The 71,852-nt window shown below is 48.4% G+C and overlaps 3 protein-coding genes across 4 annotated transcripts; 1 reads left to right on the forward strand and 2 right to left on the reverse strand.

The window, feature by feature from the left end:
• Window positions 1-18,512: 18,512 nt before the first annotated feature.
• LOC136577722 (putative methyltransferase DDB_G0268948) lies at window positions 18,513-54,441 on the reverse strand. 2 transcript variants are annotated; one of them, XM_066577642.1, is made up of 4 exons: window positions 54,424-54,441; window positions 44,778-44,912; window positions 26,715-26,875; window positions 18,513-18,624 (listed from the first exon to the last, which is right to left on the reverse strand). In XM_066577642.1, exons 2-4 carry the CDS (start codon window positions 44,886-44,888, stop codon window positions 18,513-18,515), a joined length of 384 nt encoding a protein of 127 aa, XP_066433739.1. In that variant the 5' UTR covers window positions 44,889-44,912; window positions 54,424-54,441. The 2 variants fall into 2 exon arrangements, with proteins under 2 accessions (XP_066433739.1, XP_066433738.1); XM_066577641.1 differs by lacking the exon at window positions 54,424-54,441 and adding an exon at window positions 45,303-45,422.
• Window positions 32,912-36,776, forward strand: LOC136577300 (uncharacterized). Its single transcript, XM_066577160.1, has 2 exons — window positions 32,912-35,198; window positions 36,177-36,776. The coding sequence occupies exons 1-2, from the start codon at window positions 33,531-33,533 to the stop codon at window positions 36,192-36,194; spliced, it is 1,686 nt and encodes a 561-aa protein (XP_066433257.1). The 5' UTR covers window positions 32,912-33,530; the 3' UTR covers window positions 36,195-36,776.
• Window positions 54,442-65,834: 11,393 nt separating the features above from the next.
• Window positions 65,835-66,944, reverse strand: LOC136578072 (uncharacterized protein slr1819-like). The gene has a single exon (XM_066577981.1). The coding sequence runs from the start codon at window positions 66,942-66,944 to the stop codon at window positions 65,835-65,837; it is 1,110 nt and encodes a 369-aa protein (XP_066434078.1).
• Window positions 66,945-71,852: the final 4,908 nt, after the last annotated feature.

Genomic DNA, 71,852 nt, shown 5'->3' on the forward strand with positions numbered 1-71,852 from the left:
CGAGCGCCAGCCAATTACAGCCGGCGCTCAATAAACCAATCACAGCCATTCAGTGATGTCATACACTAAATGGCTGTGAATGATCGAACGCCAGCTGTGACTGGCTGAGCAGGAAGATGACAGTGGGGAGCACTCTCAAGCAGCTTGCCGCACCGCCGGGAAGACCATCGCATCGGGACACAGACGCCAGCTGGGAGGGGAGTATTGCAGGTTTTTTGTTACCTCACTTGAGTATAAGTCGAGGGGGGCTTTTTCAGCATAAAAAAAAGTGCTGAAAAACTAGGCTTATACTCGAGTATATATGGTAATACATTTAATTTGTCTGGTGGCATCTCTCTGCACCAGATGAAAAACTTACACTAGCTGTGAGCTGGAGTAGGCTTTTTGCTATAATCTATGCCAGTTTATGGTGTAAATTATACAAGGTGTCCCAGTTGCCGGGGGCCCTGAAAATCAGCTATAACTCCAGAACTAATGAACACATTTTAATATCATTTGGTCAAAACACCTTACTCAATGAGAATCAGGAACCCCTTATCACATCTTCAGGCCTTAATCAGACGGGCGTTTTTTCGCGTGATTTTCGGATCGCATGACGGATGCGCATCCGCAAATCGCGTGACTGGTGCCCGAAAATCACCCGAAAATCTGCTCCTAGCCGCGTTTCATTAGAAACAGGCTGGAGCTGTCCAGCGCATTGCATTCAATGGAGCCGGCAATACAGCCGCCTCCATTGAAAGCAATGCGCTGCAGGCGAGTGTGGGATGAATTGTTGGGAAGGGCTTATATATTTAAGCCCTTCCCGACAATTCATCCAGCGCTGTCCGGCAGCCCATTGCTTTCAATGGAGCCAGCTGTATTGCCGGCTCCATGGAATTTAATGGGCAAACATCGTTCTTCTCTGCCACAGCTGTTACAGCTGTGGCCGAGAAGAATGATTTGTCTTCTATATGTTCTCAATGGGGTCGGCGCTGCTGCCGCCGGCCCTATTGAGCGCATATAGAGAAGAGAACAGGAATCGCAGATCGCAGATAGGTGCGATCTGCGATTTCTGTTCTATAATTTATCGGACGAGCGCATAAAAAGCGCTCATGTGTCCAATACCATTGCAAAGCAATAGTTTAAAAAAATCGCCGGACGCATGCGCAAATCGCGCAAAAAACGCCCATCTCACTAAGGCCTCATTGTGTATTTCTTAATTTGACTGTCACTATTTACATTGCGGAGGTCCCTGGCAAGGGAGACAGAACTAGTCAGAGAGGCTATACTTGCTGTCTCACTCGGCACATCATGCCACCCCTACAGTTATGTAGGCAATAAATAGGAACCTGTGCAGCCTCCCAAAGAGGAATGTTTACAGATATAAGCCACAAACTATCAAGGAATTAAAAAAGAACATGTAAAAAATTGCTGAAGCGACGCCATTCATGCTTAATAGAATGTTCAGCAATATGAAGTGATGGGTTAAGGTTTGCTTGACTACAAACAAAAAGACACTTCCAGCACATGTTATAAGGAGTTCCGAATTCTCATTGATTTGCCCAACTTTCAGTAAATTGTGTTCATTACTCTTGGGTTTTTCCAGGCCTCCAGCACGTGGGATGCCCTGTAGTATAAGTGAAGAGCCAAGAACAGTCACACCTGCAAAAGACAAAATTCTTGGAAACAGGGCGGAGCAGGGCGTAAATGCCAAGAATTCTGGTGTCCAAAGAAAAATATGCTTTATGTTTATAATCAGCAGCTAGGAAGGCATATCTGTAATTGAATTTCAGGCATGGATTACTAGTACCCCAATAAAATAATTCCTTCTTTATAGTTCGCTGCTGTAGAGAAAGATTTCAGCTTACACTGAATTAAGGTTAATAGATAAGTAAAATAAGACAAAACGTAGCGATCCGGTATGATACTAGTAACACAACAAGGGTGTGAGAATGTGGCTCAAGTCTGCAGGACAGGAGTCACTTAAGTAATATGTTCTACAACTCTCAGTTAAAAATCAACACAGCGCCCCAGACATGTTTCACAACAGAGTGTGGTGTCCTCGGGGGAGAAGGGCTGTATGTTCATGAGCCGGTCATTTCCAACAAGCAACTTTGAGCAGCTACCTATAGCATATAAACAGCCAATCCAAAGTGGAGATCAGAACTCCATGAGATGCTCCAAAAGTACTAATGATTAGTGTCCGTGATGGATGCATTTATGTACCCATATGAACACCACTACAGCGAGTGCCAATCAATACAGAACAGTCGTTTCTGATGGTCAGGTCAATGTGCCAATCACGGTATCGTGATGGGGAGTACCAGATATAATTGGGTGTTCGCATCATAGCGCTGTCACCGTGAGCGCCAATAGCAAACAGGCGCTCACAGCCAGGTAGTTGAGACAACTACCCCATTAAGTGCGCATCGCAGTGAAGTTTAGGGCGCCCACCCACTGGCGTTTTTTTACCTGCGTTTTGCGTTTTGCGTTTTTCCTGCACAGGCATAGAGATAACATGTGTTCCTGTCCACTGGCGTTTTTTTTGCGTTGCGTTTGCGTTTTTAACATAGGAACTGTCAGTTGCATATGTGTCCTTATTTTTCTCCTAATGCACCCATGAATGTCAATGGAAATTAACGGAAAAGCCGCGAAAACGCCGCAAAAACGCCGCGAAAAACGCGCGGAAAAATAGCGGAAAACGTTTTTTTCCCGCGGAAAACGCAAACGCCAGTGGGTGGGCACCCTAAAGATGTTAAAAACAGAGTTTTTTGTAAAAAAAAATCCTTTCCGCGCTCCTACTGTGGACTTTGAAACGAATCCACTGTCATGGCAGACAGTATTTAAGCAGATTCAATTTATTCACAAAAGAAATATATGTAACAGAAAATTGCATACAAGTGTAATCACTTTGTAGCAATGGACATACAACGCGTTTCGGCGTTTTGAGAACGCCCTTTTCAAGCATAACCTTCATCTGAACGTTTACCTTATAAATAGTGTGTCTTACCTTGTGCAGGTGGGAGTCCCGTGTGTGGCGCGCGCCGCCATGCCGTGTCGCTCTGACGTAATCTCTAGGTGTCCCGCAGCATGTTCGGAGATCTTTCATTTGCGCATGCGTACGTCGAGCCTCAACCTATTTTGCGTAGTATGGTGGGAGAGTACGCTTTATGCGTAACTCTAGACGTAGTGGCTGCCTCCGGGACTCCGATCTCCACAGGGAAGATTTCAATCGCCGTTCATTCGGCTCATTCATGTGATGTTATATGCATTATCATATTGTTTTGTGTTCAAACATACAGTAATGTATAAATTCATTTTTCTACGTATATATTAAAAATAAACTATATGGCTTTATATCTAAAATATTCTATATACATAACCAAATTCATATTAAATCAATGCTTATAATTTATCAATTCATATATATATGGCAAATAGGACCCAGAATTCTCTTTTCAATTAATTAAAAATCAATATAAAATATGATATAAATATTTCTAAAATCCTACTGTATCAACTTTTTTTCTAAAACCTCATAAAGAACGGATGGAGACAAAGTGTTCATTCTAAAAATCCAAAACATTTTGCGTGCTCTCAGTTTCGCAAAAGAGAATGTATATATTTGTTCAAGTGGGGTTATTTTAATATCTCTCGCATTATTATGTTTCTCTGTAAAGTGACGTGAAACACTATGTTTAGCGTAACCCGTTGTTATATTGAATCTATGCTGATTCAATCTTGAGCTTAATGTTTTGGTCGTACGTCCCAAATATTTTAGTCCACATAGACATTCTATAAGATATATAATGAATTTAGAACAACTATTTAAAAACGGATTTATTTTGATATTCCTTTGTTCTTTTTGGCAATCTATCTCCTTTCTGCCCTGTACAATACTCATGCAGCACTTACATTTCTTTCTCCCACAACGATATACTCCTGTCACTAGTGGTTTTTTGCTCACTTCCTTATTAAATTTATTCTGAGGATTAGATGGGGCTAGAGTGTTTTGTATAGATTTCTGCCATAAATTACTTTCGGTTTCTCTTGTATCTCATTATTTAAAATGGGGTCCTTTAATAAAATATTCCAATTTTTCTTCATAATTTTTTCTATCATTTTAGACTGAGAGTTGTATTTGGTTATGAATAGAGATGAGCGAACGTACTCGTCCGAGCTTGATACTCGTTCGAGTATTAGCGTGTTTGAGACGCTCGTTATTCGTAACGAGCACCACGCGATGTTCGGGTTACTTTCACTTTCATCTCTGAGACGTTAGCGCGCTTTTCTGGCCAATAGAAAGACAGGGAAGGCATTACAACTTCCCCCTGCGACGTTCAAGCCCTATACCACCCCCCTGCAGTGAGTGGCTGGCGAGATCAGGTGTCACCCGAGTATAAAAATCGGCCCCTCCCGCGGCTCGCCTCAGATGCGTTGTGACATAGCTGAGGGACAGTGCTATCGTGTTGGAGCTGCTGTAGGGAGAGTGTTAGGACTTAGTGTAGGCTTCAAGAACCCCAACGGTCCTTCTTAGGGCCACATCTAACCGTGTGCAGTAGCGTGGAGGCTGCTTTTTGCAGTGTTGCCCATTTTTTTTTTTTTTTTTGTATATCGGCCGTGCAGAGCATTGCGCCCTGCAGTAATACTCCAGGGACAGAAGTGTGGAGGCAGGGAGAGCATTAGGAGTTATTGTAGGCTGCAAGAACCCCAACGGTCCTTCTTAGGGCCACATCTAACCGTGTGCAGTAGCGTGGAGGCTGCTTTTTGCAGTGTTGCACATTTTTTTTTTTTTGGTATATCGGCCGTGCAGAGCATTGCGCCCTGCAGTAATTAGATATAGTGCAGGGCCAGTAGTGGTGAGGCAGGGACAGAAGACATATATTATTGATTGAATATACGCAGTGGGCCTTTTCTAAAAAATATTGGGCAAAAAATCTATTTGGCCTGCCTGTCACTGTGCTCAGTGTTCTGGGTCTGTCTGTGCTGGGTGTAGTAGTTCTACAAAATCATACGCAGCCAGCTAAGTGTTACAGCAGGCTTGCGCCAAATTATTTCCTGGCGTTCCGTAAACGAAGTCAGCCTCCAACCACAGGCCAATAAGCGGCACATTTAATTACAGCGTTCTGTTTCTGCACTACTGGTAATACACCATGCTGAGGGGTAGGGGTAGGCCTATAGGACGTGGATGCGGGCGAGGACGCGGAGGCCCAAGTCAGGGTGTGGGCACAGGCCGAGCCAGTGCGGTGGCCAGGGGTAGAGGCAGGGCCAGACCGAATAATCCACCAACTGGTTCCCAAAGCGCCCCCTCGCGCCATGCCACCCTGCAGAGGTCAAGGTGCTCTACGGTGTGGCAGTTTTTCACAGAGACGCCTGACGACCGACGAACAGTGGTGTGCAACCTTTGTCGCGCCAAGATCAGCTGGGGAAGCACCACCACCAGCATGCGCAGGCATATGATGGCCAAGCACCCCACAAGGTGGGACGATGCCCGTTCACCGCCTCCGGTTTGCACCACTGCCTCTCCCCCTTGCCCCAACCTGCCACTCAGATCCAACCCCCCTCTGAGGACACAGGCAGTACCGTCTCCTGGCCTGCACCCACACCCTCACCTCCGCTGTCCTCGGCCCCATCCAGCAATGTCTCTCAGCGTAGCGTCCAGACGTCGCTAGCTCCACTGTTTGAGCGCGAGCGCAAGTACGACGCCACGCACCCGCACGCTCAAGCGTTAAACGTGCGCATTGCAAAATTGATCAGCCTAGAGATGCTGCCGTATAGGCTTGTGGAAACGGAGGCTTTCAAAAGCATGATGGCGGCGGCGGCCCTGCGCTACTCGGTTCCCAGTCGCCACTACTTTTCCCGATGTGCAGTCCCAGGCCTGCACGACCACATCTCCCGCAACATTGTACGCGCCCTCTCCAACGCGGTTACTGCCAAGGTCCACTTAACAACAGACACGTGGACAAGCACAGGCGGGCAGGGCCACTATATCCCCTGACGGCACATTGGGTGAATATAGTGGAGGCTGCGACAGAGTCAGAGCCTGGGACCACTCACGTCCTACCCACCCCCCGAATTGCGTGCCCCAGCTCGGTGGTGGTATCTGCGGGGGTGTATGCTTCCTCCACTAAACCACCCTCCTCCTCCTCCTACGCAACCTCTGTCTCGCAATCAAGATGTGTCAGCAGCAGCAGCACGTCGCCAGCAGTCGGTGTCACGTGGCGTGGCAGCACAGCGGTGGGCAAGCGTCAGCATGCCGTGCTGAAACTACTCAGCTTAGGAGAGAAGAGACACACAGCCCACGAACTGCTGCAGGGTCTGACAGAGCAGACCGACCACTGGCTTTCGCCGCTGAGCCTCCAACCGGGCATGGTCGTGTGTGACAACAGCCGTAACCTGGTGGCGGCTCTGCAGCCTCACGCACGTGCCATGCCTGGCCCACATCTTTAATTTGGTGGTTCAGCGGTTTCTGAAAAGCTACCCACGCTTGTCAGACCTGCTCGGAAAGGTGCGCCGGCTCAGCGCACATTTCCACAAGTCCAACACGGACGCTGCCACCCTGCGCCCATGCAACATCAGTTTAATCTGCCAGTGCACCGACTGCTGTGCGACGTGCCCACACGGTGGAACTCTACGCTCCACATGTTGGCCAGGCTCTATGAGCAGCGTAGAGCTATAGTGGAATACCAACTCCAACATGGGCGGCGTAGTGGGAGTCAGCCTCCTCAATTCTTTACAGAAGAGTGGGCCTGGTTGGCAGACATCTGCCAGGTCCTTGGAAACTTTGAGGAGTCTACCCAGATGGTGAACGGCGATGCTGCAATCATTAGCGTCACCAGTCCTCTGCTATGCCTCCTGAGAAGTTCCCTGCAAAGCATAAAGGCAGACGCTTTGCGCTCGGAAACGGAGGCGGGGGAAGACAGTATGTCGCTGGATAGTCAGAGCACCCTCATGTCTATATCTCAGCGCGTTGAGGAGGAGGAGGAGGAGCATGAGGAGGATGAGGAGGAGGGGGAAGAGACAGCTTGGCCCACTGCTGAGGGTACCCATGCTGCTTGCCTGTCATCCTTTCAGCGTGTATGGCCTGAGGAGGAGGAGGATCCTGAAAGTGATCTTCCTAGTGAGGACAGCCATGTGTTGCGTACAGGTACCCTGGCACACATGGCAGACTTCATGTTAGGATGCTTTTCTCGTGACCCTCACGTTACACGCATTCTGGCCACTACGGATTACTGGGTGTACACACTGCTCGACCCACAGTATAAGGAGAACCTTTCCACTCTCATACCCGAAAAGGAAAGGGGTTCGAGAGTGATGCAATACCACAGGACCGTGGTGGACAAACTGATGGTAAAATTCCCATCCGACAGCGCTAGTGGCAGAAGGCGCAGTTCCGAGGGCCAGGTAGCAGGGGAGGCGTGGAGATCAGGCAGCATGTACAGCGCAGGCAGGGGAACACTCTCCAAGGCCTTTGACAGCTTTATGGCTCCCCAGCAAGACTGTGTCACCGCTCCCTAGTCAAGGCTGAGTCGGCAGGAGCACTGTAAAAGGATGGTGAGGGAGTACGTAGCCGATCGCACGACCGTCCTCCGAGACGCCTCTGCTCCCTACAACTACTGGGTGTCGAAGCTGGACACGTGGCCTGAACTCGCGCTGTATGCCCTGGAGGTGCTTGCTTGCCCTGCGGCTAGCGTCTTGTCAGAGAGGGTGTTTAGTGCGGCTGGTGGAATCATCACGGATAAGCGTACCCGCCTGTCAACTGACAGTGCCGACAGGCTTACACTCATAAAGATGAACAAAGCCTGGATTTTCCTAGACTTCTCTTCTCCACCAGCGGACAGCAGCGGTACCTAAACAATACGTAGGCTGCACCCGCGGATAGAAGCATCGTTCTCTATCACCATAAAAAACGGGGACCTTTTAGCTTCATCAATCTGTGTATTATATTCATCCTCCTCCTCCTGCTCCTCCTCCTGAAACCTCACGTAATCACGCCGAACGGGCAATTTTTCTTAGGCCCACAAGGCTCGGTCATATTACTTTTGTAAACAATGTTTTTACGTTTCAATTCTCATTAAAGTGTTGAAACTTGCACCTGAACCAAGTTTTATTTTAACTGGGCTGCCTCCAGGCCTAGTTACAAATTAAGCCACAGTAACCAAAGCGATTAATGGGTTTCACCTGCCCTCTTGGTTAGGCATGGGCAATTTTTCTGAGGTACATTAGTACTGTTGGTACACCAATTTTTCTGGGCCCTCGCCTACAGTGCAATCCTCGTAATTTTTATGGGCTTCGCCTGCACTCTTGGTACAGCAAGGTGTGTGGGGTTGGCCTACACTTTTGCTACATAAATGTTACTGGGGCCTTGTCTATACTGCAACTACTGAAATGTGAAAGAGACTGTTATCTCCCTAAACTGCTGCAACGGGAATGTTACTGTGGCCTGTCTTGACTGCTACTACTACTGAAATGGAACTAAGACTGTGCTCCCCCTATACTGCTGCTTCGGAATTGTTACTGGGGCCTGTCTTGACTGCTACTACTACTGAAATGGAACTAATACTGTGCCCCCCCCCCTATACTGCTGCTAGTGATATGTTACAGGGGCCTGTCTTGACTGCTACTACTACTGAAATGGAACTAATACTGTGCTCCCCCTATACTGCAGCTTCAGAACTTTTACTGGGGCCTGTCCAGACTGCTACTACTACTGAAGTGGAACTAATACTGTGCTCCCCCTATACTGCTGCTAGTGATATGTTACTGGGGCCTGTCCAGACTGCTACTACTACTGAAATGGAACTAATACTGTGCTCCCCCTATACTGCTGCTACTGATATGTTACTGGGGCCTGTCTTGACTGCTACTACTACTGAAATGGAACTAAGACTGTGCTCCCCCTATACTGCTACTAGTGATATGTTACTGGGGCCTGTCCCTAATGCTACCGCTGAAATGTTACTAATTCTGGGCTCTGCCTATACCGCTGCTAATGCTATGTCACTGGGGTGTGGAAACGGAGGCTTCCCAAAGACATGATGGCGGCGAGGCCATTTCCCACCAACGCGGTTTCTGTTAAGGTGCATATAACCACGGATACGTGGAGAGGACACGTAGTGCCTCAAAAACATCCCCCTCCTCCTCCAGCAATGAAAACATTCTTGGCAAATACCTTTGCATTGGTCCGTCTGGTGGTAGTCCAAGAATTTCACCTTTAACGACACAACAAGAGAGCCCCCCCCCCACCACCATCCCCCCGCCAAGGCCCACTTAATCATGGCCACATTCTGAAAACCAACTAAATAAAACCGCGCTACTAGGTCCGCAGTCGCGACCACATTCCCACCAACGCGGTTACTGTTAAGGTACATATTACCAGTTTGACTGGGGCATGCACTGTGGGCCAAAGCCCACCTGTATTGTATCTGACGTTAGCTCTGCTGAGCAGGGCACTGCAATGGGATACATTTATGTACCGCCGATGGGTTCCAGGGAGCCACCCATGCTGTGGGTCCACAGGGACTTCACATTACGGATTTGTACCTGCCAGTGTCTATGTATTAAAAACCCCGGTCAGACTGGGGCTTGCAGTGTGGGCCGAAGCCCACCTGCATTTATTCCGACGTTACCTCAGCTGTGCTGGGCACTGCAATGGCATTTATTTATGTACCGCTGGTGGGTTCCAGGGAGCCACCCATGCTTTGGGTACACACGGACTTCACATTAGGGAGTTGTACCTGCCTGTGTCTACTTATAAAAAAAACCCCAGTCTGACTGGGGCATGCAGTGTGGGCCGAAGCCCACCTGCGTTTAATCTGACGTTACCTCAGCCGTGCTGGGCAATGCAATGGGATTTATTTATGTAACGCCGGTGGCTTCCTGGGACCCACCCATGCTGTCGGTCCACACGGAGTTGTACCTGCCTGTGTCTACTTATAAAGAACCCCAGTCTTACTGGGGCATGCAGTGTGGGCCGAAGCCCATCTGTATTTAATCTGACGTTAGCTCTACTATCCGGGGCACTGCATTGGGACAAACTACAGGAGCAATACAGCGCTAATGAGACGTGCACAGCTACGCTAGCATTGGAGTCTGCTGTAGGCCCGCGATTGCTGAGGTTTTGTGCAGAGGCCTATGTCCTGGGTGCAGTGAAAGTCCGCTTCCAGCCTAGGATTGCTGAATCTGTGGGCCGAGGCCTATGCCGTGGGCGCGGTGCAAGTCTGCCATGTTTGGCCGCTCAGATGAATTTTTTGTTCATGTCTTGGGTTTCCTAGGACCCACCTATGTTGTTGGTGCAAACTTAGTTCCCATTGTGGTGTTTGACCTGTCTGGCACAAAGGCACTGACTGACTTGGGTAGGGAGCAGAGCGCTGACGGCTTTCCCCTTGCAGTGTGGATTGAGCTATGCGACACCTTGACAGAATGAATAATGTGTGGCACATGGATTCCCCATTGCTATGCCCACGTTTGCAGCTCCTGACGGAGGTGGCACAGGATTGGAGTTCTCATTGCTTCTGTACAGCAATGGGGGCTATCGCCCCCCTCTTTTAAAGAGGGTCGCTGCCTGGCCCTGCCAACCCTCTGCAGTGTGTGCCTCCGGTTCCTCCTCATGGCAGACGCACTTATAAATAGACATGAGGGTGGCGTGGCTATGAGGCCAGCTGAAGGCTGCGCAGGGACACTTTGGTGTGCGCTGTGGACACTGAGTCGTGCGGGGGGGTTGGGCAGCATGTAACCCAGGAGAAGTGGCAGCGGAGTGTCATGCAGGCAGTGATTGTGCTTTGTTGGAGGTAGTGTGGTGCTTAGCTAAGGTATGCCTTGCTAATGAGGGTTTTTCAGAAGTAAAAATTGTTGGGGGGGGGGCACTTTTGCCGCTATTGTGGCTTAATAGTGGGACCTGGGAACTTGAGATGCAGCCCAACATGTAGCCCCTCGCCTGCCCCATCCGTCGTTCCCATCACTTTCTTGAATTTCCCAGATTTTCACAAATGAAAACCTTAGCGAGCATTGGCAATATACAAAAATGCTCGAGTCGCCCATTGACTTCAATGGGGTTCGTTACTCGAAATGAACCCTCGAGCATCGCGGGAAGTTTGACTCGAGTAACGAACACCCGAGCATTTTGGTGCTCGCTCATCTCTAGTTGGTATATAAAATAAGAATGCTTGGTCTGGGGTAAATGTGTGTAAGTGGGTAAGTAACTGGTCAGTGATAGAAAGCAGAGGGTGGCTATAAATGGTACATACTCTGATTGGTCACCGTTACTAGTGGGGTGGCACAGGGAGCAGTATTGGAGGGGTCACCATTACTAGTGGGGAACCACGGGGTGGGGGGCAGTATTGGAAGGGTCACCATTACCAGTCGGGAACCACATAGGGCAGTATTGGAGAGGTCATTGTTACTAGTGGTGTACCACCGGTGGCAGTAGTGGGCCCTTTTTATTCTAATTATCTATTAGTGGTCTTGTAGGAGGATAGCACAACAAAATATCAGTATTTGCAGTTGACATAAAACTGTGTAAAGATAATAACACAAGAAAAGGCACAAGGAGTTTGCAATCGGATATGGAGTTATGGCTTGGACAGAAATGTGGCAAAAGAAGTTTTACACTGATAAATGTAAGGTTCTGCAAATGGGCAGGGAAATACATGTCATCATTACATGCTAAAAAACACTAGGGAACACTGACATGGAAAAGGACTTGGGAATTTTAGTTACCTGTACACTTAACTGGAGCAACCAGTGTCAGGCAGCTGCTGCCAAGGCAAATAGGATCATGGGGTCTATCAGAAGAGGTCGAGGGGCAACATGATGAGAACATTGTTCTTCTTCTTCTTCACAAGTCACTGGTCAAACAACACAAGGAATGTTGTATACAGTTGTGGGCACCATAACTCAAGGACATTATGTTATTACATTACGTTAAATCCTACTTAATGCAGAGGCTACGGGAAGATATAGGTGTAGGAGATGGACACATGGAATCTCTGTGGGTAGAAATACAGGGAGAAAAAAATAACAAAATCCTGAAACGGGTTTACTATAGGCCACCAAAAATAAAAAAAGAAACTGAAAACTTATTAATAAGGCAAATAAAAGAGGCGTCAGATCGTAATTATTATGGGAGACTTTAATTATCCAGATGTAATATGAGAAGACGAAACCTGCAAATCTCACAAGGGTGATACGTTCTTGAGAACAATTAAAGATAACTATCTTACCCAAATTGTGCGGGAGCCAACTAGAGGGAAGGCCATCCTGCACTTATTATTAACTAACAAACTGGACAGAATCACAAGGGTGCAGGTTGAGGGATACTTGGGAAACAGTGACCACCATATAGTTTATTTCCAGCTGTTATTCAATAAGAAGCCTTATCAGGGAGTGGAAAAAAAAACTAATCTTTAGTAAAGCTAAATTTGATCACCTAAGAACTACTATCGGTAACATTAATTGGGATAGTGTACTTAAAAATAGAGGTACAGGCGACAAATGGGAGAAGATAAAAACAATCCTAATTACCTCATGTGAGCAGTTCATATCCTTTAAAAATAAAAAATACTACAAAGAAAACAATGTGGCTCAACAAGACTGTAAGGGGGGCAATAAGTGAAAAAAGAAAGCGTTTAAATTATTAAAACAAGAGGAAAGTGAAGAAGCGCTAAAAACATACATGGAAAAGAACAAATTATGTAAGGAAAAGAAAAAAACTACAAAGGAGGAGGCAAAAAAACTGATCGCCAAAGAGCAAAAATAACCCCAAACTATTTTTCAATTATATAAATGGTACATACAATGATTTGCAATGAGAGCACTGGCTGTTTAACAAATACAAGAGAAATCATAGAAGATGATGCGGGGGGGGGGGGGTATAGTTCTAATACAACAAAAGGGGTCAAGAAGAGAGCCTGGTAACTACAGGCCGGTAAGTCTCACTTCAACAGTTGAAAAAATATTTGAGGGTTTTCTGAGAGATTCTATCCTGAAATACCTCAAGAAAGACAACGGTATAACTGCTCATCAGCATGGGTTCATGAGGGGTCGATCATGTCAGACCAATTTAAAGCTTCTACAATTAAGAAAGTCCTAGGGTAGATCTGGGAGAGTCTATAGATCTCGTTAATCTTGATTTTTCTAAAGTATTTGGCACCGTGCCGCATAATAGACAGATATATAAAATGAGACAGGACGGACTGAGAGTAAATGTGCGTAGTTGGGTAAAAAACTGGCTTGGTGATAGAAAGCAGAGGGTGGTAATAGATGGTTCATACTCTGATTGGGCCACTATTGCTAGTGAGGTGCCAAAGGGTTCAGTACTAGGCCCCATTCTGTCCAGTATATTTATCAACAACCAGATAGAGGGGCTGCACAGTAGAATATTGATATTTGCAAAATTACACAAGGTAAATACAAAGGAGGACAACACATGGCTGCAAATGGATCTAGATAAGCTGGGGGCCTGGGTAGAAAAATGGCAAATGAAGTTCAATACTAATAAATGTAAGGTTATGCACATCGGCAGAAGAAACGGGTGTCTCCAATATACACTAAATGGGGTAAGGCTAGAAAAAAGTGAGATGGAAGAAGACCTGGGGGAACTAGTGGACTGTACACTTAATTGGAGCAATCAATGCCAGTCAGCTGCTGCAAAGGCAAATAAAGTCTTGCGGTGCAATAAAAGAGGTATAGGGCCACAGGCCTAAATTAAAATTTAATATCCTCACCCAGACGAAGGACTCGGGGGGACTTAGTCTTTCCGATTTCTCCCTATACTACAAAGCTAACATTGCAAATTGCGTATGGAACTTGCTCAAACATCGAGCGGACAAGCTTTGGGTTGAAATAGAATATAATAGGGGGGGGGGGGGGGGGGCGCACTGACGAGTCTCTTAATTTGTCCCCTTTACTAAGGTCCGCTTGGATATGCTTTGCCACACAGAGTTCATTGGTCTCTATCCCCGGACCTCTCACCCTGCTTCTAGGTAATCCACAATTTAAGGCCTTTGAATACAGTACGCATCTCCTGTCTATGCACTCGGACCCTATTCCACGTTTGAGGGATGTTCTCGGACCTGGTGGGCTGAGGCCTCTGGTGGAGTTCTTTGAGGGAACTCTGATTCCTCCAGGAGAATGGCTGAGATATTTTCAGCTGTGGGAGGCCTTGGATTCCCTGAACCCGATGCAGGTTTAGTTAAACACCTTTCACCCTTCAAGGTAATTTGCACCTCCATAGATACTCCTAAACACCAAATATCGTACCTATTTAGGATGCTGCTGTCTCGAGAGGTGGGGGACGAACCCCCGGAGTATGTTGGGGCTTGGGAAAGGGAGCTGGGTCGGCACCTTCCCCAGGACCAGTGGCAAAAAGCTATCACTCTAGCACACAAGGGAACAGTGTATTTTAGACTCCAGGAACTTAACTTTAAGATATTGTAACGATGGTACAGGACATCGAAGCGCCTACATAGAATGTTTTCCCAAGCCTCCCCCATATGCTGGAGGTGCTCTGGGAGTAGGCGTAGTATGAGTCACATATGGTGGGATTGTCACCCGGTGGCAGCTTTGTGGTCAGATGTCTTGGCCCTGAACAACAGGATATGTGGAGCTCCCATTGTTCTCACCTGTGAAATGGCTTTGTTGTCTATGTTTCCAGGGTCCATAGCAAAGGTAAAGAGGGGTTTGTTATGATTCTTTGTCCAGGCCATTAGGCAGATCATCCCAAGATTGTGGAGAACTAACATTTCCCCAACCAGAGTTCAGTGGGTGGAGGCAACCAACACACTGGTGCGTTATGAAGGGATGAGAGCTGAGGAGGACCAAGATCTTAATGCATTTTATGCGGTATGGCAGCCATGGATGGAATTAAGGTCATCTCCCAGAATGGAAGAATGGTTGTCTTTAGGTTCAGGTATGGCACAGTAAAAGCTATCTTTGGGCTTGATCCTGGTTCCCTCAGCCTCACATGGGAGAATGTCAAAGATAGCCAACATTTCTACTCAGCAGGGTTGATTTCTCTTTTCCAACCTCCTTTGAGGCCCAGATGTCCCTTCCCACCTTTCCCTTCCCTAGATTTCCCTTTCCTACCTGTGTTTATTTTACTTTGCGTTCCATTATATTTTTTGATTTATCTGAAAATCTGTGACATGGGTGTACTCTTTGGATGCTTTTCGGGATCCACTGGCAGAAGAGATATGCTGTCAAATTTCCTTCTATAGACCTGAACCTGTCAAAGTTATACAGCTATATATTATTGTTAATTATGTTTTGTCACCTATGTCATAATAAAATATTTTAGAACGAAAAGAGGTATAGGGGCGAGGGACGAGAACATTATTCTTCCCCTATATAAGGCACTTGTCAGGCCCCACATGGAATACTGTGCGCAGTTCTGGACTCCGGTGCTCAGGAAAGATGTTGCAGCACTTCAAGGGGTCCAAAGAAGGGCAACAAAATTAATAAACAGAATGAGAGGGCTGGAATACCCAGAGAGGCATCAAAATTGGGATTATTAACAGTCTTCTTTCCAGGGTAAAGAGGCGACCAAATAACTACCGTGTTTCCCCGAAAATAAGACAGTGTCTTATATTAATTTTTGTTCAAAAAGCTTTAACTTTTTTACATGTATAGCTGCCTGGACACTATTTAAATTGACTTTTTTCATTAACTGTTAGCATGGCTTAATTTTGGAGTAGGGCTTATATTTCAAGCATCCTCAAAAAGCCTGAAAAATCATTTTGCATCCTCAAAAATTCTGGAAAATCATGCTATGTCTTATTTTCAGGGAAACAGGGTATGTATAAATACATTAGGGGACAATACAAGGATCTCTACCATGATCTAATTATACCCAGGACTGCAAAGGTAACAAAAGGGCATCCTCTACATCTAGAAGAAAGCAGGTTTCATCACTAACACAGAGAGGTGTTTTTTTACTGTAAGAGCAGCGAGACTGTGAAACTCTCTGCCTGAGGACGTAGGGATTGCAAAATCGGTACATGAGTTGAAGAGGGGACTAGATGTCTTTTTAGAGTGCAATGATATTATAGGATATAGACATTAGGTGACCAGCGGGTTGGTGTTCTGGGTCTTACATTTAAGTAGGAACTATAAAAGGTCGATCCAAGACTGCCATTATGGAGTCGGAAAGGAATTTTTTCCTCCAAATGAGCTAAATTGGCATTTGCCTCATTGGGGTTTTTTTTGGCTTCCTCCTTATCAACAAGGGGGAGGGGTAGACGGCTGAACTGGATGGACATTGTCTGCATTCAGCCTAACATACTATATTACTACGGTATGTATGTTACTACAGAGATCTCCCCCATCATCTATTATTCCCAGGACTGTAACAAGGGTGCGTTCTAATAACTATGTATAGATATATTAGGAGTCAGTACAGAGATCTCTCCCATCATCTATTATACCCAGGACTGTAACAAGGGGATACTCTAATAACTATGTATAGATATATCAAGGGTCAGTACAGAGATCTCTCCCATCATCTATTATACCCAGGACTGTAACAAGGGGGCGCTCTAATAACTATGTATAGATATATCAGGGGTCAGTACAGAGATCTCTCCCATCATCTATTATACCCAGGACTGTAACAAGGGTGAGCTCTAATAACTATGTACAGATATATCAGGGGTCAGTACAGAGATCTCTCCCATCATCTATTATACCCAGGACTGTAACAAGGGGGTGCTCTAATAACTATGTATAGATATATTAGGAGTCAGTACAGAGATCTCTCCCATCATCTATTATACCCAGGACTGTAACAAGGGGGTTCTCTAATAACGATGTATAGATAGATCAGGGGTCAGTACAGAGATCTCTCCCATCATCTATTATACCCCGGACTGTAACAAGGGGACGCTCTAATAACTATGTATAGATATATCAGGGGTCAGTACAGAGATCTCTCCCATCATCTATTATACCCAGGAGTGTAACAAGGGGGCACACTCTACATCTAGAGGAAAGAAGATTTCTACACAACATAGAAGGGGGTTCTTTACTGTAAGAGTGGTGAGACTATGGAACTCTCTCCTGAGGATGCGGTGATACGATATATGAGGGTCCTGGACGTCTTTCTATAGTGTTACAATATTACATGTTATATCACTGATTACTCAGAAGGGTCAGTGATCCAAGGATTATTCCGATTGCCAAATTGGAGTGAAAAGTTTTTTCCCTTCTAGTAGGAAAATTGGCTTCTACCTCATTGTTTTTTTTTTGCCTACCTCTGGATCAACATTGGAAGGATAATAGGCTGAACTGGATGGGCATATGTCTTGTCAACCTTACTACCGTGTTTCCCTGAAAATAAGACACTGCCTTATATAAATTTATGCCTCAAAAGAGGCACAGTGTCTTATTTTCGAAGTGTGTCTTATACTTAACCAGCCGCCGGCGTCTGTGTCGCTCATGCTGGTCCCCATTTTGCTGTAGGCTGCAGTCCTCAGCCCTGACAGGATTCTCTTCTCTTGGTCACAGGGCTTTGTATACCCAGCCTCCGGTAAGCGCTGTGATTGGTTCTTCGAGCACCGGCTCAGATTGGCCGGCATTGATCCAATCAAGGCGCTTACTGGAGGCTGGGTATTCAAAGCCCCGTTACCAGGAGAAGGGAATCCTGTCAGCGCTGAGGACTGCAGCCTGCAGCAGCGCGGGGACCAGCGCGAGGGACACAGATGCCATCGGCTAGGTGAGTATAAGCAATAAGGTAAAAAAAAGCAATACTCACTTAGCCGCCAGCGCCTGTGTCCCTCGTGCTGGTCTCTGGCCCTGTGGCAGGCTGCTGTTCTCAGCACTGAAACGATTCTCTTCTGGCGAGGGGCCTTGGAATACCCCGCCTCCGATAAGTGCTGTGAATGGATTGAGCACCAGCCAATGAGAGCCGGCGCTCGATGAACCAATCATAGCCATTTAGTGATGTCATTCACTGAATGGCTGTGAATGATCGAGCACCGGCTGTGATTGGCTGACACTCGATACAATCCAAGTGCTTTCTTACCGGAGGCGGGTTATTCAAAGCCCCGTCACCAGAAGAGAATCTTGTCAGCGCTGACGACTGTAGCCTGCCACAGCACCAGAGACCAGCACAAGGTACACAGATGAGTGCAGCTAGGCGAGTATTGCTTGCTTAGTTTTTTTTAAACCTAGTGTAGTTAGAGCTCATTTTTGGGAGAGGACTTATATTTTACTTTTTGCACTATTTTCTCCCCAACATTGGCATAGATACTGTACTTGGGTCTCAGTTGTTGAGCCATCCTTCGTCTCACTAAGCGGGGGGGCATGTGTGTAGATGTTCATAAAAAGCAGTTGAACAGAAAGTCAATCTGAAGCAAATGCCTGCAGTATAGTAATCTTCCATAAAGGTTATCGTACTAAAGATTTCCCTACAGCAGGAGAGCAGTGCAGATATTAATCTTGTGTTTCTATGGCAGACTTATCTCAGTACGTATAATATAGAAGCTATGGTTTCCTGAAAGAAATCAAGGACAGTCATTTTTCTTTGCTATACAATATTTTCAGTTTACCTCTTTCAGAAACTTTCCAATTTCGAACCAATGGACAGCAGCACACGCGATTAGTAGATCTACAGAGGCATCCTCTACTGGAACCTGCTCCGCTGGCAGCGCTCTATAAGAAGGACATGTTATAGAGACTCACTAGAGCGGACAATATAATAAGGGTGTTGGTAGGATCCGGGTAATGAAATACTGCAATGTTTGAACATTCTGCATTTCTGGTAGAGCAATAGACTTTGGCTCTCTGCGCGGTTTCATGTGTGCTGGTTGGGTGGATGAACACAGAAGATGGGATGTGTAGACAGATATGAATATGCTGGACGACATGACGCCTGGAGGCCAGAATGCCCTCTTCCTGTACCCTTCCCCAATTCCCCAAGAAGGACAAACACCTTTTATTTGGATAATTTTTGGCCACAGCAGCCTTTATTAACAAAAACTGTACACTAATTTACCAAAAATAACGATGGGGGAGTCCTTAGAGTCACACAATCTGGTGCTACCACAATCAAACTGATACACGCTGCCCCACAGCCGGAGACAGGCTCAGGGGCAACGCAAGCTGCCCTTAGGTGGCTACCACACTTGGGGCTTACAGCCGGCGGAGGGTCTACTGCCCCCCACCACCAGCCAAGTCCCCGCACCAGATACTACACCAATTACAGAGGAGGGAGTCTTAACGGGTGGGACCGTGCCCACCCAACTCCCCCCCTACACAATTTCCACCGACTCCAAGGACCCCCCCACCCGACACTGCCATGACAAATGAACCTATTACCACCCCTACCCACCAATATCATACGGGCGGGCGGGCGGGCCTCTCTGCTATCTCCTCTCAAAGGTGACCACCCACGAAGCCCCCCACTTTATATAACCCCCCTCCCACTAAACTTTCCACCTATCCTGACACTTTCCACCTATCTTCTAGCAATTTCTACCCCCACCTCCTCCCAATATTAACCCCTTCCTGACTACGGCTATCTGGCCCCACGCGTCATGCCGGGCTTCCTCTTAAAGGGGCCACGACCCCTCCGGCTCCAGCCCGTGACTTTATCACACTTGTCATCTCCAATCCGATTAGTCTTGTCCTTTTCCGTCACATTACACATGCAGCCTCAATCAAAATTATTCAAACCCCACCATTGAAAATTAGGATTATTCCCCAAATTTACAAACTTTCTACCATTTGCAAAAAAAAGCATTTAAACAAGAATTTAAATACAGTAATTAGTGTTTAGTGGAATAATCGGTTTATGTCAGTATCAGGCTGATATTTCGAGACATTCGGACTCAAAGCCAGTGGGAATAAAAATCATGTTCATTAGTTTGCCCTCCATAAGGTCCCCAATGTAGCCAAAGGCCACCAAATTGATTGGGGACACACACCACACATCATGAAAACCTGTACTTCTCCCAGAAATTGGTAAAAATAGTGTACAGTGGTGTAGAGGGTCAATCATAGCACGGGGCATCACTGAAAACAAAAGAAGGCCTACATAGGGTCTCCTAGATTAACAATTGTGCCAAAAAGCATGGCAGATATGCGGCTTGTATAAAAAGCAATGTCATCTATCTATATATATAAAATTGAATGTATGTCTATCTGTATGTATGCGTGTCTGTCTGTCTGTTTGTCCTTTATGTGCTACTACACCATTCATCCGATCGCCATGAAACTTTGGGAAGTTGTTGAGTACACTCCTGGGAAGATTACAGGCATAGTACATTTATGCTATGATAAATGGCGAGCGTCGTTGACAGTTACGCCCCCCCCCCCCACATAGATTGTTTGATTTCCATCATTGCCACTAATTCTCTCACTTCCCGATGTCGTAGAAACATGAAATTTGGCACAGGCATTGATTATGTCATAAATAGGAAAAGGTAATCGGTCCCAACTCGATTATTCAATTCTAAGCGCCAAAGAATTAGCGTCCAAATTTTACGTACGGAATCTAATTTTCTCACTTTCCAATGTCGTAGAAACTTGAAATTTGGCACGAGCATTGATTATGTCATAAATAGGAAAAGTTCAAGGGTCCCAACTCGATTATTCAATTCTAAGTGCCAAAGAATTAGCATCCAAATTTTACGTACAGAATCTAATTCTCTTACTTCCTGATGTCATCTATATATATATATATATAAAAATGAATGTATGTCTGTCTGTCTGTCCTTTATGCATTACTACACTAGATATATAAAAACGAATGTATGTATGTATGTCTGTCTTCGCAGCAACACGCGACGGGTAAGCTAGTATATTATAAAGCTAAGGTAACATGTAAGCTGCGCTGCAATTCGTTGTTATCTAGATATATAAAAACGAATGTATGTATGTATGTCTGTCTTCGCAGCAACGCGCGATGGGTAAGCTAGTCTATATATATATAAAATTGAATGTATGCGTGTGTGTCTGTCTGTCTGTGTGTCTGTCTGTCTGTCTGTCTGTTTGTCCTTTATGCGCTACTACACCATTCATCCGATCGCCATGAAACTTTGGGAAGTTGTTGAGTACACTCCGGGGAAGATTATAGGCATAGTACAACTATCCTATGATAAATGGCGTGCGTGCGAGCGTTGTTGACAGTTACGCCGCCCCCCCCCCCCCCACACGTAGATGGTTCGATTTCCATCATTGCCACTAATTCTCTAACTTCCCGATGTCATAGAAACATGACATTTGGCAGGAGCATTGATTATGTCATAAATAGGAAAAACTAATGGGTCCCAACTCGATTATTGAATTCTAGCGCAAAAGAACTGGCGCCCAAATTTTACGTACAGAATCTAATTCTCTCACTTTCCAATGTCATAAAAACATGAAATTTGGCAGGAGCATTGATTCTGCCATAAATAGCAAAAGCTAATGGGTCCCAACTCGATTATTTAATTCTAAGCGCCAAAGAATTAGCGTCCACATTTTACGTACGAAATCTAATTTTCTCACTTCCCAATGTCATAGAAACTTGAAATATGACACGAGCATGGATTATGTCATAAATAGGAAAAGCTAATGGGTCCCAACTCGATTATTCAATTCTATGCGCAAAAGAATTAGCGTCCAAATTTTACGTACAGAATCTAATTCTCTCACTTCCCAATGTAATTTGGCACGCGCATTGATTATGTCATAAATAGGAAAAATTAATTAGTCCCAACTCGATTATTCAATTCTAAGCGCCAAAAAATTAGCGTCCAAATTTTACATACGGAATCTAATTTTCTCACTTCCCGATGTAATAGAAACTTGAAATTTGGCACGAGAAATGATTATGTCATAAATAGGAAAAGCTAATGGGTACCAACTCGATTATTCAATTCTAGGCGCCAAAGAATTAGCATCCAAATTTTACGTAGTACGGAATCTAATTTTCTCACTTCGCGATGTAATTTGGCACGAGCATTGATTATGCCATAAATAGGAAAAGTTAATGGGTCCCAACTCGATTATTCAATTCTAAGCGCAAAAAAATTAGCGTCCAAATTTTACGTACGGAATCTAATTCTCTCACTTCCCAATGTCATAGAAACTTGAAATTTGACACAAGCATTGATTATGTTATAAATAGGAAAAGCTAATGGGTCCCGTCTTGATTATTCAATTCTAAGCGCCAAAGAATTAGCGTCCAAATTTTACGTACGGAATCTAATTTTCTCACTTCGCGATGTCATAGAAACATGAAATTTGGCATGAGAATTGATTATGTCATAAATGGGAAAAGCTAATTGGTCCCAACTTGATTATTTAATTCTCAGCGCTAAAGAATTAGCGTCCACATTTTACGTAGTACGGAATCTAATTCTCTCACTTCCCGATGTAATTTGGCACGGGCATTGATTATGTCATAAATAGGAAAAGTTAATGGGTCCCAACTCGATTATTTAATTCTAATTGCAAAACAATTAGCGTCCAAATTTTACGTACGGAATCTAATTGTCTCACTTCCTGATGTCATCTATATATATCCGTCCGTCCATCTGGCCTTTATGCTTTACTACATTATTCATCCAATCGCTATGAAACTTTGGGAGGTTGTTGACTACACTCCTGGGAAGATTACTGGCATAGTACAACTATCCTACGATAGGTGGCGCGCGTGCGAGCATTGTCGACAGTTATGTCCCCCAGACAAAGATCGTTTGATTTCCATCTCAAGCACGAAAGCAAAAGGCATTACGAGCAACGGGATGCGTGTTCAACCAGAAAATGATGCATCCGCCAAACGTTTCGCAAGACAATTGCTGGATATTGAGAATGCTGAGGTAAAATGAAAGCTGTGCTGTGATTGGTTGCTATTTCTTATACTGCTGAGGTAACATGAAAGCTGTGCTGTGATTGGTTGCTATATATTATACTGCTGAGGCAACATGAAAGCTGTGCTGTGATTGGCTGCTACTGCTTATACTACTGAGGTTACATGAAAGCTGCGCTGCGATTCGTTGTTGTAAATTATACCACTGAGGTAACATGAAAGCTGTGCTGTGATTGGTTGTTATCTAGATATATAAAAACGAATGTATGTCTGTCTGTCTGTTTTCGCAGCAACGCGTGACGGGTAAGCTAGTATATATATAAAATTGAATGTATGCGTGTGTGTCTGTATGCGTGCGTGTGTGTGTGTCTGTCTGTTTATCCTTTATGTGCTACTACACCATTCATCCGATCGCCATGAAACTTTGGGAAGTTGTTGAGTACACTCCTGGGAAGATTATAGGCATAGTACATTTATGCTATGATAAATGGCGCGTATGCGAGCGTCGTCGACAGTTACGCCCTCCCACGTAGATCATTCGATTTCCATCATTGCCACTAATTCTCTCACTTCCCGATGTCGTAGAAACATGAAATTTGGCACGACCATTGAATATGTCATAAATAGGAAAAGTTAATGGGTCCCAATTCGATTATTGAATTCTAAGCGCCAAAGAATTAGCATCCAAATTTTATGTACGAAATCTGATTCTCTCACTTCCTGATGTCATCTCTATAAATATAAAAATGAATGTATGTCTGTCTTTCTGTCCTTTATGCATTACTACACCATTTATCCAATCACCATGAAACTTTGGGAAGTTGTTGAGTACACCCCTGGGAAAATTACTGGCATAGTACCACTATCCTATGATAGGTGGCACGCGTGCGAGCATCATCGACAGTTATGCCCCCCAGACAAAGATCATTTAATTTCCATCTCAAGCACAAAAGCAAAAGGCATTACGAGCAACGGGATGCGTGTTCAGCTACAAAATTATGCATCCGCCGAACGTTTCGCAAGACAATTGCTGCATATTGAGAATGCTGAGGTAAAATGAAAGCTGTGCTGTGATTGGTTGCTATTTTTTATATTGCTGAGGCAGAATAAAAGTTGCGCTGTGATTGGTTGTTATATATTATAAAGCTGAGGTAACATGAAAGCTGCTCTGTGATTGGTTGTTATCTAGATATATAAAAACGAATGTATGTCTGTCTGTCTTCGCAGCAACGCGCGACGGGTAAGCTAGTAGATTTTATAAAAAGGAATTCTTCCAGATGAACAGAGCAGCCAAGCACAAGCCTGCTCCAAAGAACAGCTGTAGAGCTACAAGCGGTTTAAAACATTTTTGTTTTGGGAGGGGGAGTAAAAACTTGGTGAAGGAGAAGGGGAGTAGCAATACCACCACCACAGCCATCACCACTACCACCTTGAGGGTACATGTAGTCTTTGATATAAATCTATGTTCCGTCACATGTGAGTAAAAATTGCCAGCGTGCTAACACACCTGTGGAATCTGTCTTGGGATACAGAGGTCAAGTGAATTCCATGCATGGTTCATTCTTATAAATATCAGGCAATCCACATTGTCTGTAGATAGGCGGATGTGTCTGTCAGCTATTACACCCCCAGCTGGTAGGGGGTAGGCAGGCAAGCACCTCTAAAGTATGTTATGAAAGCTCTGGCCACTCATCTAGCTTAGATACCCATAGGTCAACGGGGCCACACAGGAGCTGACATACTGTTGGTCCATCATGGATAAGTGCTATTTGTGATTGTCAGCCCTATCCTGGGCTTTTGCTACAGGCTGAGACAAGCTGAAGAAATTATGCCACACCTGTTTTAGACTTCCCCTGCCACTGGTGATGACGATGCTGCAGCAGCTTTCTACTCGTCCGCCATGAACTGCAGAGCTGCAATCTATTGCAGATGCATGCCCACAGCCATGGGGAAATGCTGTGCTTAAGCTGCTGAAAAGTCTGTCCCGATAGTGCTGCATTTTGAGGTCCTTCTGCACTGCCCTGTGAGATCTGCCATTTTTGACTTGTAGCAGAGATGAAGGACAGTGGCCACCCAGAAATATTCTGATATTTTGATGTGGGCTAAGTGATGGTCCTTCTACAAGCATTTAAGCATAAAAGCACTCATATACCTCAAAGTGCCTTGGTCTGTTTATACCCAGGACTGCGACGGTAACAAAAGGGCATCCGCTAAGTCTAGAAGAAAGCAGGTTTCATCACCAACACAGAAGGGGGTTCTTCACCGTAAGAGCAGTGAGACTGTGGAACTCTCTGCCTGAGGACGTGGTGATAGCAAAATCCATAGAGGAGTTTAATAAGGGGACTTGATGTCTTTCTAGAGCGCAATGATATTGCAGGATATAGACAATAGGTGACCAGCGGGTTTGTACTTCTGGGTCTTACATTTAGGTAGGAACTATCAAAGGTTGATCCAGGGATTATTCTGACTGCCATTATGGAGTCGGGAAGGAATTTTTATGCAGAAGGGGATAATTGGCTTCTGCTTCTTCAGGTTTTTTGCCTTCCTCTGGATTAACATAGGGGTTGAAACAGGCTAAACTAGATGGACATTGTCTTCATTCAGCCAAACATACTATGCTACTAGGTTAGGATAAAGAGTGTCTTCCGGCTGGTCGCACCATTCACGTAGAATAGCTGGGGATAGTGATGGATGGAAGGAAGGAATGTTGCGTGGCTACTCCCTACTGTGACGAGAACAGCACATCACAGTCCCTGAGGCCCTGTAGTGTCTGTTTCAACAGGCAGACAACAGGGATGTCATACTGATCAGTGTGTCATCACGACTGACCATTTTGGTTGCTTCCTCAAAGCAGGCTAAAACGGCACACACGTCTGATTTGCAACCACTCCACAGGTGTCAAGTCACCGATCTCTATACATCATCTGGTACTCCATGATCGCTCTCTGCTAATGGCTTAGCCTCTGCAACATATGCAATGTGGAATTCCACCGTGTAGGCATGTCACGGATGAGACAGTTGGGTGGTAGCCCAAACTGTTGCTGCAACTCCACCAGACGAGAGGCAGCTGGGTGTGAAAACAAAAAGTGCAATCACAGTTTCCTGGCCTTTTCCAGCAGTTAACTTGGCTAATTGTTTAGGAAGCCCTGCACTACCGGGTTCATTATATGGGCCAGGCAAGATACGTGTGAGATTGAGGAGGCGAAAGGCAGCCAGCAGGTTGGCCCAATGTTTATGCAGGACCTTGCTTGGCTTCTGATTGCGCGGCCTCAGCCACGTGGCAGCCTAGGCCTGCAGGACCGTCAACCATGTGGCTGCGCTCCCCTAGACATATGAGTTTTAGGACAGCATTTTGACATTTACCACATGCACCGCTGTATGGAGGTCAGATTTTATTACATACAGATATCTGTGCCAATGTGAAGGGTGTTCAAAGGTGGTATGAAGAGGTGAGAAAGAGAAGGAGGGGGGTAAGGAGGGTGTTGAGAAGGAGACAGACACGGATGAATGTGTTCCAACTCCTGGGGGGACGCGTACCACCACTTTCAGCTTCATGCTCCATCTGCAGGGCATTCACCCAGTGTGCCGTTAAGGATACGCAACGCCTGCCCACTTATTATATTCATTGTGCTGAGCTACTAGAATCACAGAATGGTAGAGTTGGAAGGGACCTCCAGGGTCATCCTGCTCAGTGCAGGATCACTAAATCATCCCAGACAAATATTTGGCCAGCCTTTGTTTGAACTTACTATAATAGTTTGCTTGCCAAAAAAAAAAAAACTGCTGGAAATTTGTAAATTTGGCAATTAAACCTAATCTGCAATGGGGGTTGAATAAATGTGATTGAACTCAACATTTCTGCAATGTGATGTTTATTTCATAGTGCTTTACTCCAAATACAACTATGACCATAGCAATGAACCCTCCCAATGTTAAAAGTCCGCACCTGAATGTTGTGTTTGGAAGTTTAAGTGCTTTGTTGGCCTCCTCGATTTGGGCTTCACTAATATCCGCTCCCAAAACCTTTCTGAAGTGTGGAGCCAGAAATTTTGTGCTTTGTCCCGTTCCACAACCAACATCCACGGCAAGTTCATAAGGTTCGTTTAACTGGGAAGGCAGAAGGCATACTTCTTAGAAAATTGACAAAAGATTATGTAAGCCATACAGTTTAAGAATTCAACTTCACATAAATCTGATGAGAATTCTAAAAAATTATTGATGTAGCAAAGTTAAATTTAATTGATAATTTTCTGCGACAAGTTATTCTCTTATCATTCTTACAATTCTGGATGGACAGAGAGAACGTGCCAGTGATGTAATCACGCTGGTCTGTGCTCGTGCAGACTGTTTGCAGTGAACGTGCCGATGACGTCATCACGCTGGTCTGTGCTCGTGCAGACTGTTTGGAGTGAACGTGCCGGTGACGTCATCACGCTGGTCTGTGCTCGTGCAGACTGTTTGCAGTGAACGTGCCGATGACGTCATCATGCTGGTCTGTGCTCGTGCAGACTGTTTGGAGTGAACGTGCCGGTGACGTCATCATGCTGGTCTGTGCTCGTGCAGACTGTTTGGAGTGAACGTGCCGGTGACGTCATCATGCTGGTCTGTGCTCGTGCAGACTGTTTGGAGTGAACGTGCCGGTGACGTCATCATGCTGGTCTGTGCTCGTGCAGACTGTTTGGATTGAACGTGCCGGTGACGTCATCATGCTGGTCTGTGCTCGTGCAGACTGTTTGGAGCGAACGTGCCGATGACGTCATCACGCTGGTCTGTGCTCGTGCAGACTGTTTGGAGTGAACGTGCCGGTGACGTCATCACGCTGGTCTGTGCTCGTGCAGACTGTTTGGAGTGAACGTGCCGATGACGTCATCACGCTGGTCTGTGCTCGTGCAGACTGTTTGGAGTGAACGTGCCGGTGACGTCATCACGCTGGTCTGTGCTCGTGCAGACTGTTTGGAGTGAACGTGCCGGTGACGTCATCATGCTGGTCTGTGCTCGTGCAGACTGTTTGGAGTGAACGTGCCGATGACGTCATCATGCTGGTCTGTGCTCGTGCAGACTGTTTGGAGTGAACGTGCCGGTGACGTCATCATGCTGGTCTGTGCTCGTGCAGACTGTTTGGAGTGAACGTGCCGATGACGTCATCATGCTGGTCTGTGCTCGTGCAGACTGTTTGGAGTGAACGTGCCGGTGACGTCATCATGCTGGTCTGTGCTCGTGCAGACTGTTTGGAGTGAACGTGCCGATGACGTCATCATGCTGGTCTGTGCTCGTGCAGACTGCTTAAACTCCACAAATTCTTGTTGAGAATTGCGTAGCTGTCGCGCACTAGTTGTTTTAGTGTTTTACATTTCTACGATCGATCAGTAATTAAACTGCGTGAGAACTGCTCAAGCCGGCTAAAACTGGATGACTGAGAACCTCATGATTCACGTTCATCGTCATCTGCCAGTGTTTAAACCGAATGATTATCTTCGCTAGTTTGATAGTTTTTCCTGAATGATAATCCTTCCATCTAAACAGGGCTTAAAGGGGTTGTCCCGCCCCCCAAACTAATTTTTTTTTCCCCCATGAATGCCCTGTAGAGGAGAAGCATCACACACAACAGCCTTTCCCATAAAAAATTATATTTTCCTCACCTTTTCATTCCTTTTCTTCCCCTTATGAAAAGCTTGCCTGAACTTTTTAAAGATGGCGCCGCTGGGTAGTTCCCATCATGCACTGCTGCCTCTCTCTCCTCAGCGTGCGCGCTCCCGATGATGCCGGTCACATGACTGGAGGACCGGCGTCATGGAGAAGCACACATCACTGCTTTGAATGGAGCCGGCAGCCGGCCGGCTCTATTCAAAGCAATGAGAGGGCAGGGAGAGCAGTGCGATCTCTTGCTACTGCTCTGACAGCTGTTAGCAGGAGATTCCTTCATCTCCCCAGCATGTCTCCTCATCACTGACAACAGTGTCCCAGTGTCCAGTGACGAGGGGACATGCTGGGGAGATGAAGGAATCTCCTGCTACAGCTGTCAGAGCAGTAGCAAGAGATCCTGATCTGTAGCAGCACTTTCAATAAGCACAGGATCGCGATCCTCTGCTTACTGAAAGTGAAAGTAGCACCAAGCATGACACACACACACGCGCCCCCCCCCCCCTCACAGTGCCCACACGCAGTGCCCCCTCCAGTGCCCACACACATGCCCCCCTCACAGTGCCCCCTCCACTCTGCCCCCACACAGTGCACCCCCCCCCACAATGACCTCCCCACAATGCCCTCCACAGTACACCCCCTAAGTGCCCCCACCACACACATGCCCCTCCACAGTGCACCCCCCACAATGCCCCCACCACAGTTCCCCCCTCCAGGGTTACCCGCCACAATGCCCTCCCACAGTCCCCCACACAATGCCCTCCCACAGCCCCCCCCCCCCCACAATGCCCTCCCACAGCCCCCCCAAAGTGCACTCTTGCATCCACCTCCGCCAGAGGACTATGTGACAGCACATCCACCTCCGCCAGAAGTCTATGTGACCGCACACCCACCCCGCCAGAAGTCTATGTGACCGCACACCCACCCCACAAGAAGTCTATGTGACCGCACACCCACCTCAGCCAGAAGTCTATGTGACTGCACACCAACCTCCGCCAGAAGTCTATGTGACCGCACACCCACCCCCGCCAGAAGTCTATGTGACCACACACCCACCTCCGCCAGAAGTCTATGTGACCGCACACCCACCCCACAAAAAGTCTGTAACCGCACACCCATCCCGCAAGAAGTCTATGTGACCGCACACCCACCCCCGCCAGAAGTCTATGTTACCGCACACCCACCCCGGCCAGAAGTCTATGTGACCGCACACCCACCCCCGCCAGAAGTCTATGTGACCGCACACCCACCCCGGCCAGAAGTCTATGTGACCGCACACCCACCCCCGCCAGAAGTCTATGTGACTGCATACCCACCCCCGCCAGAAATCTATGTGACCGCACACCCACTCCCGCCAGAAGTCTAAGTGACCGCACACGCACCCCGCAAGAAGTCTATGTGACCGCACACGCACCCCGCAAGAAGTCTATGTGACCGCACACGCACCCCGCAAGAAGTCTATGTGACCGCACACGCACCCCCCAAGAAGTCTATGTGACCGCACACCCACCCCCTAAGAAGTCTATGTGACCGCACACCCACCCCCCAAGAAGTCTATGTGACCGCACACCCACCTCCACCAGAAATCTATGTGACCGCACACCCACCCCCGCCAGAAGTCTATGTGACCGCACACCCACCTCCGCCAGAAGTCTATGTGACCGTACACCCACCCCCACCAGAAGTCTATGTGACCACACACCCACCCCCGCCAGAAGTCTATGTGACCGCACACCCACCCCACAAAAAGACTGTGACCGCACACCCACCCCTCAAGAAGTCTATGTGACCGCACACCCACCCCGCAAGAAGTCTATGTGACCGCACACCCACCCCCCAAGATGTCTATGTGACCGCACACCCACCCCCCAAGATGTCTATGTGACTGCACACCCACCCCACAAGATGTCTATGTGACCGCACACCCACCCACAAGAAGTCTATGTGTCCGCACACCCACCTCCGCCAGAAGTCTATATGCCCACACACCCACCTCTGCCAGAAGTCTATGTGTCCGCACACCCACCTCCGCCAGAAGTCTATGTGTCCGCACACCCACCTCCGCCAGAAGTCTATGTGTCCGCACACCCACCTCCGCCAGACGTCTATGTGACCGCACAACGCACCCCGCAAGAAGTCTATGTGACCGCACAACGCACCCCACAAGAAGTCTATGTGACCGCACACGCACCTCGCAAGAAGCCCCCCCCCCCCCCCCCCGTGCAAAGTGGCAGCCGGCCCGACTCCCGCACCAACACCCCCCCCCCCGCAAAGTGAGAGCTGGCCCGCCGACTCCCGCACACACACACCCCCCCCCCCCCGCAAAGTAACAGCCGCGCCTACAATTACAAGTGCCAACCACTACACAGGGGTCGGAGCAGTGGCTTCCACTCTGACGCCGGTGTACCCCAGCTCTGACAGCGGATGCTGCCTGAAAAACCCCTTTAAATGTCTAGATTTTTTTTTAAATGAAGACCATAAAAACGATCTTCTGAAGATCCTTTCCTGTATGCAGCAGGCACATGGATGGTTGGTTGCAATCTGAAGTTTATTACTGTTTGCAATACAAAATCTATACATATGCATCTGTGCAAAAGCATTTGTGTTCTCTCATGTTGAAGCAAAGGGACATTAGCACATGACTAGTCTGCCACACAGCATTATCCTATCACATGTGCAGATAGCGCTGGGTCATGAAGTTCTACCGCTAACTGCTTTGCAAAAACTAAATACACGTCCTTTATAAACAGAGGTTTCAGTCTTAAGGGATCAGATACTTTTTAGCAATTTAAAGGTCTGCCGGAGCCGGAAGCCCGCAGGGCGGTAGGAGGAAGGCAGCATGATAGGGTTAACGGGGAGGAGGGGGGTTAATTAGAGTAGAGGATGCCGGGAGGGGGCGGAGCTTAGGAAGAGGGGGTTAAATAGAGGGGTAGCGCAGGGAAAGGCCATTACAGCGTCCAGAAGAAGAGGAAGAAAGAAGCTGAAGTTAGAAGACCCCAGCGGACCGAAGACCCCAGCGGACCGAAGACCCCAGCGGACCGAAGACCCCAGCGGACCGAAGACCCCAGCGGACCGAAGACCCCAGCGGACCGAAGAGCCCAGCAGTCCCAAAGAGCCCAGCAGACCTGAGGTGCCCGGCGGAGCTGAAGAGCGCGGCAGACGGCAGCGAGGCAGGGAGACTGAAGACCGGAGACCCGAGGTGCCGAAAAAGAAGCAGCGGAGGCAGTCCCAAAGAAGAAGAAAAGAAAAAGAAGAGCCCGAAGACCAGCCACTTACCGGGAGAAGATGGAGGCGATCCTCGAGAAGATCCGGGCGGAGGCAGAAGAAAGGGGGCTGGACTGGCTTGTCCAGCTCTCCGGTGAAGCCCTGGGAGCAGCGGCGGTATCCACGGCAGCGGCGGCAGAAGCAGGAGCAGCGGGAGCTCGAGCGGAGGCGGCGGGAGGTGCAGAGGCGGCTGCAGAGGTCCGGAGTCGGAGGACAGGTGCGGGGCCGGCGGCGGCAGCACCAGCGGGGCTGGCAAAAGAGCGGCCGCGGAGGGCGCGTGCACCAGAGAGACTGAGCCCCGAGCACGCTCCCTCACGCAGGCAGAGGCTGCGGAGTGCCTCTCCGGCCCCCCCCCGTAGTAGGCTCCCCCCGGCAACACCAACAGGCAGGGGGAGCAGGGCGGGGAGGACTCCCGCCAAAAGACGAGGTGCGGCGGGCAGCGCGAGGCCCCGTGCTGAGAGGGGGGCGGGGCCAAGCGCTGCACAGAAAGCAAAGAGCCTGGAAGGGGTCGGGGGCTGCTCACCCGGAGGTGCATCGGAGGGGGAGCAGCCCTGCAACAGTTCAAGTGACGGGCGGCCCGCGGTTTCTCGGGGCCCGGCGGCGGAGTCATCCGGAAGGCGTGCGACGGCGACAGAGGTGGCCTATGTTTCTTCGGCACCAAGAAGATCGGAGGCGGTTGCGGTCCCAGCAGAGCGGTCACAGCCCGGCGTTAGCAGAGTCCAGGAGGAACAGCGGCAAGACTGGTCGGCGGCTGGTGGGTCCACAGCCCCTACGCAGCCAGGTGAGTCATGCTCTATGTCTGGTGTGTCCAGCAATGTTAGCCGCGTGGCGCATGCGGGGTCTAGTAGTGGGGTATTTGCGGGGGGTAGCGCTGCATTAACTAACGCGCTAGGGGTAGGCGGCGAAGCAGGTGCATTGCTGGGGGTGGTATTAGAATTGCTGAGGAGGCAGGGGGTAGGTTACGCTCCGTCGCCTGTCACAGCATGGAACTCACCATGCAGTGCGTCGTCCAGCATTAGGGACGGACCGGGAGGACCGTTTGCTGGTGGGACTGGGGTAGGACAGGCGGTTGGGGTGTTACAATCTGCCCCGCTGGTAGGACAGATGTCCACGAGCGGGTTACAGACGGGGGCACAATCCACTGGGGAAATCTCTCAAGTGGGGGGTGCAGCAGGTACGTTGGAGTCAGGGGGATCGGCCGGGGTGGCAGTAGCGGTCCAGACAGAAAAGGACGGGGAGGGGGTGCGGCTAGACGATAAGGCAAAAGGCGAGGTCTACGTCTGCTTTGAGGGCCCGTTGGGGGCCCACCTAAAAAAAGAGGTGAGGGAAAAGATTTGGAGGGACGAATATGTCGAGATATTCTCCCTCCTACCCTTGGAAAAATTTAATTTAGACAAGGGAAAGCGGACTGAGTTTAAAAAAGAGGAGGAGGAGAAGCGTAGGTGGCGCCTTATACCCCAGACGTTCGCGAACTGGCTGCAGGCGTTTGCCATTCTAGCGAGCGTAATCGGAGAAAAAGCGCCGGACAATTGCTCCGGCCTTTTCTGTTACATGGACTCCATTGGTGAGGCCTATCGAGTGTATGGGGGACAGACCTGGCTGCGCTATGATGAGCAGTTCAGGCAGCGTAAGGCAGTGCGCCCATCGATCAGATGGGATCACAAAGATATAGGTCTATGGTTGAGAGTAATGGCCCCCGCGCGGTTCGGTCAGCCCTTTCAGGGCAGTGCCGGGTCCTTCGGCTCGGCCTCTAGTTCAGCCGGGGGGCAGGGTGGTTCAGCAGGGGGGAGTAGGACCGGGTACTGCTGGCAGTACAACGAGGGTCAGTGCAAGTTCGGAGCAACATGCAAGTTCCGTCATGCCTGCTCTCACTGCGGCGCGGGGTCTCACGGGGCTGGCAGATGTTTCAAGAAAGGAAAGGGAAAAGGTCCAGGGGGTTTTGCGAAAAGGGATGACCCCAGTGATTCTGGAAGAGATGGTACCGTACCTAAGTAGGTACCCGGATAGAGAGAAGGCGGAGTTATTGTTTAAGGGTTTTAGGGATGGTTTTCACATCCCGCCTCCGGTTCATGGGGTCCCCTTTTCGTTAAAAAATTTACGTTCGGCGTTAGAATATCCGGAAGTGGTGACGGAGAAGCTAATGAAAGAGGTTAGGTTAGGGCGCATGGCGGGGCCGTTTGAAGAGCCACCCGTGCAAGACTTTGTGGTGTCACCTTTGGGAGTGGTACCGAAGAAGGAGCCGAATAAATTTCGGCTTATTCACCACTTATCGTACCCAAGGGGGGCGTCTGTAAACGACGGAATAGACCCCGAGCTATGCTCGGTGGTGTATACATCGTTTGATGCGGCGCTTCATTGGGTTCGGAACTATGGAAGGGGGGCATTGATGGCAAAGGCTGACATAGAGTCAGCCTTTCGCTTGCTGCCAGTAACACAAGAAAGTGTGAGGTTGTTGGGGTGTTTTTGGGCAGGGAGTTATTTTGCGGATCGTTGTTTGCCCATGGGATGCTCAATCTCATGTGCATACTTCGAAGCGTTTAGTTCGTTTTTAGAGTGGGTGGTGAAGGACACGGCGGCAGTGCAGTCGGTCATTCATTACCTGGATGATTTTCTGTGCGTAGGGCCCGGGGGTTCGCCAGTTTGTGCGAACTTACTGGGAACCTTGCAATGGGTGGCCAAACGGTTCGGGGTGCCTCTGGCACCGGAAAAGACGGAGGGGCCCACAACTTGTTTAAGTTTTTTGGGCATCACCATTGACTCTGAGGCAATGGAGTGCCGATTACCAGAAGAAAAATTAAGAAACTTGCAGGAGGAATTAGGTGCGGCGCGGGTGGCGAAGAAAATCACGCTCAAAGGGCTGCAGTCACTGCTGGGCAAGCTGAATTTTGCCTGCAGGATCATGCCCATGGGCCGGGTTTTCAGTAGACGGTTGGCGGCGGCAACAGCAGGGATTCGGGCCCCTCATCACTTTATCCGTTTGGGAGTTAGTCACAAGGCGGACCTGGCAGTTTGGTCCGCCTTTTTAGAGAAGTACAATGGCAGGTCGGTAATTATGGGGGAGGTCAGTAGCAACGTGGACTGGGAGCTCTATACAGATGCAGCAGGGAGCGCAGGCTTTGGGGCCTATTTTCAAGGTAGATGGTGTGCGGGGGAATGGCCGGAGCAGTGGAAGCAAGAAGGCTTAGTTCGGAACTTAGTACTATTGGAATTATTTCCAATAGTAGTGGCTATCACACTGTGGGGTAACCACTTCCGTGATAGAAAAGTAAGATTCCACTGCGACAACATGGGGGTGGTGCAGGTGATTAACAACCTCTCTGCGTCATCCCCCCCGGTGGTTAACCTGCTGCGTCAGTTGGTGCTAGAGGCCTTGTCATTAAACATGTGGGTAGTAGCGGTACACGTTCCAGGTGTCGAGAACTCAATTGCGGATGCTCTCTCTCGCTTTCAGTGGGAGCGGTTCCGGACACTGGCGCCGGGTGCGGAGAAGGAGGGGAGGAAGTGCCCGTCTCGAATCTGGAACGTGGTAAGCGAGCAGTGGGGGGCCTGATAGAACGGTCACTGGCTCGGCGGACTAGGGCAGCATATTGCGCAGCGTGGAGCGAGTGGGAAGAATGGTTGAGGCAGCGTGGGGGGGAGCGTTCAGAGGAGGATAGAGTGGGCTTGCTGTTGAGTTGGTTGGGAGAGAGTGCAGATTTGGGTCGGTCAGTGGCAAAAGTGAACCAGTTTATAGCGGGGGTGGCTTTTGGGTTTAAAATACGGGGGGTGGAGGACGCGACAAAAAATTTTTTGGTAAAACAGGCGCTGAAGGGTCTGAGGAGAGGGAAAGGGAGACAGGACACTAGGCGACCGGTATCATTTGATGTTTTGGAGAAATTAGGGGAGGCGGTTGATGTTGTTTGCGGAAAAGAGTTCGAGCGGCGGTTGTTTAGGGCGGCTTTTTCATTTGCATTTTTCGGGGCCCTACGGGTAAGCGAATTGGTGTCACCTAGCAAGACCGTGGGGGGCGGCCTGCAGGCGGAGGATGTGCGGTTGGTAGACGGGAGGTTGGACTTGCTTATCCGTCGGTCCAAGACGGATCAGCAAGGACGGGGGCAGGTGATCCGGTTGGGTGAGGTGCCGGGGGCCAGTATGTGCCCTCTGAGTGCCTGGGAGCAGTATAGCAAAGGGTTAAATTTTCGCACGGGCCCATTTTTGCGGCACGAGACCGGGGAATTTTTGTCGCGTTTTCAGTTTATAGCGGTGTTCAAGAAGGCCTTAGAGGTGGCGGGTTTTAATAATACACAGTTCGGGTCTCACTCATTTCGGGTGGGGGCGGCGACGGAAGCGTCAGTAAGAGGTATGGGGGAGGAGGCAGTGAAGAGGATAGGTCGGTGGGAGTCAGGGCGTTTTAAATCATACGTGCGACCCCACCTGCTTTAAATTCAAGGCGGGGTCGTCTGGAGGGTGGGGGGGGTCATAATGGCGGTTTGCTAATATAGTATTGTTGCTGTTTATTTTACAGATGGTCGTCCAGCATTAGTTTGGATCTTGGGAGACTCCTATGTTTTTTGGGGAGCAGAGAGAGCGGGGGTACGGCCGAATGGGAGGCAGCTACGGTTTCAGAAGAGTGAGGCGATAGTGAGATGGATGGGGATTAGAGGGATGACTTGGGGCAGCGTATTGGAGGAAGTTGAAAGGCGGGTTAGGTGGGATAGGGCGCCGGAGGTTTTGGTCATACACGTGGGAGGAAACGATTTGGGAAAAAGGAGGTTTAGGGACCTATCAAGGGACATAAGGTATGACTGTCTTAGACTGCAAGCGTCATACCCGGGGACGGTCGTAGTGTGGTCCGAAATCGTGCCTAGGAAAGTTTGGAGGGGGGCGCAGTCGGAGAAGGGCCTGAACAGAGCAAGAGTGAAGCTCAACAGGGAAGTGTCGCGGTTCCTGGGCAGCAAAGGGGGGGTAGCAGCGCGACATATAGACCTGGAGAAAGGGGTCGGCAATTACTGGAGGTCAGACGGCGTCCACTTAAATGACATCGGCATTGACCTATGGACGGAAGGATTGCAGGAGGGAATTGAGCGGGCGCTATTGGTGTGGGGGGCGGCGCAGGCTCAAGGTGGTCGAGCCTCACTTGCTGTGGCAGGGGAGGGGGAGGGGCCCTTGGAGCCCGTGTAGAAGGTTAGTGGGGGAAGGCAGGGGCTACATAGCCCCTTCCCCCCTTTTTTGTATTTGGTCAATCGTGGCCTGTCGCCTCCTGGGTTACAGGGCGGAGCCCTGATAGTCGGTGGGAGAGGCTAGCCAGGGGTGGCTAGCCGGCCTCGGGGTCGGGAAGAAACGGCGGCCGGAGGTTAATGGGGAGTTTGCTTGGGCTCCCGAGTCTGCCACCGGCGGCGGGAGGAAGAAGGTTTTGGAAATAGCGTCGCCTGAGCCAGCCAAGTTGCGGCTGGTGACCGGGACAGCTATTTCCTCTGTTGGTTTGAGGCGACAGGATATTTTTAGAAGTAGGAGGGGCTCCAAGGTCCTCTTCGCAGGTTTTCCATTAGGGAATGTTTATAATGGTTAGGAGGTTATAATGGTGTATGATATATTTGAAAGGAAATGCGTTTAAAAATTTTATGTTAATGTTGTTTGTTTTAATAAATTGGCTGCTGTGGCCAAATTTTATCCAACAGATGGTGTCGGTGGTCTGTTCGGGTAATGGTAGGTGGGGAGGGGGATTTAAAGGGGTAAGGTCATAGCAGCATACGACTCCGTTATACCCGGGTCAAGGTCTGCCGGAGCCGGAAGCCCGCAGGGCGGTAGGAGGAAGGCAGCATGATAGGGTTAACGGGGAGGAGGGGGGTTAATTAGAGTAGAGGATGCCGGGAGGGGGCGGAGCTTAGGAAGAGGGGGTTAAATAGAGGGGTAGCGCAGGGAAAGGCCATTACAGCGTCCAGAAGAAGAGGAAGAAAGAAGCTGAAGTTAGAAGAGTCCCGCCCGCCCGCCCTAGAAGAAACCCAGGGGGGGAGAGGGGTGGGATCACGGGAAAGGGCTTTCGTCATAGCAGCAGGGGAGGGGGAGGGGCCCTTGGAGCCCGTGTAGAAGGTTAGTGGGGGAAGGCAGGGGCTACATAGCCCCTTCCCCCCTTTTTTGTATTTGGTCAATCGTGGCCTGTCGCCTCCTGGGTTACAGGGCGGAGCCCTGATAGTCGGTGGGAGAGGCTAGCCAGGGGTGGCTAGCCGGCCTCGGGGTCGGGAAGAAACGGCGGCCGGAGGTTAATGGGGAGTTTGCTTGGGCTCCCGAGTCTGCCACCGGCGGCGGGAGGAAGAAGGTTTTGGAAATAGCGTCGCCTGAGCCAGCCAAGTTGCGGCTGGTGACCGGGACAGCTATTTCCTCTGTTGGTTTGAGGCGACAGGATATTTTTAGAAGTAGGAGGGGCTCCAAGGTCCTCTTCGCAGGTTTTCCATTAGGGAATGTTTATAATGGTTAGGAGGTTATAATGGTGTATGATATATTTGAAAGGAAATGCGTTTAAAAATTTTATGTTAATGTTGTTTGTTTTAATAAATTGGCTGCTGTGGCCAAATTTTATCCAACAGATGGTGTCGGTGGTCTGTTCGGGTAATGGTAGGTGGGGAGGGGGATTTAAAGGGGTAAGGTCATAGCAGCATACGACTCCGTTATACCCGGGTCAAGGTCTGCCGGAGCCGGAAGCCCGCAGGGCGGTAGGAGGAAGGCAGCATGATAGGGTTAACGGGGAGGAGGGGGGTTAATTAGAGTAGAGGATGCCGGGAGGGGGCGGAGCTTAGGAAGAGGGGGTTAAATAGAGGGGTAGCGCAGGGAAAGGCCATTACAGCGTCCAGAAGAAGAGGAAGAAAGAAGCTGAAGTTAGAAGAGTCCCGCCCGCCCGCCCTAGAAGAAACCCAGGGGGGGAGAGGGGTGGGATCACGGGAAAGGGCTTTCGTCATAGCAGCAGGGGAGGGGGAGGGGCCCTTGGAGCCCGTGTAGAAGGTTAGTGGGGGAAGGCAGGGGCTACATAGCCCCTTCCCCCCTTTTTTGTATTTGGTCAATCGTGGCCTGTCGCCTCCTGGGTTACAGGGCGGAGCCCTGATAGTCGGTGGGAGAGGCTAGCCAGGGGTGGCTAGCCGGCCTCGGGGTCGGGAAGAAACGGCGGCCGGAGGTTAATGGGGAGTTTGCTTGGGCTCCCGAGTCTGCCACCGGCGGCGGGAGGAAGAAGGTTTTGGAAATAGCGTCGCCTGAGCCAGCCAAGTTGCGGCTGGTGACCGGGACAGCTATTTCCTCTGTTGGTTTGAGGCGACAGGATATTTTTAGAAGTAGGAGGGGCTCCAAGGTCCTCTTCGCAGGTTTTCCATTAGGGAATGTTTATAATGGTTAGGAGGTTATAATGGTGTATGATATATTTGAAAGGAAATGCGTTTAAAAATTTTATGTTAATGTTGTTTGTTTTAATAAATTGGCTGCTGTGGCCAAATTTTATCCAACAGATGGTGTCGGTGGTCTGTTCGGGTAATGGTAGGTGGGGAGGGGGATTTAAAGGGGTAAGGTCATAGCAGCATACGACTCCGTTATACCCGGGTCATGCATGTGATGATTTTACGGCCCCATTTTAGGTTATTATGGGTCATGTGTACAAAAAGGTAAACATTTTTTGAATTTAAGGTTATTTATTTTTGAAGCATTAATGCTAAAATAAAGTACAGGAATGGGTTCCCCATTTTGTTCTTGATATTGTATTATATCATTTGCATTGCAGGCCATCTACAGTAACTATTTACGTTAGTTTTTTTAACCCCTTAACGCTCCAAAACGCTCCTGCCAGAGACCACAGGGTGATCTCGATCCATACATCGCAGCTGCCGGCTGTTTCTTACAGCTGGCACTCGCCCACAACAGCTCTGATAAGCTGTGCCGCTCAGCGGAGCTGTTAACCCTTTAACTGCAGCTATCAATTCTGACAGCAGCATTTAAATCCCCCGACCGATGTTTCAGGGTACCGTATGGCTACCCAAACGATGAGATCGCTGGTAACCATGCAGGTGTCATGGCAGCCAGGGTCTTCTGAAAGGTCCCAGGGATGTCATAGCAGAGTGCCTATCAAGCCGTGCCTATTGCCTTTCACATCTGGGTATAATGTAATGCTGTGTCATTATATAATACTGCAGAAGCGATCAAACCATCGTAGGTTCTTGTCCCCTCTGCAGACTAAAAAAAGAAAAAAAAGTTAAAATAAGTTTTAAAAAGTGTGACTAATTATTAAAAAAAACAAAGAGTAATAAAAGTTAAAAAAACACCCTTTTGCCATATTTATAATAAAATATTCTAAATAAAACAAAAATGCATATTTGGTATCGCTGCATCCATACAAGTCTGATCTATCAAAATAACATATTATTTACCCTGCACGGTGAAAGTCGTCAGAAAAACATAAAGAACGCCAGAATTGTGCTTTTTTTGTTCAACCTATCTTCAGGAAAAAATGTAATAAAAACAATCAAAAAGTTGTATGCAATTTAATAGTTCTATTAAAAAATACAACTTGTCCCTTAAAAAACAAGCCCTCAGACAGCGGTGTCAATGGATAAATAAGAGCTATGATTTTTTTAAAACGGGGAGGAAAAACACAAAATGGAAGGAAAAAAAAGGGGGCTGCATCTTTAAGGAGTTAAATGTACTAAGCCCCAGCAGCTCTGCTATACTGGGGGTCACCAGGGATCGTGGCCTCCTCTATTCACTACATACCGCTGGTTCAGAACTATGAGGGCTGCAAGAGAGAAGACAAAAGTGCTTATACACTACTTCTGCCTACTCTTTGGGGTCCTCAGCTGTCTGACAGTCGACCACGTAACCTGCTCCTTCGTGCTACATTGCCGTTTATTTACAATGGCGTGGGTTTAAAGCTCAAGACCGAGCGCAGTAAATTTACACCGTAAATGGGCTAAAGGAGCAGTTCAAGGGAATGCTGTGGATTCTGAAAAGTCCGAGTCCATCTGGTTCACTGCCCCAGCAGGTGGCTTGTAGGGGCATATGGGGGTAGGCCATTTGTTATGTTATTTGCTTTATATTGTAGTGATGTGTAACTATATGATATCATTTTCCATTAATTGTGCAGCCATATTATGTTTGGGACATGAGGTTTATGGTGGAAGATGGTGGTGTGCGACGTAACGAGGGTCCGGATCCGTTATTTCCCGCACAGAGTAGGATTTCGTCAGTGGGTGTGGGAGCTATGAGGGGAGGCGAGCAGCCATTGTGTGGTGTGGTTTCCCCAGGTGTCGCACTGAGCAAGAATGGAACAGGACCAGAGGCCAGTCCAGTAGACATTGTCCCTACAAGGGCTGAAGGAAGCATATCACCGGCGTCTAAGTGCTTCCCAATTCCGCCAGAGAGACTCTAGAGTTGCATGTGCTCCGTTAATAAGACTTGAAGTAAGGCCCACCAGAACAAGAGCAGCTTTTACTGCAACACAACATGGAGCAGAGAGTCCTGTTTGCTGCAGTTACCCATATTACAAACGTTTTTCCCAGTATAGAGTTGCGGCCGGCACCATGGACAAAATCGAGTCTGCGTCAAGTATCCTGACCAGACTTTACTGCTCTACTATACCTTTTTGCACATAGAGCGTTTTTACTGCGAACCGTGGGGTCTAAAACTAAGCCACAAAACCGTAAGCGGATAACCCCACCTTTCACTTATGTGTGTTTGGTACATAACGGAGCCAATTAATTTGTGGGGTTTGGCTACAAGTTGTTATTCTGTCACTCATCTCTGTACTTTAATCCTAAATTAAGTTGTACTGTTTGTTTTCGGATAGGTTGTGACTGGTTAATTGAGGCGTGCAGGACCTTCTGCTCTACATAAGGAAGCTATGTGGTCCTGGAAGAGTTCAGTGCACCCTGCAGCAATAAGCAACAGTAGGGACACTAGTTGAGATAGGAGAGATACACACAGGCCAAATAGTAATAAATCTTGTTATTTGTACAGCGCCAACTTATTCCACAGCGATTTCAGGTAATTTATTTATTACCCCCCAACAAACTGGGGGGTAATAAATATTTAACCAACCTCGGATGGATGGAAGGCTGAGTCAACCTTGAGCCAGCTCCCTGAACCATGCAGGGATTGAACCCGCAACCTTAAGGTCGTGAGCAAGAGTTAAGGACTGCGTTAACATTTAACAAGGACTGCTGCCTTAACAGACTCTAAGTTTACTTAAAGGGAAAGTGTCATCAGAAAATGACCTATTCCAAAAAAAACCCAACCCCCCCACTTCTATTGGGGCTAATTGCTTACCGCTGCATGCATAGAACCCTGCGGGTCTCCTCACAGCATCTTACACATTCAGCAGCCATACGCTGTGCCAACAGAGATCACACGGACGCAGACATGCGCAGCGTGACTTATTTTTCTACATATCTGTGTATGAAAGTGTACAGCGCTCACGCTGCGTACAAACACTGAGAAAGAGCATGCTGCGATTTATGTTTCCTGCATAACGATACGCAGCGCCCTTACGCCACTGTGCACGGATCTACGAAACTGCAGTGGCTTTCACTGACCCAGTGAAACAACACACACTACGCGTTGGAAACACTCCTGTGGACATAAGCCCTTACGTATTTAAGTAACTAGACTGACGCGATATTTGCTACGCCAACATAAATGAACTGTCGGCTTTGAGGACATGGCAACAGTCAAACTGGTAAGCATTTGATACTGTTTCCCCGAAAATAAGCCCTATCCTGATTTTTGGGGATTTTCGGGAGGCTTGAAATATAAGCCCTACCCCTCAAATAAGCCCTAGTCATACTACATAGAAAACAAATAAAAAATAGGAATACATTACCCAGCAGGCTCGATCGAGGTCGCTCTCGCAGTCCTCGGCCGCCCATACATCACCACTTCTTGGTTACAGGATTCCTAAATCCCGCATCCACACGATGGCTGCGATTGGTTCTTTTGAGTGCGGCGGCTCAGCCAATGTAGAGCTCAAAGAACCAATCACAGCCATTGCGTGAAGGCGGGATTTATGAATCCAGTAACCAAGAAGTGATCCTATATGGCTGGCAGAGGACTGCGGGAACCGCGTTGGGAAGGACCTGGACTGAGCCTGGTAGGGGAAACACAGCATGAACACAACTTAACAATGCTTGACTCTCCCTAGTGGCTCTGTTGGCAGAAGCACAGCGGCGCCACTAGACTTAACATAGGAACCTTGACCCGGCTTGACAGGTCACTCAATGTATCAAACTCACATTTTATGATTTTACGGTGGTGGGGATGTCACAAATCTAATGACACCAAAATCATCCACCAAAGGTCACGGAAAGAGGTCAAAGTGTGGTGCAAGAAAAAACTGTAGGCGTCTTTAGAATAGAGTGTAGTGATTTTTTCTATTTTCCATGACAATCTATATTTAAAAAAACAATCCTAAAATCCTGCCTTGTTCACACTTAGCACAGGGCCTGATACTAGTCTGATGCTTCCTGATCTGTAGAGAACTACCATTCACAATATGTGATGTCACAGCTCACCTCCCCCCATCCCTGCACACTGACCACAAAGCCTTATACCAGTCTGGTGCTTGCTGATCTGTAGAGGAAAGTTTGCATCTCACTGACATCACAGGCAGGATTACACTGAGAGGTGAAGCCTATATGTAGATAACACAGGACCCACCATTCACAATAGATGTCACAGCTCTCCTCCTGTACACTGACCACTAATACTAGCCTGTCACTTCCTGATCTGTGTGAAGGGCCCATGAGGCTGTTGTAAAGCATCTCTCTAAATGCTGTTAAATGTAGCTCAGGCAAGCTGGCCGTCTGTCAGGGTTCAAACCTGGGAACTCCCATGCTCCAGGCGGAGAGCTATTCAGCCTAGACAGCTATCCCCCTACCTCCCTGCTCCTCTTGCTACAATTGCTGATTCTGTGTACCGACGTCCTGCTTACCCTGACTACACTACCTGTCTGCTCCTTCTATACCACAACTGATACTACCCGTGTACCAACCTCTGGCTTCCAATGACTACACTACCTGACTCCTCCTTCTGTACCACAACCAATACTACCCATGTATCGACCTCTGGCTTCACCCTGACTACACTACCTATGTACCGTCCTCTGGCTTCACCCTGACTACACTACCTGTGCACCGACCTTTGGCTTCACCCTGACTACACTACCTGTCTACTCCTTCTGCAACACAACCGATAGTACCTGTGTACCGACCTCTGGCTTCCCCTTGACTACACTACCTGCCTGCTCCTTCTGCATCACAACCGATACTACCCATGTACCAACATCTAGCTTCACCTTGACTACTCTACCTGCCTGCTCTTTATGTACCACAAGCACTACTACTCGGGTACCCACCTCTAGCTTCCTTCTGTACCCCAACCGAAACTACCCGTGTACCGACCTTTGGCTTACCCAGACTACTCTACCTGCTCCTTCTGTACCACAACTAATACTGCCTGTGTACCAACCTCCGGCTTCTCCCTGTGCAAGCTATCGTCCCGCGCTGGTCGCAATAAGAGACTCTGAACTTGCACCTGATCGTAATACCTCCATAGCCATGTACTAACAAGAAGGCCACTTGCAGTCCCTTTAAAGTGATGAGAGTAGATGTACAAGCGGGTCGTTAGCCGCAGAGGTGGAGCGGAAACTTCTACAGCCCGTGTCAGCCTGTGCTAGCTGTAAACATGGAGCTTTCTAGTGTCACATATACCTTGAATAGCTGTCGCCGAACGCTTGTTGGCCATACAGCCATAGTTTCTGACTCCTACATACACATGCACTCGGTTTTGCAGAGTGTTCATGTGTTTTATAAGAGTTTATCTTCAGGTAGGGGGGGAGGAGTTAAGATTCAATATGCCCCATACACATAGAAAAGTAGTCCAGTCAGACAAATTGGTGTGTTTGGATGACTTTTGACTAAGGTGTATGCAAGCCTTAAATTTATGGAGCAACTTTAAAAAGAAACTGAAAAATAAAAGTAAAACATTTATTTATTTTTTTTTACATTTTTCGGCATTTCCTGTGGGGCATAAATAATGTGCTCCTCTGTTCTAGGGGTCAGTACACAGCACTCGTGAAAAAGGAAATTAGAGACGTCCTTACTCTTTCATGCAGATAGCTGAAGATCATGTCTTGTATCTCTTGCGCCGGAGACAGTCTAAACTTTTGATAAGACGATGCATGTTCTTTACCCTCAAACAATTGTGTAGCCATCTCCAGATCCAGTTACACCGCCACCTACGTCATAAACAGGAAAGGGTTACGCCTGTGGGTATAGGACATAGGGTGAATTCAAAAGGCAAAGGCAGGAACTTTATTGCCTTTATATGAATTAGGCCGCTTTCACACCGCCAAGAAAATCGCGCAAGAATTGTCGCGCATTGCGAGACGCACAAATATGAACCCCATTCTTTTGAATGGACTCCAAAAGAAAATAATACAGGTTGTGGCAGCATAAGTGTTAAAAAATATAGCAAAACTTTATTGTTCCACAGTCATAAAATAGGCAGGCAATGTTTCAACTGTAAAAGGTCTTTCTCAAGCCGCTATGTGACAATCAGAACAGCCAGTCCAAGCGTGGGATTCGTTTTCATGCTGTCACGTCTCAGTCAGCACATAGTTAATTACTGGCCAGCACACCTTGTTTCTGTAGGTTCTTTCCAGACAAGCCAGGGTTAACAGCTCCTGTGCCTTCTAGTCTAGGTTAATTACCCTGCTAGTGTCTGAGAGGGGTGCTGGTTGTCTGCCAATCAGCTACTCCCTATAAGATCCAGCTCTTGCTGCCTGGGAGTGCCGATTATTCTCCAGTGATCCTTGAGCAGTCCTGCTGCTCAGACCTGCTGAGTTCTGGCTCTCATACTTTGACCTGTTCCATGCTTGTGCCGGGTGTTCTGCTGCTGCAGTAAAGTAGCTGCTGTGTCTTTACTAGTTATTAGTTATTCGTTCCGTTCCCGGTGTATCTGACTGCGTTCCTGCCCCAGGGGAAGTTACTTTGTTTTGATCCAGCTCTGCCTGTGTTCTGTAATTCTCCTGTCATGTTGGTCTATCCTTTCGGCCTAGCCTGTCAGTACTAGTAATTTGTCTTCTGCGTAGGTACGGCGGTTCCTTCCCGTCTTGCCACTAGGCAGCGTAGGGTTAGTGTTGGCGGCCTAGACCTGTCCACCTTTGGGACTACGTCCAGGAAGGGTCAGGGAGTCTCACACCGTGTGTACCCGTACACACTACTAGCATTGTAACCTACCCGCGCTGTGCGTACCTGTGCACACTACTAGTACTGTAACACATGCCTGCAGCAACTGAATGAGAAGCGAACGATTCTCATTTGTCATACAAACATTGGCTCGTGTTTATCTGTCACTTTTGTTCATTTAAAAACTAATCGCACATCATTACAAAACTTCTAGAACAGTCGTAAGAGCGCAGCGCGTTCCTCTCACCACAACCCCCACCCACGTTTTATCAGTTCACAGAGCTAAAAGGATAGCAGGACACTACAACACAAGAACTTGGTAGCCTGAACAACATCCGGTCTGTACTCCATTCCTTGCCATGTTCTCACAACCATGACCACTGTTACAGCAGTAATTGTATCACCAGGCTCACAGGTCTGGGGGCCATTCACATAACTTCAGAGGAAGAAATCCAGAAGTCTTCCCTGATACGCTTTGTTCCCGAGACCTTCCCCCATTTTTGCAGCTGTCTTTGGACTTGTCCTATTTTATCAATGTCTTGCTGTAGATGAGGCCTTCAGAGGTGGTCTCACCAGACCTCTAGACAGCAGGATCACACTCTCTTCTCCTACTGGTTAGGCCTCTCGCCATGCAGCAGAGTGTCCTACTTGCTTTCACTGCTGCCCGACCGCACTGCGCACTCATTTTGAAGCTGTCAGAAATGAGTCTCTAAAGCCTTCTCTTTTGAAGTCCCTTAACTGCAGTTTTGCAAAACATTTTTTTCAGTCCAAATTAGTTCACCAAACCCCCTAAAACTGGAGTATAACAGCGCACCATATGAGCCTTTACGGCTCTTAGGACAGTGTTATACACCAGGGTTCAGGACTAGCGTGCAGCAAACCAACCAGCTCCCAGCGGGGTTATGCTGAAGTGAACTTTTAGCAAAGTTCAATCTGAAAGGGAGGTGCAGTGAATTATTCCTTTTGGTGCATAAACAGGACTAAAAACTTGATGTGAATTTGAAAAATTTCTGCAACAAAAATCCAGGGACTACAAGAAAAACCCAGTTACTATTGCTGTTGAGCCCAGTTTGAGAAGTTGGACCTTGTGAGCTCCAGGGACTGTGTGGAAAGGATGCTCACTATCCCTATGCTCTATTTTACCATATTTAGCGCACCTTATCACCCATCACAAAAATGGGGTGCACTAAAACCCACTGCTGAAGGCATGAACACGAGTCTGGAAACTAAAATGAAATTGCAGTGTTCTGTCGACCGCATGTGTGAGAGTGGCCCAATAGTGGTCCCCGTGTAAGTGTACGATCTAACTAGCTCATCAGCTTGGAGAAATGCGCTAATGGCACCCTTGGAATGCCAGCTAGAAGCCTCACACCCTCTATGACAAGGATGATGAGGCAAAATTGTGCATCACTAGCCCAACAGATGCAGCAGCTCTGCCCCCTAGTGACCACTGGATATATGAGCACCATGCAGACACCATTTTCTAAGTTAGAGCAGCATGTGCCATATGGCATGCACTTTCCCTCCTGGATGAGTGCCAGTAGGCCCAGCAGCGCGGCCTGAAATGCCTAGAGAAAGAGCCAGTACTTGTGGAACAGAAGACCCATCAGAGTCCAAAAAAGTCCATTAGCACATTGGGTCTTGCAGGGGCCTATTTGAGAGTGTTAGCAGTGCTGCTGCTTGTTAAGCATCCTTCCAGGTAACCGTATCCTCCTGCGGAATGTGTTGTTATATAGCAAGGGAGTACAAACTGCAGGCCAGGGGCTACCTGTGCCCTACGATGCCTTACCCCAACCATCGGGTCACAGAAATACTTGTTTGTGTGAGAGTAGAGACGTGCCACCGCTCAGCAGTGGGCAAATACTGATGCTGCACTGTGGGGTCTCCAGAGGAGAGTCAGAGGCAGCCATCTACACGTCGCCCTCTGTCGCCGTTACCACAAAACTCATTCTTCAATTAAGCCACATGCATTCCCATTCCTGGTCTCCTCTGTTCTGGAATGCTGATCCAGGGGAGAAGGGACCTTTGTTCTCCTTATAGGTAGGAGTTCTGGAGGTGTGCTCTGCATCAGCATGTCCTACATGTAGGGACTCTGTCAGCACTATTTCGGATTCTAGGCTGCCACTAGGCACATGTATCACACTTGGACATAGGTCTGTATGCACCCAGTTTACTAATTAATCCAGCAGGAGTCTCTGTGTCCTCTTATCATTCACACACCCTGCTCAGCTTGGCTGTGGACCTTGGAGTGTTTGCACTATGCGGCCCACAGCCCCCCCCCCCCCCTAACCCCCCGGGGGCGCCCTATAATCCAAGACTGTTTTTCCAGGACTTTCTTTTTTTCAAAGTTAAAAGGGCTTAAAATGTATAAAAACGGAACAGTCACCCCTCCAGGCGGCTCCCTGCACTACTCTCTGGGAACTTGTTACTTGTGAATGGTGCCATGTAACACACCGTGTGCCCTGCTGAAAAACTGCGAAGGAATTCGAAATGGGGTGGAATGAAAAATAGGTAAAAAGACAAAATGCGTCATTTTGTAGGGATGTTTTTATGGCATTCATACTGCAGTAAAAAAGCCGTCCTTGTTAATCCGTGGCTCAGGACAATTACAAGACCAGTTTAGAGACTTTGTGGTGCTACTTTAACCCCTTAGCCACCAAGCTTTTTTTCCTTTTTCCATTTTCATTTTCCCCTCCCCACTTTCAAAAAATCGTAACTCTTTTATTTATCCATCAACGTCGCTGTATGAGGGCTTGCTTTTTTCGGGACGAGTTGTATTTTTCAATGGTGCTATTTAATGTACCATATAATGTACTGAAAATTTTTTTTTAAATTCTAAGTGGAGAGAAATGGAAAAAAATGAAATTCTGCCACCTATCGCTGCGTCATTTCTATGGCGCACAAACTGCAACAAAAATGACATAACTTTATTCTATGGGAAAGTACAATTACAACGATACCAAACAGTTTTTTCTTTTTTTTTTGCTGCACTAAAAATTTTAAAACTTTTCTGCAGCCATCTTCAATGCACAATAGCTTATTTTCTGTGGTCATAGTTGTGCGAGGGCTCATGCTTTGCGGGACGTCTTGTAGTTTGTGTTAGTACCATTTTGGAATACATACGATTTTTTGATAGCTTTTTATTGCATTTGTTTTGGAGCCAGGATGACCAAAAAAAAAGCACATTTCCGCCTTTTTTTTCTGACTACGTTCACTGTGCAGAGAAAATAATGTGTTATTTTGATAGATCGGACTTTTACGGCCGCAAAGATAGCAAATATACATTATTTTATTATTTAGATTCTTTTATTATAAACATGGCAAAAAGTTTTCTGGGTTTTTTTCTGCTTATTTTTTTACTTTTATTACATTTTTTGTTTGATTAGTAAAACTTTATTGTTCCTATTTTCACTTTTTTTACTCCCCGGAGGGAACAACTTGCAATGATTTAATCTCTCCTGTAGTATGATGTAATGCGACGGCATTACATCATACTGCTATCGGGCAGGCAGTCTATCAAGCCACACCACAGGCATGGCTTGATAGGCATTCTGCCATGACAGAAGGCCCCCAGCTGCCATGACTCCCACACTGTTCGGGGGATTTAAATGGTGCTGTCAGAATTGATAGCGGCATTTAAAGGGTTTACAGTTCCGATAAGCTGTGTGGCTGATCGGAGCTGCTGCCACCAGGTGTCGGCTTCAATAAATAGCTGGTGCTCGCGATGTATTGAGGCAGATCCTCACACGATCTCTCTTCATCCATACACCTTATGACTGTCTGTATCAGTGGTCTATCAGCAGTCGTTAAGGGGTTAAAAAACCAACATCTTTTATAAATAACATTTGAGCCCTAGAACTCAATCCTGCGCTGGCAATTTTTGGATAGCTTTTTATGAATTCCCCGTTTCTTGGAGACGGCAGGGCGCTTCCGGAATTTTGTATGTGGTAAATATGGCTTTAGGTTAAGAATGGGGGAAAATGTTCCATCTCTAATAGTCCCCCCCACCACCACCACCCCACCCCCATTTCCACGCGGCCGCGTATAAAACGAAACAGCGCACTGAAGGTACTGGGATTGCAGTGTAGGAGCTTGCTGAATGCGTATTTATGGATGAAGTCAACGTGGCCCATTTGTGGGGGGTTTTTGGCGTGCATGAAAACCACATCTTGCACAAAAAGTGAATAAAAAAAAAAATTAACGTGATACATAATGTCCCCGGGGGTCTACTCAAGGCCAAGACCCCAACACTTTCCCCTCCCCTGTGGGCTTGTTACAGTGGAGCCCATCCTCTCTGTGGGGTCATTTAGACTTGAGGCATCTAAATGGTTAACAGCTGGGATCAGAGCCATCTCTGATGGAGGACATGGGACATCACGGAATGATTGCGGATTCAAGCCCGCTGCTGGCGCCATCTTATGGTGACGATGCATCAGCCTGCAAGTAGGTCATCAGAGTGTGGCGCTGGCAGCCTCATTGTAGTGCGGCCTCACATGGGTGCAGCACTCTGATTAGTCAGTGACCAGACACAGATCGTTGTTCACCCACACACTTACGTATATTCATAGTGCAACAAAGACTACGGCGATCTCCATCATACTGCATATTCCATGTGACAGCGCCTGTTCTCTGCGGGGAGTAATAACCGCTGTACGGAATAACGGAATAACTATTGGGTGCGTTGGTTATACGCAGCAGTGCTGAGCAACAGCGGGGAATGTAAGGAAAGGAATAGAAACAAGTCGGCCTGCGCATAAGAGCGAGCGAGAGATAGTGACAGCAAGGCTGAGATACCGCACACAACATATCCACGAGCTCAAGAAACCGCACGACGAGCGTGAGATACTGACAGCAAGGCCAAGATAACACGTTAAGCGCGAGATACGAGCGAGCTCAAAATACTGCACGCCAAGCGCGAGATACAAGCGAGCTCAAAATACTGCACACCAAGAGCGAGATGCTGGCAGTAAGGCTGAGATAACACACGCCGAGCACAAGATACCGCACACTGAGGGGCGTGGCCTAGCAGAGTACCAGAATGGTCGTATAGACCGGAGCTCCGAGATCCCAGGCTCTCAATAGCGACTTTAACGTTACTTCAGCAGCTGACACTTACGGTATTAGCAGTTCCAAAGCTCCGTTATGAAAGAATATCCAGAAAGGATAAGCGAGTCTGGTCATCGCTCTCACTCAGGTGAACTTTTCCATCCCCTGATGAACAAACCCACACTCTGGGGGGGGGGGGGGGGGGGACTAGATCGTAGAGAAACTATCTCTTCTTAAGGACGATCCTGCAATACTCCAAAGCTATTTCCGATGCCTTGGTACAGTACTTTGACATTAACTCCACTCCAGAGGTGTCCTCACTAACGGTATGGAATGTGCACAAGGTTTTTATCAGAGGCGTTCTCATCAAGATGAGTGCTGGACATAAGAGGAAAAGGGCGGTCCAGACTACCGAAATACTTTCAAAACTTACAAACACCGAGTTGTTGCTTTGGGACTCTCCTTCAGGCGACGCTCATGAAAAGCTCTTTTGCTTTAGAGAAGAATTGCCTACCCTCCTTATGGAAAACTTTGATAGGGCAAAGAAATCCTCTTGAGTTAATTATGCCTCAGTTAATAAATCCTCCCGCCTGATGGCGAATCTAGCTAAAAACAGAATAATAAAAGCAAAATTTTGATTCATAGCTAGCTGGGGTAAAAAAGTCTACCACACAAAACAGATAACCGAGATTTTTTGCCAATTTTATGAAAGACTATAACTTATAACTTAAAGAAGACGGCTCCAATCCTCAGCCGACCCCACAAAAAAATGTTGTTCCACCTCCAGGACCTGAAGCTTCCCTCTTACTCAGAGACCCAAAGTACATACCTAAATGAACCTATATTGGCAATAGAAACACTTGCCAACTAAAATATTAAAATCTCAAAAATCTCCAGGGTCAGATGGCTTTTCCAATAAGTACTATAAGCTATTTACATCCACCCTTGCACCGCACATGGCCCTTGCATTTAATCAGGCTATATTGCAAAGCAAACTTCCTGGGGAGATGCTTGAGGCCACAGCGGTTACCAGGACACTATACACATTCCCTATGTCCAGGGTTCTAATTGATGGTACACTATCTGAATCCTTTCATAGCACAAATGGCACTCACCAGGGATGCCCACTTTCCCCATTGATTTTTATTTTAGCGATAGAACCCTTAGCGGAACACATTAGATCGAATCCCCACATCCACGGGATACATGCAAGCGTTTGACAACATAAAATAAGTCTGAATTTCAGGAAGCCAATAGAAGCCGTCCGATCTGCGGCATACCCGGAACTGTCACTCCGAGTGTGCTGCAGGTACAATGGGAAAGCAGGAGATTTTAAAAATAAAAGAAGTCTCCACTGCGCATGTGCGGGGGGGCATGCCGGCCCACATGCAAGGAGGAGACGGACCACCTGCACACATCCGTGGAATCCCGCGGCGGGGCTCCCGCCCTTGGAACCCAACCCGCCCGTGGCCATGAGGCCTAAACTTTTCCAAATCACAGATCTTGAGTATACATGTAAGTGAAGAATTAAAAAGTTACAACACGAACTTCCTTTTCAGTGACAAACAAAAAGTATCCCTTATTTAAAAATACATCAGTCTCCCCCTGACAGATTTGGTCCCCACAAACTACCTTCCCTTATTAAAAGATCTACAAAGCGAACTTGATATATATAAAAAAACAAGTTGCCTGGCTTGGCCGCATATAAGATGATGATCCTTCAGAAACTAGTATATTACTTCCCAACACTGCCATGACCCGGGTATAACGGAGTTGTCGCTGCTATGACCTTCCCTCACCATTTCCCCACCTACCATTCGCCGCACAAACCACCGACACCATCTGTTGGATAAATTTGGCCACAGCAGCCATTTTATTATCACAAACAACATTAATACATTTTAAAACTTATTTCACCCCAACCTCAATAATAACAATATCCCCCAAATGTAAACCTGGAAGAGGACCTTGGAGCCCACCCCCTGTCTCTACCACATCCTACCGCCTCACACCAACAAGGGGATAGCTGTCCCGGCCACCCGCCGCAACTTGGCTGACTCAGGCAACGCTATCCCCAAAACCTTTTCTAAACTTTTCCTCCCGCCGCAGGTCGGCAAACTCGGGAGACCGACGACACTCTCCCTTAACCTCCGGCCGCCGTCTCTTACCGACCCCGAGGCCGGCTAGCCACCCCTGGCTAGCCTCTCCCCCCGACTATCAGGGCTCCGCCCTGTAACCCCGGAGGCGACAGGCCACAAATTACAACAAAGGAGGGGAAAAGGGGGCTATGTAGCCCCTGCCATTCCCCCACTACCTTCTATACGGGCTCCAAGGGTCCCTCTCCCTCCCCCGCTGCTATGACAAGAACTCCTTCTCCTGTCCCCACCTCCCCCATCTTGTTTCCTCTAGGGTGGGCGGGTGGGACTCTTTTGCTTGCTTCCCCTCTTCTTCTTTTCGCCGCTCTGGGCCTCTCCCGTGCTTGCTGCTTCTTATATATTGCCTCCCGGTTGAGGCCCCGCCCCCTCCCAGAACCCACTGCGCCTGATGACGCCTCTCCTCCCCGTTAACCCTTTCATGCCGCTTCCCGCCTACCGCCCTGCGGGCTTCCGGCTCCGGCGGTTCTTTACCGGTCCCTCAGTCAATAAGGTTAAAATTCCAAAAACAACTGACCAATTATGTCTGGGCTGGAAAGCCACCTAGAATATCTCTTTTAGTTCTAGCTCTCCACAAGTCCCAAGGAGAAGTTGACCTTCCTAATCTTGAAGAAAATTGCTGTGCCATTTACTTTGTGAACCATGACAGGATTGGCTTAAAGTCCTCGATCAGCTGGCCTAGTCTGGAAGCAGAGTTAGTTGGATCTGAACCTCTAACTGCTATGATTTATGCAAAAACCCCTATCGATGTCAGTCCCTTACACCCAATGCCATGCTTCCCCTCCCTTTCTCTACCTATGCAGGCAACTATTGAGGCTTGGGATAAGTTAGTACAAACCTCTGATAAAATAACGTCCTACATAACAAAAAGGATTCCCATTGACACCCTAGAATATTTTATCCCAGGAATCAAATGAATCACTTGGTCTAAAAATGGCATAAAATATACCTCAAATCCATTTATTGATGACAATATCAAATCATTTTGGTCCTTAGTAAATGAATTTGAGTTACCTAAGGCCGCCTGCAGACGGCCGGGTCGGATCCTCGCAGAGCCCCGCACAGAAACAAAACAGGCTACGGCTTGTTTGCCGCGTGAGATTTCGCGCGGCCAAACCGCAGACGTCTGCCTAGGATTGCGTTTGCTAACGCAATCCTATGGCAGCTTCCGAGGGCAGAAATTCCGCGGGAAATCTGTCTGCAGGCGGCCTAAAACAGATATGTTTAAATATTTTCAAGTGCGATCATTTCTCCAGGCGACCCAATTATATAATATAAATATTCCAGAAGCGGTGTCACAAGGCCTCGCCAAAACTCAACAAGCTAATAAAGCCAAAACCTGGTTCTTTTGCGACCTTACTGCAGGAAACCTGAGGCCCGGGAAGAAATGCCAGCTCCTAAACTGGGAAGGAGATTTGGAAGTAGATCACCAAAAGCTGGACAGAAATTTTTGGGTGGGCAGATTGAGCTACCAGATGTGCAAGTATGAAGCACATCTGAAGGGATTGACAAGATCCTATCTCACACCCTGGTGCCTAGTCGCTGATGCCCTCTGCTGGAGAGGATGCGAGCAGGAGAAGTCGCTCTTACACATATTTTGGTCGCGTTTGCTAATCGCAAGTATTTTCTCTGCTAAACAAACTGAGGGGTAAACGTCCCAAAGCCCACTGGCACGGCCCTCCTACTGCTGGATGGAAAATTAATTAACTCATCGACCAAACAATTGATACGCCAATACTGCTGGGAGCAAAACTGTTCATTGCTGGACGATGGCGAACAACCGCCATCATTAGGGGAATCTGTACAAACGGCATCTGAACATAGCATTCGTGAAAACGGTCTGACTCTTAGAAAGAATGCCATATTAAAGTACGGCTGTGTGGAGTCCTTGGCGTACTAGGTTTCCTTTTTGTTTGAACTTGCCGTATGTCCTTCCCTCCCTCCCCTATAGAAGAACTCCCAGAACTGGCGTTCACTCTTTCCCATGTAATATCTTTGAAAAATATGCATTACAGTGAACATATGACAAGATAATTGTAAGTAAGCGCTCCGAACACCAGTGTTTGATGACTGACTCGCTATTGAATGTTACTCTTTGTAAAATCATTGAGGTGGTAATAAAAACTGATCGATTACAAAAAAGAAACCACACGCCGATCGCAAAAAAAACGTACGCCACGTGCAAGATACTTATAATAAGAGAGACCTCAGGCAGCAGATTTGGTGCGGTTGTATTTTATGCATTCATAGGAATACACAGACAATAATACCTCCTCAGCACACAAGATGGCGACGTTTCGACTCTAAAGAATGAGTCTTTGTCAACTATATCTACGTGCAATATACTGGCAGCAAGGCTAAGGTAACACAGTGAGCGCAAGATACCAGCGAGCTGAAGAAACCGCATGCCAAGCGCGAGATACTGACAGCAAGGCTGAGGTAACACATGGCGAGCGCGAGATACAAGTGAGCTCAAGAAACCGCATGCCAAGAGCGAGATACTGACAGCAAGGCTAAGGTAACACACAGTAAGCGCAAGATACCAGCGAGCTGAAGAAACCGCATGCCAAGCGCGAGATACTGACAGCAAGGCTGAGGTAACACAGTGAGCGCAAGATACCAGCGAGCTGAAGAAACCGCATGCCAAGCGCGAGATACTGACAGCAAGGCTGAGGTAATACATGGCGAGCGCGAGATACTGACAGCAAGGCTAAGGTAACACACAGTGAGCGCAAGATACCAGCGAGCTGAGGAAACCGCATGCCAAGCGCGAGATACTGACAGCAAGGCTGAGGTAACACATGGCGAGCGCGAGATACAAGTGAGCACAAGAAACCGCATGCCAAGCGCGAGATACTGACAGCAAGGCTAAGGTAACACAGTGAGCGCAAGATACCAGCGAGCTGAAGAAACCGCATGCCAAGCGCGAGATACTGACAGCAAGGCTGAGGTAACACATGGCGAGCGCGAGATACAAGTGAGCTCAAGAAACCGCATGCCAAGCGCGAGATACTGACAGCAAGGCTAAGGTAACACACAGTAAGCGCAAGATACCAGCGAGCTGAAGAAACCGCATGCCAAGCGCGAGATACTTACAGCAAGGCTGAGGTAACACAGTGAGCGCAAGATACCAGCGAGCTGAAGAAACCGCATGCCAAGCGCGAGATACTGACAGCAAGGCTGAGGTAATACATGGCGAGCGCGAGATACTGACAGCAAGGCTAAGGTAACACACAGTGAGCGCAAGATACCAGCGAGCTGAGGAAACCGCATGCCAAGCGCGAGATACTGACAGCAAGGCTGAGGTAACACATGGCGAGCGCGAGATACAAGTGAGCTCAAGAAACCGCATGCCAAGCGCGAGATACTGACAGCAAGGCTGAGGTAATACATGGCGAGCGCAAGATACTGACAGCAAGGCTGAGGTAACACATGGCGAGCGCGAGATACAAGTGAGCTCAAGAAACCGCATGCCAAGCGCGAGATACTGACAGCAAGGCTGAGGTAATACATGGCGAGCGCAAGATACTGACAGCAAGGCTGAGGTAACACATGGCGAGCGCGAGATACAAGTGAGCTCAAGAAACCGCATGCCAAGCGCGAGATACTGACAGCAAGGCTAAGGTAACACACAGTGAGCGCAAGATACCAGCGAACTCAAGAAACCGCTCTCCACCGCCCAGTCCTACCTGATTGGTGGGACTATTGACAGGGCGACACGCCTCCTCCAGCCGTCAACAATCTGGCTCTGTGTCAACTAAGGGGACACAGGATAATCGGGTGAGAGGTTCTTACTGCTTTCACTGCGGGATACAATGGGCCACGATTTACAGCATGGGGCTTTGTTTCTCCAACATGATAATGGTTACTTGGAGATTTTTTCTATTGGCAATGCCTAGAACCTTGGGATTGGACAAACGAACTAGACCAACCCTTTAGGGGGCGTGACTAAGGGCTATATAAAGAGGCTGTGTTCGGGTGGCTCCTCATTCCCTAGCCTACCATCAAGGCGATGGGACCTCTTTATTATTTTGACACACTAAGCCTACTAGGGAAATGATCTATGCTGTAGATTTTATCTTTCAGACATCTGACTAAGGCGATTGTGCTTTGGGGATATTAGCCTTCATCTATTTATCCTAACTTGGCAGTTTGGCATGCTAGGAGGATTGACTCCGGGCTCATTTAGCCATTAGTGCCAGCCATAAGTTTTTGGCTGTAAGTCGGGACTACCAAGTTATCGGACTATTGCATAAATGGAAAGCATAAGTCTACTCAATTCAGTCAGATGCTCTTAATATATACGCTAGATCAATCTTCCCAAAAAAAGGAGACTTAGGCATCTGTATCTCTTTTTAAGCCTTCTTCCTTTTTTTGCTTAGAGTTAGCAGCATGAGCATTTTTGGTATCTAGGACCTAATACTTTGGCGCATATTTATCACTTGGTTCCTCATCTTGAGCCTAAGTGACTAACCTCCGTTATTGACACTAGACATTCAGTACTATTACTCCTGAAGATCCACTCCTACGAAGCGGTGAAACGCGTCGCGACTAAAGTACGATGCAATGAGTTCAAAATTAGTGCATCAAACGGAAAAAGATTAAAGTATGATGCAATAAGTTAAAAATTTGTGCAAATGGAAAATTATAGATGTTGCTTACATACCAATAAGCTTTTTTAAAGATTTTTGTTTTGTGAGCTACATATAAATACCTGGACCGAAACACCCGTGTTAGTTTCGGTCAGACTGAACAATTTAAACTAAGACAGTGTGATTACCTCACCCTTTGGTAGAGGAGCTATCATCTTCTAACACAGTCACACTATAATATGCGCAGTTTCAGTCAATCAATCATACTCTAAGAATGGTGAACCCACCATTATCGAGAGGGTCTTGACTAGAGATGAGCGAACGTAGTCGTCCGAGCTTGATACTCGTTCGAGTATTAGCGTGTTCGAGATGCTCGTTACTCGTGACGAGTACCACGCGATGTTCGAGTTACTTTCACTTTCATCTCTGAGACGTTAGCGCGCTTTTCTGGCCAATACAAAGACAGGGAAGGAATTACAACTTCCCCCTGCGACGTTCAAGCCCTATACCACCCCCCTGCAGTGAGTGGCTGGCGAGATCAGGTGTCACCCGAGTATAAAAATCGGCCCCTCCCGCGGCTCGCCACAGATGCGTTCTGACATAGAGGAGGGAAAGTGCTGTCTTGGTGGAGCTGCTATAGGGAGAGCGTTAGGAGTATTTTAGGCTTCAAGAACCCCAACGGTCCTTCTTAGGGCCACATCTAACCGTGTGCAGTACTGTGGAGGCTGCTTTTTGCAGTGTTGCACATTTTTTTTTTGGGTATATCGGCCGTGCAGAGCATTGCGCCCTGCAGTAATACTCCAGGGCCAGAAGTGGTGGTTAGGCAGGGACAGAAGACATATATTGTGAGGCAGGGACAGAAGACATATTGATTGAACATAGGCAGTGGGCCTTTGCAAAAACATTTCGGGAAAAAAATCTATTTGGGCTGCCTGTGACTGTCCTCAGTGTTCTGGGTCTCTGCTGGGTGTAGTAGTCCTCCAAATTCATACGCAGCCAGCTAAGTGTTACAGCAGGCTTGCGCAAAATTATTTCCTGGCTCTGTCTGGACTGTTAAATCACCGCTGTATTGCAGTCCACAGTGCAACACTCTGCAGTTCTTTGACATACTCCAGGGCCAGAAGCGCTTAGGCAGGGACAGGAGACATATTGATTGAATATAGGCAGTGGGCCTTTGCAAAAACATTTGGGGAAAAAAATCTATTTGGGCTGCCTGTGACTGTCCTCAGTGTTCTGGGTCTCTGCTGGGTGTAGTAGTTCTCCAAATTCATAAGCAGCCAGCTAAGTGTTACAGCAGGCTTGCGCAAAATTAGTTCCTGGCGTTCCGTAAGCGAAGTCAGCCTCCAACCACAGGCCAATAAGCGGCACATTTAATTACAGCGTTCTGTTTCTGCACTACTGGTAATACACCATGCTGAGGGGTAGGGGTAGGCCTAGAGGATGTGGACGCGGGCGAGGACGCGGAGGCCCAAGTCAGGGTGTGGGCACAGGCCGAGCCAGTGCGGTGGCCAGGGGTAGTGGCAGGGCCAGATCGAATAATCCACCAACTGTTTTCCAAAGCGCCCCGTCGCGCCATGCCACCCTGCAGAGGTCAAGGTGCTCAACGGTGTGGCAGTTTTTCACAGAGACGCCTGACGACCAACGAACAGTGGTGTGCAACCTTTGTCGCGCCAAGATCAGCTGGGGAGCCACCACCACCAGCATGCGCAGGCATATGATGGCCAAGCACTCCACAAGGTGGGACGAAGGCCGTTCACCGCCTCCGGTTTGCACCACTGCCTCTCCCCCTGTGCCCCAACCTGCCACTGAGATCCAACCCCCTCTGAGGACACAGGCACTACCGTCTCCTGGCCTGCACCCACACCCTCACCTCCGCTGTCCTCGGCCCCATCCAGCAATGTCTCTCAGCGCAGCGTCCAGCCGTCGCTAGCGCCACTATTTGAGCGCGAGCGCATGTATGCCGCCACGCACCCGCACGCTCAAGCGTTAAACGTGCACATTGCCAAATTGATCAGCCTGGAGATGCTGCCGTATAGGCTTGTGGAAACGGAGGCTTTCAAAAGCATAATGGCGGCGGCGGCGGCCCCGCGCTACTCGGTTCCCAGTCGCCACTACTTTTCCCGATGTCCCGTCCCAGCCCTGCACGACCACGTCTCCCGCAACATTGTACGCGCCCTCACCAACGCGGTTACTGCCAAGGTCCACTTAACAACAGACACGTGGACAAGCACAGGCGGGCAGGGCCACTATATCTCCCTGACGGCACATTGGGTGAATTTAGTGGAGGCTGGGACAGAGTCAGAGCCTGGGACCGCTCACGTCCTACCCACCCCCAGAATTGCCGGCCCCAGCTCGGTGCTGGTATCTGCGGCGGTGTATGCTTCCTCCACTAAACCACCCTCCTCCTCCTCCTCCTCCTCCTCCTCCAACGCAACCTCTGTCTCGCAATCAAGATGTGTCAGCAGCAGCAGATCGCCAGCAGTCGGTGTCGCGCGGCGTGGCAGCACAGCGGTGGGCAAGGCCATGCTGAAACTACTCAGCTTAGGAGAGAAGAGGCACACGGCCCACGAACTGCTGCAGGGTCTGACAGAGCAGACCGACCGCTGGCTTTCGCCGCTGAGCCTCCAACCGGGCATGGTCGTGTGTGACAACGGCCGTAACCTGGTGGCGGCTCTGCAGCTCGAAAGCCTCACGCACGTGCCATGCCTGGCCCATGTCTTTAATTTGGTGGTTCAGCGCTTTCTGAAAAGCTACCCACACTTGTCATACCTGCTCGGAAAGGTGTGCCGACTCTGCGCACATTTCCGCAAGTCCCACACGGACGCTGCCACCCTGCGGACCCTGCAACATCGGTTTAATCTGCCAGTGCACCGACTGCTGTGCGACGTGCCCACACGGTGGAACTCTACGCTCCACATGTTGGCCAGACTCTATGAGCAGCGTAGAGCTATAGTGGAATACCAACTCCAACATGGGCGGCGTTTGAGGAGTCTACCCAGATGGTGAGCGGGGATGCTGCAATCATTAGCGTCACCATTCCTCTGCTATGCCTCTTGAGAAGTTCCCTGCAAAGCATAAAGGCAGACGCTTTGCACTCGGAAACGGAGGCGGGGGAAGACAGTATGTCGCTGGATAGTCAGAGCACCCTCATGTCTATATCTCAGCGCGTTGAGGAGGAGGGGTAGGAGCATGAGGAGGAGGGGGAAGAGACAGCTTGGCCCACTGCTGAGGGTACCCATGCTGCTTGCCTGTCATCCTTTCAGCGTGTATGGCCTGAGGAGGAGGAGGAGGATCCTGAAAGTGATCTTCCTAGTGAGGACAGCCATGTGTTGCGTAAAGGTACCCTGGCACACATGGCTGACTTCATGTTAGGATGCCTTTCTCGAGACCCTCGCGTTACACGCATTCTGGCCACTACGGATTACTGGGTGTACACACTGCTCGACCCACAGTATAAGGAGAACCTTTCCACTCTCATACCCGAAGAGGAAAGGAGTTCGAGAGGGATGCTATACCACAGGACCCTGGCGGACAAACTGATGGTAACATTCCCATCTGACAGCGCTAGTGGCAGAAGGTGCAGTTCTGAGGGCCAGGTAGCAGGGGAGGCGCAGAGATCAGGCAGCATGTACAGCGCAGGCAGGGGAACATTCTCCAAGGCCTTTGCCAGCTTTATGGCTTCCCAGCAAGACTGTGTCACCGCTCCCCAGTCAAGGCTGAGTTGGTGGGAGCACTGTAAAAGGATGGTGAGGGAGTACGTAGCCGATCGCACGACCATCCTCGGTGACGCCTCTGCCCCCTACAACTACTGGGTGTCGAAGCTGGACACGTGGCCTGAACTCGCGCTGTATGCCCTGGAGGTGCTTGCTTGTCCTGCGGCTAGCGTCTTGTCGGAGAGGGTGTTTAGTGCGGCTGGGGGAATCATCACAGATAAGCGTACCCGCCTGTCAACCGACAGTGCCGACAGGCTTACACTCATCAAGATGAACAAAGCCTGGATTTCCCCAGACTTCTCTTCTCCACCAGCGGACAGCAGCGATACCTAAGCAATACGTAGGCTGCACCCGCAGATGGATGCATTGTTCTCTATCACCATCCAAAACGGGGACCTTTTTGCTTCATCAATCTGTGTATTCTATTCATCCTCCTCCTCCTCCTGCTCCTCCTCCTGAAACCTCACGTAATCACGCCGAACGGGCAATTTTTCTTAGGTCCACAAGGCTCAGTCATATAATTTTTGTAAACAATTTTTATACGTTTCAATGCTCATTAAAGCTTTGAAACTTTCACCTGAACCAATTTTTATTTTAACTGGGCTGCCTCCAGGCCTAGTTACCTATTAAGCCACATTAACCAAAGCGATTAATGGGTTTCACCTGCCTTCTTGGTTGGGCATGGGCAATTTTTCTGAGGTACATTAGTACTGTTGGTACACCAATTTTTTTCGGCCCTCGCCTACAGTGTAATCCAATTAATTTTTTGCCCACCTGCATTAAAGCTGACGTTACATCAGCTGTGCTGGGCACTGCAATGGGATATATTTCTGTACCGCCAGTGGCTTCCTGGGACCCACCCATGCTGTCGGTCCACATGGACTTCCCATTAGGGAGATGTACGTGCCTGTGTATACTTATAAAAAACTCGAGCCTGACTGGGGCATGCAGTTTGGGCCGAAGCCCACCTGCATTTAATCTGACGTTAGCTCTGCTGTCCAGGGCACTGCAATGGGATACATTTATGTACAGCGGGTGGGTTCCAGGAAGCCACCCATGCTGTGGGTGCACACGGAATTCCCATTGCGGAGTTGTACCTGCCTGTGACTATTTATAAAAAAAACGCAGTCTGACTGGGGCATGCAGACACCTTGACAGAATGAATAGTGTGTGGCACATAGGTTCCCCATTGCTATGCCCATGTGTGCAGCTCCTGATGGTGGTGGCACAGGATTATATTTCTCATTGCTTCTGTACAGCATTGTGGGCTATCGTCCTGCCCCTTTTAAAGAGGGTCGCTGCCTAGGCGTGCCAACCCTGTGCAGTGTGTGCCTGCGGTACCTCCTCATGGCAGATGCACTTATAAATAGACATGAGTGTGGCGTGGCATGAGGGCAGCTGAAGGCCGCGCAGGGACACTTTGGTGTGTGCTGTGGACACTGGGTCGTGGGGGGGGGGGGGTTTGGGCAGCATGTAACCCAGGAGAAGTGGCAGCAGAGTGTCATGCAGGCAGTGATTGTGCTTTGTTGGAGGTAGTGTGGTGCTTAGCTAAGGTATGCATTGCTAATGAGGGCTTTTCAAAAGTAAAAATTGTTGGGAGGGGCCCACTCTTGCCGCTATTGTGGCTTAATAGTGGGACCTGGGAACTTGAGATGCAGCCCAACATGTAGCCCCTCGCCTGCCCTATCCGTTGCTGTGTCGTTCCCATCACTTTCTTGAATTGCCCAGATTTTCACAAATGGAAACCTTAGCGAGCATCGGCGATATACAAAAATGCTCGGGTCGCCCATTGACTTCAATGGGGTTCGTCATTCGAAATGAACCCTCGAGCATCGCAAAATTTTCGTCCCGGTTAACGAGCACCCGAGCATTTTGGTGCTCGCTCATCTCTAGTTATCACCCTTGAGAGATTTGCAGGTTTCGTCTTCTCATATTATATCCGGGTATTTAAAGTCACCCATAATAATTACTTCATTGCGATTTGACACCTCTTCTGACGTCACTTCTGTTCAAACATTCTGTGCATTCTCCAGTCTTTTGGTTGTCAAAAGTATTTGCAGTTTTCAACAACCTGGGAGCCATGTGAAGGGATCAAAAAACTACAATTGTAGCATGAGGCTGGGCTTTATAAGTGATTAGCCTGAAGGTTGTGAGATTGGTAACATTATCCAGAGCAGAACAGCATTTGATCAGTGAAGTGAGATTCCACTATTGTCATGTTATATGGCCGGCCTTGGTTACATGAAACCTATGCAGTCAAACAGGGTCCCGGCCACCATCTTAAAGGGGGAATACTAGGCAAATGTAGACTGGGGCAATTCCCCTCCATCCCTCCCTCATAGGTCTGCCTGGCAAGATGATATCTTCCTCCATGCAGTAGTGTCTTGTTAAGCCACATGAATCATCCTCCTCCAGGCTCTTTCTCCTCACCTTTGATATTTTGAAGCATTGCTGTCAGCCTATTGGTGTTCCTGCAACACAATTGCTTAGTTCTGCTCCTGTATGTATGAGCTTTTTACTGTTGTTATATTTATGTACTGAAGTTGGTTCTGGTGCTGTATTCGTGTACTGTACTTGTTTCTCGTATTGTATTTATGTGATGAGCTTTGTTCTGGGGCTGCACTTATGTACAAAGATTGGTTGCAGTGCTGTATTTATATTATGAGCTTTGTTTTAGCATTGTGTTTATGTACGGAGCTTGGTTCTAGTGCTGAATTTATTTTCACTGAGCTGTTCTACTATGGGTATGCTGCCATCTTGCTGCTTTCTGCATAAGCAGAATACAGTCAGACTGCCTATCAGTGGAATGTATTTATCATTTTTTCTTATGATAAATGATATACATTGCCCACATAAAATGCCCACAAAAATTCTGCACAAGGTACCATCTAACCCAATGCCGGCACTGCCACTTTGTAATCAAAACAGCTATTCCTCTGACCTATAAGGCCCCCTGTCCACGGCAGGGATTTCGCCGGCAGTAAATCGGCGGAGTATCACACAGGCTGAAGCTTTCCATGGCGTTGCAATGGAAAGCGCCAGCCCCCTGTCCATGATGTAAAGTCAGAATCGCAAGGAGATCCCACCCATGAATAATAACTCAGTGAACAACTATAGAACAATCATAGCTCTGTGTAAAAGCAAACCAACAATTGTTGTTCCTACGCTTCAGCGACTTGTATGAGCGACTATGTGGGGATTGTCGTCCTGTGTAAAGGTAGATTTAGCCAATTGCATCCTGAGTTGTGAGTTTTCTTTCTCAAAATCCTAATATAAATTTGTAAAACTAGGAATCTCTTAAATAATTTTTCAGCTTATTTAGCACAAGAGTCACAATTCACATCCGCCTCCCAGTTATTTATTATAGCTTAGCCCCTCCCCTTGGCATCACTTTTTGTTTTGCTTTCATTTTCTATCCCTAATTTTAAAAAATCATAACTTTTATGTTTTTTAAGCCACATAGCAGGTGTTGCAATACTATTGTTTACAGTTTTTATTACATTATATTTGGATGAAATTTCTGGGGAAAGTTTTTTTTTTTCTTTAAGACCGGCTTCACACAACTGGATTTTAATTGTGGAATCCACGATCATCACCCGCGCGGACGATACACATTATTCCGTGCATATTGAAAAAATAGAACATTCGCATGTCCACTCAGATGAGCAGATGGGGATTAGGCTTTCTGCAAGCGGATTTAAATTCACAGCACGTTCTAATTTTGTGCAGAATCCGCAAGGACAGCTTTCATTGACGTCAATGGAAGCCATGCGACCTGCAGCCCATTTGCAATTGACATTCAACTCGAGATGAGCGAGCATACTCGTCCGAGCTTGATGCTCGTTCGAGTATTAGGGTGCTCGAGATGCTCGTTACTCGAGACGAGCACCACGCGGTACTCGTCTCGATTAAACGAGCACTGACCATTGAATTCAATGAAGCCGGCAATACAGCCGGCTCCATTGAAAGCAATGGGCTGCCGGCTAGCGCAGGATGAATTGTCGAGAAGGGCTTGAATATATAAGCCCTTCCCTGCAATTCCTCCAGAAATGTATAAAGAAAAAAATATATATATACTCACCTTGTCCCGGCAGAACGATGTTAGCCCATTGAATTCAATGGAGCCGGCAATATAGCCGGCTCCATTGAAAGCAATGGGCTGCCGGCGATCGCGGGATGAATTGTCGGGAAGGGCTTAAATATATAAGCCCTTCCCTGCAATTTATCCAGAAATGTGTAAAAAAAAAATATATATATATACTCACCTGGTCCCGGCAGACGGAGTTCAGCGCGGCCGGCGGCAGTCCTCCTGAACGGCTCTGAACAGCTGTGAGTAGTATTCAGCAGCCGGGGATTTAAAATCCCCGCCTGCTGAATGAGCTGCCTCTGATTGGTCACAGCCTGACCAATCAGAGGCAGATCTCACTCACACACCCATTCATGAATGGGTTCGTGACTGCTGCCTCTCATTGGCTCAGCACAGGGACCGCGATCCTGAGCCCAAACAGCTTGGCCTCCACAAGCCTGAGCCCAGTCATCTTGTCCTCCGTGATCCTGAGCCCAGTCACCTTGGTCGACTGGGCCTCTGCGAGCTTGAGCCCAGTCATCTTGGCCCCCGTTATCCTGAGCCCAGTCATCTTGGCCTCCGTTTTCCTGAGCCCAGTCGCCTTGGCCAACTGGGCCTCAGTTATCCTGAGCCCAGTCATCTTGGCCTCAGTTATCCTGAGCCCAGTCATCTTGGCCTCAGTTATCCTGAGCCCAGTCATCTTGGCCTCAGTTATCCTGAGCCCAGTCATCTTGGCCTCAGTTATCCTGAGCCCAGTCATCTTGGCCTCAGTTATCCTGAGCCCAGTCATCTTGGCCTCAGTTATCCTGAGCCCAGTCATCTTGGCCTCAGTTATCCTGAGCCCAGTCATCTTGGCCTCAGTTATCCTGAGCCCAGTCATCTTGGCCTCAGTTATCCTGAGCCCAGTCATCTTGGCCTCAGTTATCCTGAGCCCAGTCATCTTGGCCTCAGTTATCCTGAGCCCAGTCATCTTGGCCTCAGTTATCCTGAGCCCAGTCATCTTGGCCTCAGTTATCCTGAGCCCAGTCATCTTGGCCTCAGTTATCCTGAGCCCAGTCATCTTGGCCTCAGTTATCCTGAGCCCAGTCATCTTGGCCTCAGTTATCCTGAGCCCAGTCATCTTGGCCTCAGTTATCCTGAGCCCAGTCATCTTGGCCTCTGCGAGCCTGAGCTCAGTCATCTTGGCCTCTGCGAGCCTGAGCCCAGTCATCTTGCCCTCTGCGAGCCTGAGCCCAGCCATCTTGGCCTCTGCGAGCCTGAGCCCAGCCATCTTGGCCTCTGCGAGCCTGAGCCCAGTCATCTTGGCCTCTGCGAGCCTGAGCCCAGTCATCTTGGCCTCTGCGAGCCTGAGCCCAGTCATCTTGGCCTCTGCGAGCCTGAGCCCAGTCATCTTGGCCTCCGCGAGCCTGAGCCCAGTCATCTTGGCCTCCGCGAGCCTGAGCCCAGTCATCTTGGCCTCCGCGAGCATGAGCCCAGTCATCTTGGCCTCCGCGAGCCTGAGCCAAGTCATCTTGCCCTGTGTGACCCTGACCATCTTGTTCTGCGTGAGCCAGAGCCCAGTCATCTTAGCCTCTATGAGCATGAGGTCTGTTATCTTGTCCTTGGGTGATATATCACATCTTATACGATTCAGGACTTCTTTGTTTGTTACTTTTGCTGTCCATGCTATATGCAGCCGCTTTTGTCAGCACCACAGGTTGAACGCATCAATCAGTCTATCAGATTTCATTGCAGTCCAGCTTTCAAATCCATGCATGGCTCTGGGGAAAACAATGGTTTTGAATATCCTGCGTTTGGTTGCTATGCCGATATCCCAACTTTTCCAGATTTTTTTCATGTTTAGCATCGCGTTTCGCCCTAATGCTATCCTTATCTCTGGGACAGATTCTCTATCTTGGTCAATTTCCGCACCAGGGAAGATGAGGTCTCGCATGCGTTCTCTGGCCTTGCTGTTGATTTTGATTTGAATTCGGCCATTTTTTGCAGTCATCCTAATTTTTATCTTCTTTAAATTTAAGTAGAGGACCATTTTTTCACTTTCAGCTTTAATCTTTAGACCGTCTTCTGTTTCTGCAAGCAGAGATGTGTCATCTCCAGAATAGAGATTGTTGATTTTTCTGCAACCTATTTTCACCCCAGTTTCCAGGTCGTCTAGGTCTATTATCCGCATGATCTTATTCGGATATAGGTTAAACATGAAGGGTGAGAAGATGCAGCCTTATCTGATGCCTTTGCTGATCCCAAACCAATCTGCATCTCCATACTGTATTCTCACCGTGGCTTTTTAATTGGTTTAAAGTGATTTTAGCTTGACTAGATGCGCTAATACACCCAGTTCTTATAGGGGGCGCCATAGCTTGTCATGGCCGATGTAATCAATGACGCTCTTTATCTTTGGCCAGTTGTTTCATTGCCACAATGACTTATGACTAGAGATAAGCGAGCACCAAAATGCTCGGGTGCTCGTTGCTGGAGTCGAACCTTCCGCGATGCTCGAGGGTTCGTTTCTAGTAACGAACCCTATTGAAGTCAATGGACGACTCGAGCATTTTTGTAAATGACCCATGCTCCGCTAAGGTTTTCATTGGTAAAAATCTGGGAAACCCAAGAAAGTGATGGAAACGACACAGAAATGGATAGGGCAGGCGAGGGGCAACATGCTGGGCTGCATTTCAGGTTCCCAGGTCCCACTATTAAGCCACAATAGCGGCAAGAGTGGGCCCCCCCCCTAACAATTTTTACTTCGGACTAACCCTCATTAGCAAGGCAAACCTTAGCTAAGCACCACACTACCTGCAACTAAGCACAATCACTGCCTGCGGGACACACCGCTGCATCTTCTCCTGGGTTACATGCTGCCCCCCCCCCCACGACCCTGCGTCCACAGGGCAGCCTTCAGCTGCCCTCATGCAACACGCTGGCTGCATAGCCACACCACCCTCATGTCTATTTCTCAGTAGCTCAATCGACACCGCAAGGGGAAAGCCATCTGCACTCTGCTACCTACCCAAGTCAGTCAGTGTCTTTGTGCCAGACAGGTCAAACACCGCGATGGGAACTAAGTGGGCACCAACAGCATAGGTGGGTCCTAGGCAACCCAAGACATGAACAAAAAATAAATCTGAGCGGCCAAACATGGCAGACTTGCACCGCGCCCACGACATAGGCCTCAGCCCACAGCTTCAGCAATCGTAGGCAGGAAGCGGACTTTCACTGCACCCAGGACATAGGCCTCTGCACAAACCCTCAGCAATCGCGGGCCTACAGCGGACTCCAATGCTAGCGTAGCTGTGAACGTCTCATTAGCGCTGTATTGCTCCTGTATTTTGTCCCAATGCAGTGCCCCGGATAGTAGAGCTAACGTCAGATGAAATACAGGTGGGCTTCGGCCCACACTGCATGCCTCAGTCAGACTGGGGTTTTTTATAAGTAGACACAGGCAGGTACAACTGCCTAATGTGAAGTGCGTGTGGACCGACAGCATATGTGGGTCCCAGGAAGCCACCGGCGCTACATAAATAAATCCCATTGCACGGCCCTGCAAAGCTGAGGTAACGTCAGATTAAATACAGGTGGGCTTCGGCCCACACTGCATGCCCGTGTCAGACTGGGGTTTTTTATAAGTATACACAGGCAGGTACAACTGCCTAATGTGAAGTGCGTGTGGACCGACAGCATATGTGGGTCCCAGGAAGCCACCGGCGCTACATAAATAAATCCCATTGCAGTGCCCTGCACAGCTGAGGTAACGTCAGATTAAATACAGGTGGGCTTTGGCCCACACTGCATGCCCCACTCAGACTGGGGTTTTTTGAAGTATACACAGGCAGGTACAACTGCCTAATGTGAAGTGCGTGTGGACCCACAGCATATGTGGGTCCCAGGAAGCCACCGGCGGTACATAAGTAAATCCTATTGCAGTGCCCTGCACAGCTGAGGTAACGTCAGATAAAATACAGGTGAGCTTTGGCCCACACTGCATGCCCCAGTCAGACCGTGCACACCGTGAATAATAGTAGCGACTGGGGACAGAGTAGCGCGGGGCCGCCGCCATCATGTATTGAAAGCCTCCGTTTCCCCAAGCCTGTAGGGGAGCATCTCCAGGCTGATCAATTTGGCTATGTGGACATTTAAAGCTTAAGCGCGCGGGTGCGTGGTGGCGTATTTGCGCTGCGCTGAGAGACATTGTGGATGGGGCCGAGGACAGCGGAGGTGAGGGTGTGGGTCCAGGCCAGGAGACGCTCGTGCCTGTGTCGTGGGAGGTGGGTTGGATCTCAGTGGCAGCTTGGGGCCCAGGGGGAGAGGCAGTGGCGCAAGCCGGAGGCGGTGAACGGCCTTCGTCCCACCTTGTGGGGTGCTTAGCCATCATATGCCTGCGCATGCTGGTGGTGGTGGCTCCCCGGCTGATTTTGGCGCGACAAAGGCTGCACACCAGTGTTCGCCGGGCGTCCGCGGTCTCAGTGAAAAACTGCCACACCTTAGAGCACCTTGGCCTCTGCAGGGTGGCTTGGCGCGAGGGGGTGCTTTGGGAAACAGCTGGTGGATTATTTGCTCTGGCCCTGCCTCTACCACTGGCCACCCCACTGCCTCTTCCAACCTGTCCTGTGGTTGCAATTGCCTCCCCCTCTGAAGACCTGTCCTCAGTTGGCTTATCACACCAGGTGGGGTCATTCAACTCATCGTCCAGCAGCTCTTCCTCCGAATCCTCTGTGCGCTCCTCCCACGGACTTACTGCCCTTACTTCTACCTCACTGATGGACAACTGTGTCTCATCATCCTCATCCACAAAAAGCTCTTGAGGCAGTCGACGGAAGTCCCCAGCCTCATTACCCGGAGTCCGGGAACTTTCCAAAGTTTGGGCATCGGTCACGACAAACTCCTCCGGTGGGAGAGGAACCATTGTTGCCCAATCTGGGCAGGGGCCCGAGAACAGTTCCTGGGAGTCTGCCTGCTCCTCAGAATGTGTCATTTTCATGGAGTGAGAAGGCTGGGAGGAAGTAGGAGCAGCAGCCTGAGGATTCAGAGTTGCAGCAGTGAACGGCGTAGAAGACTGGGTGGTCGATAGATTGCTGGATGCACTTTCTGCCATCCACAACAGGACCTGCTCACACTGCTCGTTTTTTAATAAAGGTCTACGACGTGGACCCAAAAATTGTGATATGAATCTGGGGACCCCAGGAACGGTCCTCTCTCCTACTTCCACAGCAGCCGGCTGTGATTCGCCCACACCCTCACTTGGAACTCCGCGTCCTCACCCGCGTCCACATCCTCTACCCCTACCCTTCAGCATGGTGGATTAAGAATCAAGCAGACACTGAGCGTTGTAAAAATTTTCTTGAATTATTGCTGCGCAGTTGGTGCCTGCCAACGGTTATACAACGCAAAATGAAGCCAGATCTAAATTATAAGGAAGGATGCAAGCAGGACTAGCTGTGCACTATGCAGTTGAGATTCACCTCAAGTCCCACAGGCCACGCAGTAATGATCACTGGGTTAGAAGCAGCCGTAAAAAAGATGCCTTTTTTAAAATTAGTTTTTTTCCAATGCAATGCATGGAGCAAAATCAAATCACTGCAGTGGAGCGTGTATTGGACTCTCCCTCTATGGATGTCTGGCACCGTATACTGTGCCGCCAGCTGACTGGTAACACAGAGCGGAGAAAAATATTAGTGCTTTCTAAACGTGCACTTGGAGGCAGAGAGCGCATACGTTACATTAACTGCCCCCAGCAAAAAAATGACACTGAAGGCTGAACTCAGGCCTTGCTGTGCACTATGCAGTTGAAATTCACCTCAAGTCCCACAGGCCACGCAGTAATGTGCACTGGGTTACAAGCAGCAATTGCAATGACTGAAGTTTGCCAATGGGAAATGCAGGGATGCAGACAGCACAGTCTAATGGCGTATTCGGCTGGACCGGGAAATGCAAGAGCCACAGAAAAGGATCTGATCCTATTAGATCCTCAAGATATCCATAAAGTGTGAAAGTAGAGGCGGCAGCATCCAGATGCAATTCAAATGGTTTTATTCTTCCCAAGCGATGCAAAAATGACATTTTGACTCCTGGGAGTCTTTTTCAAATATATCCACATTCATAGACAGAGACACATATATATAGCACATCAATTAAAACAATTAGCAAATCAAACTTTAAGTTGAAAAAGTAGCAAATTATTACCTGCATGGAGAAGTGTCATGGCGTTTAATTACTCCTATCGGCGTCCGTACGTCTAGCTAGTGAGCATCATGTGATGTTGTGTCATGTCTCCTGCGCATGCGCGCTAAAACACATATCGCTGGATGCACTCCAACACGGAGCGCATGAAGAGGCGTGTTGAATATGGCGCAGCGCATGCGCAGAGGCAGGATACAATTCATGTGCATAAATAGAGGATCCAAGCGCTGAGGCACAGAAGTAA

This window comes from Eleutherodactylus coqui, chromosome 8 (genome assembly GCF_035609145.1).
Source record: "Eleutherodactylus coqui strain aEleCoq1 chromosome 8, aEleCoq1.hap1, whole genome shotgun sequence".
Lineage (NCBI taxonomy): Eukaryota > Metazoa > Chordata > Amphibia > Anura > Eleutherodactylidae > Eleutherodactylus > Eleutherodactylus coqui.

Excerpts from the sequence above, each read along its gene's own strand:
- LOC136578072 (XM_066577981.1), bottom strand. The coding sequence starts at position 66,944 with ATGACTTGGCTCAGGCTCGCGGAGGCCAAGATGACTGGGCTCATGCTC.
- LOC136577722 (XM_066577642.1), bottom strand. The coding sequence starts at position 44,888 with ATGGCTACACAATTGTTTGAGGGTAAAGAACATGCATCGTCTTATCAA. Across the intron at positions 26,876-44,777 it reads TCAGCTATCTGCATGAAAGA|TTAAACGAACCTTATGAACT; the intron begins GTAAGGACGTCT and ends CTGCCTTCCCAG. Across the intron at positions 18,625-26,714 it reads CTTCCAAACACAACATTCAG|AGCGCTGCCAGCGGAGCAGG; the intron begins GTGCGGACTTTT and ends TCCTTCTTATAG.
- LOC136577300 (XM_066577160.1), top strand. The coding sequence starts at position 33,531 with ATGCCTGCTCTCACTGCGGCGCGGGGTCTCACGGGGCTGGCAGATGTT.